Here is a 72,089-nt window from a genome sequence, read left to right on the forward strand (position 1 = left end):
TACCCCTGACGTAAAAATTGTGCAACAGGTGTTCTCAACAATGTGATGTCAAGCAAAGTGCGATTTTCATGATGGAGTTTGGCGTACTTCAGATGTAAACAGACAATTTAACATCAAAGACAATTTTGTCACGTGTTTGTATCTTTCGTCATTATAAATTTTATTTTTGATGTTGAATTTAATACGAAGGTTGGAATATAATTGGTGATTTGCATACAATCATTTAATGTCAATTGTAGTCAAAATACACTTCATATTATACAAGTCACCTTAGATGGACTTAATTCTTTCCTGTTCAGTCCGAATCGCACATTAGGGTAAAAATACTTTATGATCACACGGCGTGGCGTGGCCTTGGCGACTTGGAGTGGTGAATACTCCTGATGCTGACCAGGTACAATGCTTAAGGCACTACAATACTATTAAGTACAAGAAATAAATCTTTTTAAATGCTATGACTTATACATAACGTCGGGAATTCCATTAGTTCAATGAGGTGTCTTTAAATGTACGTGGTGATCACGTGCACATAAAGATGGTGTACTTTACAGATGGTAACAAGTGAATTCGTGCAAAGTTTAAATAAAAAATCATGAGATTCGAAATTTTTTGGAATTTGTATCAAAATGTGACATAGGTTATAGAAATGACGCGTTATGTTTACTGTATATTAATACTGAGACCACAATAGATAATGGTATGAGATTAATATTACAGTGTGAATCTTTGGAAAACTGAAGTTGAAGTTCGATATATTTTATTGTTCTGTGTTTCATAAAATGATAATTTAGCCCTCAAGTCATACTTACGTCATCAAACCGTGACGGTGTGTTATTCCAATTTTTCAATTACATATAAAGTACGTTAATCATAATATTTTGATCCATAGAATCGCATACTAGTAGTGTTATATTGACAATGATTACATGGGATCATTCTTTTTTTTACGGTATTGGCAAAAATCCCTTTTGACACCTAGATTTTAATCCTAATCAGAAGACAGCCTTTCCAGGGACCATAGACCCTACACATGTAGGCCTAGGGCCTATATAGGGACGCATTTTGTCTGATGATAATGCCGTCACACCTTAGAGGTTTTTTTACAACAACTGGTAGAAAGTATATCAGCAGTAAATAAGACCAAATCTTCTTGAATCTTCGACTAGCTTGTAAAGAAGGTTTAAAATTTTCAAGGCTTGTCGTTGAGCGTCTCACCAATATTGCCAGACGAGAGTCTTAATTTCCCTTTTGTATTTAATTAGTAATCAAACCAGGATATGTAAGACTGTGTTATTTGAATTGTCAAAGCACGTAAGCAAGGTAACAGAACCGTGTCTTGTGAAAACCAAGTACATTAATCATTTTTACCTTACGAAAACACAATGGCTCATACGTCATTATCGATCCAGAGGTAGGCGTGGTTTAAGAGACACGTACGTGAGCTGGGTGTCAATCACTCTCTATTTATATGATATGACGAAACATATCCCATGTATCACATGTATCTAGATATGCAGTGATTGGTTAAAAGATAGCAGGTAAGAGGGAGTCTAGATTCTAAACTGGAGGCAGAAAGCAGTGAAGGCATAAGCTTCACTCACAGACCATAGATAACTTCATTTTCCGTAAGTAGCAAGCCCAGTTTCGATATTTTAAGAAACTTTACTTCTAAGTTCGCCAAACATTTTTTTACCCTGATAAATTTAATTTTCTTACATTTTCAGACACTGTAATTGTTCTACTTTTTCTGAAATTATGCTGAGCAAATATTTTACTGCATTCCGACACGGCGGAGATGCACCAACACAGTACGGAGAGAATCGCACTGCAGTCACGGCTGATGTTCTGGAAGTCGGTATCGTCTTCTGCAGTTTAATTTTAGTACTAGCTTACTTGGTTGTACTGCCTGGAATACGAGGGAGAAAGGTAAGAAATATACTAACGTATACATAAATGGGAGTAGTACAGAAATTGGAAATCGTCGATATTTGAATTATGCATACGGACTAATGCTATACTTTTTTTTGTTAGATATTTTAACAATCACTCGGATTTATTCCCGCAGTGTTGATTTTGTTATTTTTTTTGGAACTTTGCTGTAATATACTTACAAATTTTGCATATGAGTTGTCTGTAAAAATGATATCATGTCAATTTATGATCTAGTCCATCAAAAAAAACAACCCAAACCCGAGAAGGCCTAATAAAAAAATATGTGTGGTTCCGATTACGCTCAATTTTAGAATACGTGGGGGTTTGTAGATTTTTAAAATATTTTATTATATTTTTTCTTTGTGAGTGTCTTGTTCAGGTTTTCCATTGTTTTCCGAATGGTCTCTGTGTTATTTATTTCTTCCTATCAGATGTACAGCCATTACAGATTTTAAGAATATTTTTATTTTGTCTTTTTAAGTTGATGTCAGTTTCCCACTATTTCTCGTGAGACTATTTTTTTCTCTCAAATACGTAAACAATGTTTAGGGTCGGCAGTGAAAAGCTAGGTGGGGTCGGGTAACCCGAACCAAACAATTATTTTTTAGGCCTAAGAAATGATGGAATGAACCCCCATTATTCAAATTAAGATAATGAATATACAATTGAAAGTAACAACCACGTATACTTAAAGTAACGACGTTAATTTTAAGACAACTAAGCTATAGAAATAGAAATAGGAAGATACCAAGAAAAGAAACGTTATCAAATTTCCATTTTTAGGTTGAATTTATAATACTAAGTTGTATTTATTGCATGTCACTAAGCTTTGACGCGACTCTAGTCGTGATGGAAATCCCAATATGACGTCATTGATATGTATATACCAATATAGACAGCACTAAACTTAGGTGATATATCACGTTTATAACAAATGCTTCAATGTTGGAAATTTACAATGTTCAGCAAATCGACAAGAGACACCTGTTTTGTTGCCATGGTCACCGTCACGGTGGTTGACCACATCCTGAAACTATGTACGCATGTTGTAATCGACTCTAGTTTAAATCGAACCCTGGTTTCTAGGAAATTGAAAGCTTAAGTTCGCAGGGGGAGGCCCGGGGAACGCGTCGAACTAGATGCTTGAAGCTATACAATGAGTGATACGCTGTTGACAAATTCGTGTGTTAGACTCTATAAATAGTAAAGATTTTCTTATTAACAAAATTATTTCACAATTCAAACACAATCAAATACGTGCTGCGCATTGGATGTGACTCATTCATGACTTTCTAGATATTTTAGAAAATGCAATAGGATGTGCCTGCAAAGACACCTACTCCAAAAGATCGTCCACCTTACAAATAATGTCACATAAATATTCCATTCTACATTTACATTTGACATGATAGACATGAATATATTATAATGGGTAAGATGAAACTAGAACAATCCAAAAAAAAACAAGCAAATCTATGGAAATCTGAAATAAAACGAGGTAATGAAATGGGGAGTGAACACCGTGATGTCAACATTGTTTTGTCAAAGAGTAAACGTATTGTAAAATTTGTAAGGAACGTCGTGCTTTGTAACATGTTGACTTGTCAACCTTTGGTACTCAATCTCCAAAGTCGTCTTATAATACACAACGAGGGGTTGTGACAGTTACCTACTTCTTGTCACTGCGTATGACTATTGACTCGTACTGGCCTTCACTACGATAGATAATCAACAAAATCAAGTTAATCTAAAATACAACGCCTGAATCACACACACACATTCTTCAGATCCTGTTATTTTCCTTAGGTAATGACAGTTTTGAATTCTAAACAGCAATTTTACAGCAAAAAATAGAACAAGTTAAGTCATCACGTTTTTGGCTGTCATGGACCGATTTAAAAAAATGTTCAGTGTAACAAGTTTACGTAGTTCTAATACGACTTAAGAATTATCTAGAAAAAAACAACATGTTTATTGTTCAGAGTACTCAAATAATGTGTTTGTATTACCTTCACACTTAACCTCAATAACTTGCAGGTGAGTAACTATGGTTTGGAGATACTCCAAGATTAAACTACTTATAGAATACTAAAGCAAATTTGTTCACGTGAAACGCTAAGCATAGAGTCCTTCCTCCAGTCGGGTGTTATTGTGTAATATTGCGTTAAACTTCCCTGTTCGCTGATCCTGCAACTATCGATCGTTCAGTATCTTCCATGGTGTATATATCCCGGGGTAAACGTATGTATATGGTTCCGAGCTTAGCCCTACATGTGTAACTACAGTGTACGTTGCACTCAACACGGGGGGTTGGGGTTGGAGGGTTCAAGTGACAATAGTCAGATCAAGTTACGGATCCATACTCGCCGCGCCATGCAAGCAGCTGCATGACTATTCCGAGCTATGCCCTTTCAGACTAATATATTTAAGCGCTTCATATACTTGCACAAATATTGCATGAACAACCTACTTGATTATATCAGAAACAAGTCATCTGCCATCACCGGTCAGTCTTAGTACTTCTCGGCTATAGCCACTAGTGACAATGTTGTATGAATGTTCTAAAATAGCTATTAAATTACATAAATATTTTGTATGAAGGCATCCGTGAGTTTACTCTTAGTTCACGAGTGACTGAACATTTGACAGGAATTGTTAGACACTAAGGGTGTATCTTGTTGAATGTAAAACGAAGTTTCCATCAACGTTGCTGGCGTCATCGGTGACTGTAGCACACCATGCCATATGTTCACTAATTAAATTCAGATCCGGGATTTGATGGCCATAAACATCAAAACGTCCTGGTCTTGTGGGCAACATTTCAACAAAATTAAGTCTGATTTATATACTAGTATACCCATTAATATACCAGGCAAACAATCAGACAATTAGACAAACGAACAAACAGGTATGACAGTACAACCTCTATACAAATCCCTCCAGTCAGTGGAGAGTAAATATTTTTTCAAAAAAACACTCTCACCTCCTTGCTTTTTCCAACTGTAATAAAAGAAAAAAGTAACTATCTCAAATAGTAACTATCTCAAATAAGTATTCACAGACTGATCATTTATACCTTTGAAACTACATGTATTAGCTACCATTGGTATGCTACCAGCAATCCACTTATGTATTTTCCGAATGAATCAGTGTCAAGTAAGAAATGAAACTGTAGAACTGATGAATTTCTTTCATTTCTCTTCCGTTAGTAGCAGGGTTTGGTTGGCATCTATACTCAAATGTTGACTCAGCACTTATTTGATATCGTCCTGTAGTAGGCATAAACGTATAAAATCATATTATCTAACTGCACACTCTGTAACTGCACTGGAAATTCCATCTTTGCGAAGCAGCATTACTTTTACGTGTTGTTGTAAATACCAAGCTACAATAAATCTCTCAATGAGACAGCGCAGTATATATGTTCAAACCAGACACCAGTTGTTGTCATGTCATAACAGCAATAAAACTCTCGAAGCAGGTGCAAATGTCTCACGACCACATCATTCAATGCGCACGTACAAAACGTATTTTTTTGGTCACATGATAAGGAAATGTTTTGTGTCATTGTACCCACAAACCTTACCAGGTAAATGATGTATAAGTATTTAGCTTCACAGGGGTGATGTTCATCTGTTGAACCATACATCAATATGATTGAATTCAGAAATAGTCTAAATCTAAGCTTATCACTTCATTTACCTAAATCTAATTAATTCTTTTCTATCTCCCTAACCTTTCCTCTTCCACTTTCCACAAATTTGGTTGGCAACTATTAAAGCCAAATCAATAACAATACATATATACAGTAATAACTGAACGCGTTCCCAATTCTTATTTTCTTTCATAGAGACTATATGGGGCAGTACGTGGACTACTTGCAATTTTCATTGGAGCCACAATAATTCGTAAGTTTTGTATAATAATTGTTTACGTACTTACCAGCAATACGTTTTAAAACGTTCGACTTCATGTCAGGCTTCAGTGTTACAGACACAATTCTTCAAGCCATAGTAAGTGCGCCCTCTGGTGGTTAAATGTAACAGTCTCAATCAATATGTGCATGGCTCTACAAACTCCTAATAGTCCTATACATTCCATTAGTTGGTTTATTTATTTATTTATGTAACAACAAATAACACGGTAATTGACTTGTAAATTGCCACATATTTCGATCATATTAGAAGGACTTGTGATGCAATTTACAAGTATTGATTAATATAATTACTATGTCACGGTTGTAATTGGGATATTTAACAAGGTCCCCTCTGCTAGTACTTGTTCTGAAAATTCAATTTTCGAAGTAAATTTTACTTCCCTGTCAAATGACGTTATTTTGATTGTAGCATTGATTTATTCTTGCCATTCTGTGGTCTGACAAACATATTTAGATGTTTCGCTTCACAAGATGAAATTGACAAATTATGCCTTGTTATATTATATAGTTGTAAACTTTGGACAAGAATGGGAAGTTTCCCGGATCCATACACAGACCGAATACAAAGCCGCAACGGATCAGGACATCGAAGCTGAAGTTGGAGTCAAAATTGGACTTCGGAGTGTCAACATTACGTTGAGAGGTGAAACAGTTTCTAAAGACTATAGAACTAAAATTAGATACAAAACTTTAGTTGACGATAAAACTCACGAGTACATATATTCGTATCAACGATTCTCTTCAGATTCCTAACTTCTTCTCAAGTTTTAATTTGACAGTGTTCTTGGCTATAAATGAGGTCTTCTCCCTGTAAGAGTTTTTACCTGTACACATACTATTTATATAATATATAATTCTTTCTTTGTTGTATATTTCTCGTTTTAGGAACCCCAGAAAACCAAATAAATGAACAAATTAATTACAACGAAAGGTTCTCATGGGATTCATGGGACCAAGGAAGAAACTTCTATTCGCCATATGGTAAGATATACTCAAATTTTCTCAAAGGCACTGTTGAATTTTACCTAATATGCCCTCTCCTTCTGAATTGTCATGGTGATAGAAACATTGGGTGTATGTGATGATGCCATTCACTTTTAAAACTCATGCTACATTTTGTAATTTTCACCAGTGATAAATACATTTTTTTCTTTTTTTCTTTTTTGTAATTCATAAATGTGTTATCTTTACAGCTGGTCAAGTCAACCGAGAGTTTCGTGACGCCCAGTACCGGGGTCTCCCCTACCCGATACTGTGGATAGCTGAATATTTTACGATAGATGCCGAAAACCTACGTTGGGGGCGCTCATACCGAATGTCTGGATACTACGCACATATAATGATATGGTGAGTGACAACTCATATGCAACTTTTATTCAGTTTGTCATTCAAAAAATTATGTTATTCGCCACAATATGATTCATACTTTATTTCAGACTTGGTTCAATAGCAAAACAAATGATTATATCTTAATCCTTATATTTGCATAAAATCCTTAGTGGTGTTGATATATCTTCAGCAATGAAAGCAAATAATGTCCTAATTTTAATTAGTATGTAAGGTACGCCGTGAAGGGGCGCCCTCACACATAGAGAGGAGGCCGGTGAGGGCGGAATGTCACGACGTATCTTACATACTAAATTTCAATATGCAAACTTTAGACAATCATAATACTTGTTCTATTTTACATGTTCTACACATTTGTCAGGTAATATATGACTTTGCGTGTGTTGTCATTGTTTGCCTCTTTTATTGGATTTTGGTAAATTGACACTTTGTGAGTTATTTTTAACACTTCATTCCCACTTTCTGTCTTTCACAGGACTGCATTTCCAACTTGGATCATAGCTAATATTCTGTTATTCATGGTAATCAACTATGCTGCCTACTGTATGATATTAACCGGTCTGTGGCTCCTATTGGCTAATTTCTTGTACTGGATATTACGATGGGGTCCAGAACTAAGTATTCCATTTGCTGATGGGGTACTAAATTTTCACTTTGGATGGTGTTTTTGGATAACGTTTGTGACAGGTAATAAATGATTTTTGTGTGTACATGTATATGTATATGTATGTGTGATATTTTTTTTTGTTCTCCCAGTTATGTTTTCAGTCATCTTAATGACTGAACCCTCTCAATGTTTTCATTCGCAATATACAATGTCGGGGATCAGGCTAGACTAGCTGTAAGCTATTTCTTGACTCCCCATTTACCCTTCTCTCTTTTGATTTTTTTGTTACCATTATTTTGTAATCAATTTAACGCTTGGGTAAATAAACCACTTATTATTATTATTATAAAGGAAAGGATATATTAGTCATTTTATACTTTACTACTGAAAGAGTTGTTCATGAAATTGAAATTGAAATTAGAATTCTGTACAATGAGCAATGTGAATGTCTGGCTCATTCTTATTTATATCAATGAACAGTAAGGGGTGAGATCAATAGTTCAATGTAGGATAAAAAATTAAATTCTTCAACTCAGACCCCCCCCCCCCCCCCCAACTACATTGACCAAAATTGACAATGTTTCGGACAGCACAATCAATTTCAAATCAGTATGTAATAGTATATATAGTGCTCTGAATACAAAGCCAGCATGTAGTAGTATGTATATGCTATGAATACAAAGCCAGTATGTAGTAGTATATATATGCTATGAATACAAAGTCAGTATGTAGTAGTATATAGTGATATGAATACAAAGTCAGTATGTAGTAGTATGTAGTGCTATGAATACAAAGTCAGTATGTAGTAGTATGTAGTGCTATGAATACAAAGTCAGTATGTAGTAGTATGTAGTGATATGAATACAAAGCCAGTATGTAGTAGTATGTAGTGATATGAATACAAAGCCAGTATGTAGTAGTATATATAGTGCTATGAATACAAAGCTATTATATAGCATTGTAAAAATAGTTCTTGTGTTGACATTACTTTATTTTAGCGCCATGCATTTACTATGGCAAAAATTCTTCCATTTCTCAATTTGACATTTTTTAAAAGATATTTGTATTTATGGGTACAAAACATCCATTAAAAGTAAGATTGGTTTTGTAGGGTGGGAACTAAAATTCAACCCCCCCCCCCCCAAACAAACAAGTAAAACAATTTAATTTTTTATCCTATATTGAACTATTGATCCAACCCCTAACAAATCTATGTTATGGCTTGAACTGTAATAATCAAAAGAATGGAAAACTAACTAACTGACAAGTGTGTGTGTGTGTGTGTGTGTGTGTGTGTGTGTGTGTGTGTGTGTGTGTGTGTGTGTATGTGGGTGTGTATGTGTATGTGTATGTATGTGTGTGTATGTGTGTGTGTGTGGGTGTGTGTGTATGTGTGTGTATGTGTGTGTGTGTGTTGTGTGTGTATGTGTGTGTGTATGCGTGTGTGTGTGTGTGTGTGTGTGTGTGTGTGTGTGTGTGTGTGTGTGTGTGTGTGTGTGTGTGTGTGCTACAGAAGTAATGATAGGCTTGATTTGTTCACCCAAATATGTGATTTACTTGGTACATCAGATGAGTTTTTGAGTTTTCATTTATATGTACATTCATACATAAGAAACTGTTCTCACTCAAACACAAATATTTACTTCTCCCTCTAGGCATTATTTGTGTTTTATGTGGTTTCCTTGTTCTGGTTTGCAACAAACTATGGCCTGATAAAACAGCTGACTTCTTCCAAGATTACGACAGACCTGTTCGGAGACGAGAAAGAGACAATGCAATGCAGGAGGAAAGAGTACAACATTTGCCAACCGGTGACACTGTGTTGGAGTTACAAGATTTTGATGACTCAGAGTCTGGGGTAGATAATGATAGTCATGGAAATCAGTCTAGACGAGTAAGTACAGTTTGTTGTATCATCAGTATCACACATTACAAAATTCTTTATACAAAAACTAGAATGCCTTATGAACACGTAGTACATAATATGAAATGTATGAATATATATACACACATGATAAACACAATTGTGTGTATGTTGTACATGATGCGAACACACACACACACAAACACACACAAACACACACACACACACACATATACATACATGCATTTATGCATGTGTGCATGAATGAATGAATGCATACATACATACATACATACATACATACATACATACATACATACATACATACATACAAACCGGTACATACATACACTATCAGTATGGTTTGTTTACGTAATTATTCAATTGTTAGTGTAAAACATTGACAATAGAGACTCAACACTAGCCACATTCTCCCTAGTATGAAGAAAGCTTTGACAATATGAGTGCTATAGACTATCATCATGATTTTTTTTGGCAGGGGGTGGGGGTGGGGGGTTTGAGCTACAAATCATCAGAACTAAATTACTAATGTAATGATTAATGATTGTGTTTAAACATAAATGTTTTGTTTTTGTTACAGTCTGTATCTGTAGCTTCCAGTTCTATTGACTCAATACTCAACTCACAAACAGACCTCAAGGATGACCAAAGAACTAGTTCCAATAACTCTGGCAGTACTGGACAAGGAAGAATAATAAGGGTTACACCAACTACAGGCCACCAAAATTTACACTCAATTTAAATGTTTTAAAAATGTTGACTTTCATTCATTCAGAATTCCATCCAATATATTTATACAGTATCTTACCATCAATCATGCAATACAAATACTTTGAAATGAATCAAATTATTTTATTTAAAAACTGAGAAGAAAAATAAGCAACTATATGAGTAATAATCTGAAATGTAATTTTAAACTATCCAGGCATTGAAGGAACAGCATTAATGTATTTAGGCCACATCATACATGGACAAAGAATCTAGACATGACCAATGGTATAATTAACAGAATTTAGGTCACATGACCAAACTATCTAAGCATATGAAGTTGCCTTTACAGAATTTAATTACATGAATAAATTATCATATGACCATTGATACCTGATTCAGATCACATATGAAACAATAGGCTAAAGAATGTGATAGCAAAAGTGTTCTTCAAAAGTGCATTCCAGGTACTGCATTTTTGGTTTACATACTTCAGAGTTGTTGAAGTTCAAAGTGAAGTTTAGGTTTCTTTGACTTATTTTTTGAACACAAATCGAGACTGAATTCTGAAGTTCCATGACTGTATTATCACAGCAGGTGACATTGATAAGCTTTATTTCTAGGACTATTTATATTTCCCACTAAAAAGTGTATAATATGTCTAATATATGTATATATATATATAGAAAATTCTTGTTTTACACTATCAAGTTTTTGTTTTGTTTTTCTCACAATTGTGTTGGCAATAAACAGGATATGGAACTATTTATATACAATATCTGTGTCTCTCATATGTAAATAATTTCACTGTATCTTCAATACTTGAGTTGGTTTCACTCCATGGTCTAAATATGTTCCATGTGTAAACAGAATAATTTGAAAGTCTGCAACAAAGGAACTTGAATAACGATAGAAATTTGTAATGTGATAATATATATCCATGGTGGATGGTCTGTGGTTCAGTTTAATATGATGGGTGCAGTCATAGACCATTCACCTGGTGGTCCACCAGGTGAATGGTCTATGACTGCACCCATCTATTAACTGAACCATAGACCCTCCACCAGCTGAATGGTCTATGACTGCACCCATCATATTAACTGAACCATAGACCTTCCACCAGCTGAATGGTCTATGACTGCACCCATCATATTAACTGAACCATAGACCTTCCACCAGGTGAATGGTCTATGACTGCACCCATCATATTAACTGAACCACAGACCCTCCACCAGGTGAATGGTCTATGACTGCACCCATCATATTAACTGAACCATAGACCCTCCACCAGGTGAATGGTCTATGACTGCACCCATCATATTAACTGAACCATAGACCCTCCACCAGGTGAATGGTCTATGACTGCACCCATCATATTAACTGAACCATAGACCCTCCACCAGGTGAAGGGTCTATGACTGCACCCATCATATTAACTGAACCACAGACCCTCCACCAGGTGAAGGTTCTATGACTGCACCCATCATATATACAACAACTGACACCTGATTATTCCAACAATTCCAATATTTTATTGAGAATAGAAAAGATAATTTCCCATTTACAGAAACTTTGAATGAATTGCAGAAATTTACAAGCCCTCTTATAAATCAATATGTAGAATAAAGTAACATGCACACAATATTTAAAACTAATCACAAATATAAATAAAGTAATATTATTCTAAAAATAAAGTTTTAAAGCTGATGATTTATTGTGGATAAAACTAAAAATGTATAACAACATACCAGGCACTTTGTAACCAATAGAATTTGATGCGAAAACTGGCAGTGGAGGTAAAAGTTCTTTGACATTGTTGATTGTTGCATAAGTAATTGCCTTTGTGTGATAATAAGTGGTTTACATAAATGGAATGATCATGAAACATAGCTATGCTTCTATTACAATATCATTAATTTGCATAACTAATATTTCAAGAATGTGCCTCAAGGACAAATTTCCCAGAAAATAAAAAGTTCTTCAAATCTCTCCAAACAGAGCTATTTGAAAGCTTGTTCCTGGTCCGTTTGAAATAAATAAAAGAAATTACGGTAGGATTTTTTAGCATCTTGAATTTTCCAAGCAAGTTAAGGAAGTATTCGGTGGTCATATTGGATTCTAAAACAACTAAATTTTGATATATCTTTGGCCTCTATTACAACAATTTGAACAGTGACCCAACATTTTTATTATTCTCAATTTGAATTGAAAATATGTTGGCATGTTCTTGAACAGCTTAACAACAAAGTTTATTTCCGAGGCGTATACTTAATTAAACAAATCTACCTTTGTATTATAATGTCAATGATTTGCATAAATGTAATGATTTGGTTAAAGACCTGTAAAAAGAATCAATAGATTCAACAGACTTGGAAAAGTCAATGTAACTTTATTACCATACAAGTAGACATATAAAAGGTAAAAGATTAGATTCTGAATATGCATCTGTACGAGTTCGGGCCAGAAAAGAGTCCTCCCCAAAACTGAAGTTTCTTTTGACAGCTTTCTCATCTCTATGAGTCTCATCAGACTCTATACCACTCACAGTATGCTACCATATATTTAAAACAACAAATCATTCATTCATCTTTGAATTTGTGGTATTTTTTGTCTGGTACTTTCTCCTTAGGTCTTTTTCCCAATGAAAAACCATTTGCCAATAGTTATAGCTAAATTCTGTAGAATCATTTGATCCCTGTAAGGCTAATAATTACTATAGCAATCATGTCAGATACTTGATGTAGAAGTGTTCTCACAACACATGTGAATGTAACACAATATCATAACAATTATACAACACTCTGATTGTATCTGGGATGGAGAGACTGAGAAAACATTTGAAATATTGCACAGAATTTACACAGCACTTTGTAGAAGCACAGTATTTTGTGTATTGTTAACTACTGTATAAATGGATAAATGGGTACCTGGTAGGTCATAATTGTTATGCAACATATTTCACTGAAAGTGCTAAATGGCAGTTAAGTATATTGCTCCCTAGGTAAATGAGAAAGTATTCCCTAGACAAACAAGAAAAAAACTCCCTAGGTAAACGAGAAAATCTGATGGTACAATTATACGAATTTAGGTCTGTGTGTTAGAATGATAATAGATAGTATTTATATTTTGAATTTTTGATGCTTTCATGCCAGAAACCTTTCTATGACCTGGGCTTTCTAATATTCCTGAAAAACATGTTATGGTCTATGCTGTGATGAGTAAATATAACAAATCACAGAATATATATACATATGTATATATATATATAATACTAAACAATATCTGTATTTGATAGGAAAGTAAAACGTCCATTTGATATTCCACCATTGTTGAAGAATTGGAATGAAATTTGATTTCTTACCATAATAAATTATTATTTAACATGTTACGACAATGTAAAGATCTCAATTTGAAGTGGGCAATTTGATTCCTGTAAATATTGTATTTCAGTGGTGTTCTTTCAGTAATTTACCAGTGTAGGTCATAAAGCCATTCTCATAATCAATGAGTCTTAATTGGGTGACTTTATCATTTTTTTTTTCACTTACGTCATATTACATCTAGGGAGAGATATGTTTTCAGAAAAAAATTATCTGAAAACTGTGTGAAAAGTGTCTCACTTATACAATGAATGGATTACACCTATTACAAGCATATCAATAGTTTTGTTTACATTGGCACCAAAAATATCACAAATTCTACCTCACACTGACACCCTATAAATGTAAACATACACATAAATAAATCAATAGAAGTTTTAATAAGAAAGGATTTGTAATATAATTCTCATGATTGCCACATAAATGAAGATTTATATAAATTTATCTACAATAATCCCTTTGAATTTCATAAAAATCTACATCAGTATGATAGTTTTGTATAAATCCTAATACAGGTATGAATATTGGAAAAGATACATAAATCACCCATTGTTGTCTCCGGAACAATAAATTTAAATATTATATTTTTGTCAAACATAATCTGTACATTTACAGTCAACCCAGGATTTCAAGTCTTCTTACATGCACTACAAAGTCAACAAAAATCATTTAGAATTCTCCCTGCCTGAAATAATAATATTTTGTCTAGAGCTAGGTTGTCAAACCAAAGGAAAACACATATATAAGGTAAGAAGTCAGCAATTCAAAATTTGAACCTGTTTTACATGTATTTCTCAAACAAGTTTTCAACATTAGTGAGATTTCATTGTTTGGCATCTTGACTATTTGTACAAGGAATTATGTCTTTCTTATTTGAGTATCTTTATATTTGATATATATTGCACTTTCCTGTTTAGGTATTTTCGCCTTCCATGTTTTTTTGTTGCAAGGCATCATCTTGCCATTAGAAAAGGATAACCGACAGTGGAGAGCACACTATAATAGGGAGTGGGGTGTAACTAGACGGTAAGATATGTTGTGTTGTTCAGCCCTACCATCAGGCTTCTTTGCTGGCTGATAGCATGACTCAATGTCGTATCTTACAAACTAGGGTGTAACTAGACTGTAAGATATGTCGTGTTGTTCAGCCTTACCAGGCTTCTTTACTGGCTGATAGCATGACACAATATTGTCTCTTACTGACTCGAGTGTAACTAGACGGTAAGATATGTTGTGTTGTTCAGCCCTACCATCAGGCTTCTTTGCTGGCTGATAGCGTGACTCAATGTCAACTCTTACAAACTAGGGTGTAACTAGACTGTAAGATACAATGTATGTCGCGTTGTTCAGCCCTATCAGGCTTTTTACTGGCTGATAGCGTGGCACGAATGTCATATCTTACAGACTACAGTGTAACTAGACTGTAAGATAGGTCGTGTTGTTCAGCCCTATCAGGCTTTTTACTGGCTGATAGCGTGGCACGAATGTCGTATCTTACAGACTAGGGTGTAACTATACTGTAAGATATGTCGTGTTGTTCAGCCTTATCAGGCTTCTTGAGTGCTAGCTGATAGCATGACTCAATGTCGTATCTTACACACTAGGGTGTAACAAACACTAAAATATTACTTTTTTTCATGCCACTTGTGATTTTGGGATAGATATTCACGACATTTGTGAATAAACATTATAATTACAAAAATTCAGGATTTTACCTCACAGTGAAAAAAATTGGATGATTTATTTACTGCCAATACTATGTTTATCAAATTTCACTTTCAATTTTTGATGATGTTGGACATTGAATACCTATAAAAACACATTTGAAATACTTCACTTATTTACAATTAACTATTTACATTCCTCACCATTTTAAGTCAACAAAATATTAATAAATCATACAACAGTGCCTGCCAGCCAGAACTAAAACACTGGAAACCACTCCCAAACATTGGTTATTCCTGTATGTTTAAGTAAATCTAACGCCAGTTAGTTTCAGTTATCTTACATGCTTGGTTCTCCATGAAACATACGATATGAAGTATTTTGTCAACGTCTGATATATGTTCATAGGAATACCTCGTCTACTGTATGTATACCATGCTACGTGTGATTGATTCAGTCATCAAAGTCTATCATATTCATATGAATACCTCAGTATCCTATGCATGTATAGCAGGTAATACTAGTATATAGAGTGTATGGTTGATTCAGGTGTCAAAGTCTATCATATTCATATGAATACCCCATGTACATGTATGTATACAAAAATGTAACAGGCAATACTAGTATATAGAGTGTGTGGTTGATTCAGTTGGCAAAGTCGATCACATCATATGAATATCCCCTGTACATGTATGTATAGCAGGTAATACTTGTATATGGAGTGTATGGCTGAGTCAGTCATCAAAGTCTGTCACATTCATATGAATACCTCAGTATCCTATGCATGTATGGCAGGTAATACTAGTATATGGAGTGTATGGCTGATTCAGTCATCAAAGTCTATCATATTCATATGAATATCCCCTGTACATGTATATGTATGTATACAAAAATGTAACAGGCAATACTAGTATCTGGAGTGTGTGGTTGATTCAGTCATCAAAGTCTGGGATATCTTCATAAGAATACCCTCTGTATCCTTTGTATGCATAGCAGGCTAATCTGATATGATAGAATCCTGGTATAAATAAGAGTGTACCAATTATCAGCAGCGGCCAAGTTCTGTCTGAATACTGTAAAGTAAAGATATTAAGTGGATATTAAAAAGTATGTACACATCAGAGTGAGATCATTACCCTCATATACAAAATGTAATGTATCTCAACTCAGGGATTTAGGTAAGGGCCAGAGCGAGATCATTATCCTCATACAATGTATATCAATGCAGGGATGTAGGTAAGGGCCAGAGTGAGATCATTATCCTCATACAATGTATATCAATGCAGGGATGTAGGTAAGGGTCAGAGTGAGATCATTATCCTCATACAATGTATATCAATGCAGGGATGTAGGTAAGGGCCAGGGTGAGATCATTATCCTCATACAATGTATATCAATGCAGGGATGTAGGTAAGGGCCAGAGTGAGATCATTATCCTCATACAATGTATATCAATGCAGGGATGTAGGTAAGGGCCAGAGTGAGATCATTATCCTGATATAATGTATATCAATGCAGGGATGTAGGTAAGGGCCAGAGTGAGATCATTATCCTCATACAATGTATATCAATGCAGGGATGTAGGTAACGGCCAGAGTGAGATCATTATCCTCATATAATGTATTTCAATGCAGGGATATAGTATAGGTAAAGGCCCGTAGCTGGGAAAAACTACCGACTACTTTTTCAAAATGTCTTTGTTTCAACCAGTATATTTCCATCGGTGGGCAGATTCATGGGTCTTGTTCATAGATATTAGAGAGATTTATATACACATTAGAACGCATATGCATAAGGGAGCATTATCCCTGCAGGTGTATGCATAATGATGCGTATAAAGTTGTGTTTAATTACGGATTGAGAACACAAACGTGAAAGACAGTTGAATGTGCATGCGTGCGTTGACATCTTCTGTCAAGCTCCCACCCAGATCGAAGGCAACAACTTAACTTCGTTTTCTAAAAATTGTCGGTAGTTTTTGCCATTTTTCCCAGAACTACCAAAACGAAATCCGAACAAGTAGTTTACGGTGATGCTTCCGAACTTTGCCATGAAATATATGACATTTAATAGCAGAACAATGTCAAAAACTTAACAAGTATTTACAGTTACGTGTAGACCGCTATTTTAACATAGGACCGTCTGATACAGAACATGTGGGTTGCTTCGAATCATGTGACTATGATGCTACACGTATTAGTACATGTGTAAATACGTGCATCTAAACCTCTCTACTACCACATACTTTTCACTGGTTACTTTTGAAATCAACTACATTCCTGTAAGGTACACATCAACATCATGGTATTCAAGATATGTGTCATTGGAAAGTGCTTCATTAACTGGACAAGACACAGCAGTTTTGAAGGAAAAGGAACAAAATGGTACCGATGATGAGGAACGTATATTTAATTTTTTCAAATTTTAATATTCAAAATTAACAAAATATGACACTATCTTGCAAAAATACAACTTACTTTGAGTACAAAAGATTACATGATGTGGATGTGGATGTAAATAAGGACACCTTTAGGACCAATGTTTTATGGCCATGATTGTACACTAGAGGACACAACACACAACACTTACCTTTGCATCAATATAACCAGATAACAACATTGATCCAATAACAATGAGAAGACTTCCCAACAAGAACAGGAATAGAGCCAGTGCTATTGCCTTCACTGGTACTTTAATAGGAGGTTTTCTGAACTGTAACAATAGAAAGAAACAAACTGTTATTTCTTCAAACTCATAAGATGTTACAATCTTTAGCTTGGTAGTGTGTGACAGTAAGTCCATGTGGATGTCACTGCTTTATACTATCGATTGCGTTGACCAGTCCCGTTTGAGGGAACTAGATACATTGTGATAACTGTGGTCTTCAGAACATTATTTTGCGTAAATTTCATCAGTGGGATCTGTAAGTGGGGTTTCAAAGATATCGGCACTGCGGGAAATCAAAACACTTCTCTGTACCATAACAAAGCGTCATTGATACTGTTTCAACTTCCATGTTTTGACTGTCGCACTATGACAGTGATGAACACATTAGCGGCTTTCACAGTCATTCATGTTTCAACTAGCACTTGAAAACATCTACAAATCTGTTTGAAATTACTAAACTATTGCTGAATAATTATTTCAGGCAATCAAACTTCTTGGTTTTCACGTTAAACAGAAATTCCAGAAATCAAAAGACTTTTTACGGTTTGTTTGGTCGTCCCGACTATAGTATAAATGATGATACTTGAACGCACACGTCAACCAATTTCTTCCGACTTGGATGATAAACCGACTGCCAAAGCAAGGTGTTACACTTTACATGTAATATTGCAGACATTATTTGTGGGAAGCCAGTTTCTTATCTAACTAAATTGTTCTTGAGGAACATAAAATGTGTATGATTTGCAGTTGTTCGGCGATCCCCCATTGTAGTGTACTGTTTGTGCATGTCACTGTATGTACCTGGAGTTCTGTATAACCATCCTGCATCTTCATGTTAGGGTCTCCCATCTTCTGGTACTTAACACTTCGGTCCTTTGCATTCTTGGTTGGCATCATGAGAACTCACTGAATTCTGTCTTTTAGAAATAAAGACAAAGTTGTCAAGTAGAAATGATTACATCTACATATACATTTGTAGCTTGAAGTGTATTGTGCAGACAAGTGTTAGGGCTGCAGCAGACTGGACTTAATAAGTAACATTGTACGACATCAATGTCAAAATATTCAGAATTCATTTTTTAAAAATAGATTTGAATTATCATAGGAAATGGTTGAGTCATAGACCCTCCACCCTGGGTGGAGGGTCTATGGTTGAGTATAGTCATGAAATTATTCTTTGAAAAAACAGTGAATTGCCTCAGTCAGAAAATGTAACCATCCACTAACAACATATTTACACGGTCTTGTTATTCATTTGCCTATTTATGTTGTTGCTTTTCAAAGCCACCAGGAAATTATTAGTACATCGTAATTCAATACTATTGAGTGTTCTTGTGTATGCATATGCTGTTGTTTATTGTTCATGGTTGGTGTTATCACAGTTTCCATATCTCGAGAACAGTGCTTTAAATTAAGTTAACAATTACATAATGATAAAGTCTAAACTGTGCCACAACGCTGTGCTAGGTTGCTTCTGCGAATGTTAATGTCCTCAGTAGCTACACACAATGAATAGTGCGGTAAGTCCAGTACAGTCACAACATGGCTGTATTAGCGAGATCTCCCTAATACATCCATGGTCACAGGATCGAAGGGAACGACGAATTTATCCCGTGCCATGAGTATGTAGGGTTAGGAATTTTCAAATGAAAAGTTGCTTTGCCGCGAACTTCTCATAATGATCCATCTAAATCGAAGTTGAGGTTTGTCGACACCGAAGATCTTCACATGACTGAAAACTAAATGTCTACTCCCAGTTTGAGCTATCCCTAGTGCTAGGCCTGCCTGCATAATAGTAAACATTGATTTCGCGTTGACCAATGGCTCTGGTGTTGTTTCACTCACTCAGCTACGCACTGACGACATACGTCACAGTGTTTCATCTGTGTTATGAACTGAAATGTAACTAATTTTTTCACCAAATGTATCTCTAGATTAGCGACGAAGCTTTCAGTCACTCACCTAACGATATTCCGTAAAATACAGGTATTGAGGCGAAGATGGATAACGTCGACAGCTCAGCTTCACTCCTTCGATACACAACTTTAAGCTTATGAACTTTGACCGCTTCGTTCTACACATGCGTGAAGGTTAACGCGTGTGAAGCTACCATCATATTCATATTCATCTTCACTTTCAAAAGTTGACCTCAACGCTCAATGTGAATATGATGATAGCTTACACGTTCACCATCAGATTCAAAGTACTTCCGAATGGGTACGAACATACGTTCGGCATATCATATATCCTTCATTGGCAGGTTGAAATCATGTGATTGTAATTACTTTTCACTTGATTTGCGTGGATTTGCATGCTCTCTTGTTATTTTTGCCAGAGTATCCAATTTGCACCATGAATTATTGTCGTCATGGACCATTGTATTTCATAATCGATTGCATTGACCCTCCCCGATCAAGGGAATTACATACATCGTGATAATTGTGGTCTTGACAACACTATTTTGTGTAAATTTCACCAGTGTAAGTGTTAAGTAGGGTTTCAAAGATAGCGGCACTGCGGGAAATCAAAACACACCTAGCCAAGCCATATTTTATTACATTACTCATACAGGTTTATTGTACACCCAAATATTGATATTTCATTTTCAAAGATATGGGAAAGGCATCATATTCACATTGAGCGTAGAGGTCAACTTTTGAAAGTGAATATGAATATGAATATGAATATGAATATGAATATGATGATAGCTTCAAACTCGTAAAATGTATACCCGCTGCATGCTGTGCACATATAATGCTCATGGGGGGTGGGGGTGGGGTGGGGGGGGTTGTGGGGGGGGGGGGGTGATGTACTCATGTTTCAATGAGGGTTATAATTATTTGAGCGAATAGTTTACACATGCGAATAATGTTGCTACGAATGAGCGTACTATAAATATGTACAAATTCCAGGGACAGGTACTCACCTCAGTCACGGTATACACTCTGATCCGGGACTCTGATCCCTCCTTATCGTACTTCCATCATCCCCCTTAAATTTGACCGATAAGCTACATTATTTGATGTTAATATTTGTATTCATATCTTATTACCCGAAAAAATATTAAAACATTGCAAATCATAAGCTTAAAAGTAAACGACAAATAAATATCAGATTTAGACCCACACAAGTCAGAAAATAGCTATGCTACTCGCGTCTGAGCCTTTAGGAACCAAAAAATAATACAGGACTGAAATATGATATGAATAATTGAAATGAATATTAAAAGCTGTCGCCATAATAATAGAACTAGGCTACTAAAAGATAGCAAAGAAAAGATAATTAACTTTACAACTATGTAATATTTCAGTAAAGATATTGCAAAATTTCAACCTCTATGCTATTTCCACAAGTAAGAACAGTAAATAACAAATCCTAAAGAGTTCTTCACTCAAACGCTAATCATAATGTGTGTGTGCTCACACAAGCTTCAAAGGACAGCAGTTTATCCGATGACAATGGAATGATAAGTAACTCTGGACATCCAAAGATATATCACACTCATTATGATTAGAACAGTAAATACTCTAGATTCAATAATTTTACAGATACGTTCAATTTATTCATCAAATTCTTTATCTAAAGAAAGCCAGCCAGCCAGCCAGCCAGCCAGACAAAGAAAATATATGATTAATTTCACTTATTACATCACGTGTCTGGTTACAGATAAAAAAATCAACATCCTAAAATTAACATTATTATTAACACTTATAATAAAAAGGGAAAAACCAATTGAATCATTTTGTGACAAACAATTCTTTTGGATAAACTCCCATGATTTTTATTTGTCCTGCTAACTATGGACAAGCATGTGAAATCTATAAAATATGTATTACATTGTAGAGGGTGAAACAGATTGAAGATTACCTTTCGGTAGACGCCAAACCTAGTTCCGCCTTTTCACTAAGTAATCTAGACTGTCGACAGTCGTTCGTGCCCTTTTTGCTACGTTTCATCTTAAACAAAGTCGTCGCGTACCGATAGGAATTGCGAGTGCCGAAGACACGAACTGTGAGTGCCGAAGTCACGAATCTATAAGTGATCTAAACTTACTAACTTGAAAAGCTATATTACTTTAAGGTGCAACTGTTCAACATCCGCCTCAGAAAACATTAGTAGCGTATATCGTCAACCTTGAGATTTGACGCGACTGTGCACATGTCCCGCCAACGAATTATTGGCGTGAACATCCTTCACATTGAAATAGGTGCGACTCTTGAAACGCTCGTCTAAAAAGTTTGGCAAATATGATGGTTGATTATGATTCGATGTTAGTATTCCATGCATGGTTTCAACGAATGTATATATGCTTATCGCATACTACAACGTATTGATTCTGGGAACACGTAACAAGACTTCGATATGCCCATGCAGCTAGCTAGCTGCCCACCTCACAATTTTAATTTTACGTACTTTGACATTTAATAATGTACAAAATATAATTGTCAGAAAAAAATTGATATATTTAGTAGTGTTGTCACAACCGGGAATAAGATTTCCTAATGTTGCTGGGATAGTACAATACACCATACGCCATGTAGAACAATCTAATTATGTATTAATCAAGAGGGTAAAGTATACGCTGATCATAGGCCAGTTAAGATATACTGAGATGTGAATCAAATTTATCAATATTTATCAATATTTTATATTTAAATTGTATGATATATTTACAAGATGAAAATATATTAATTCATATATTCTTTGTTTCCAAACTGGTGAAATGGAAATAGACACCCGCCTTTACTGAATTCATCGTACGAGACTAGATTTTACTTTACACATCAGTTCACTCTAGATCAAGAGGACCGCCTCTCAGGATTTAATAGCAGCATTTTTGAAAATCGATCTTCCATAAAGGAGGTTGACGAGTCGATAGTTCCGGGATGTGACATTTTACATTCGCGGACTTATCTCTGTTAATAGCCAAAAAAAGCTCTTCAAGGGATTGTGTCAACTTAAGTCGAATTATTTACAAGTTCCGATTCCTAACTGGATACACCTTACTTTTTCCCCCAGGAAAGAACATTCATTAATCGGTCGACTAAGGATATCCTTTACAGTCTGTATGTAAGGTCATGGTATTTGAAGGGTGATTAGATATTTGTATATACAGTAGATGTTTTCAGTGCAACGAAACCACTTACCAATTAATGTTATTTTTCGTAACTGTCGTCACGTGATACCTGGAAAAGCTCCACATCCCCATGTAGAATTGATGAGGAATATCAAACTCTTAAAAATGTTTAAAACCGTATAAATGAACATGTATGGTTCTTTGGATAGCTTTGCACGACACGAATACATCAAATGATTTTGGATAATTTACACGCTTCGTGCTATTTTTGACATAACATTTAGTGTTTGAAAGTTACCAAGGCAGACATTGTCAGTTACATTACGTGTGGATATATTACCAGTTTGTTGAAAATAAATGACCCATCTCACACAAATTGGCCCTCAAGGAGTAGTCTAGATCCTGACGACTGTGTTTCGATTTACACTCCGTTATCTTCACACCACTGAGATGCCAGGCCAGCGGTCACTTCCTTGCCATCGCCCACTCGTCACTAGGGATTATCAGAGCGTACCTTCTGATGTTACATGTCTGCAGTCATACCATCGAGCCGTTAATTATGGACTTGCTGGTTTATCCCATCCCTGCTTCGACAGTAGCATGGCCGGCGAATCCTTAAACTCATTATCGATTGTCGCATACCCATAGACTTGAAGATGGACGAGCGAAAATTCAAACTATCAGTTAGGATAGCTGAGAATAGAGTAGTAGTAGCCTTAGTCCTTCAAGTCTGTCTATTGCAATATATTATCTTAATAGATTATCGACCATAAATAAGAGTAAAGTTTTTGAATGTATTGCCGACTTTCTAGTAACTGTGTTTATCTTTTCTTTATAAAGCCGATGTCTGTTGTGGATTAGTTTCTAAATCTACATCTACGTCTGCAGTTGGATTAACAATACCGGCATCACTCATATCTGTGACGTCAGAAACACTACTCATAAACGAACTCTGCGATGCTGAGGTCATGGTCGCCTTGTTAGTGGATCGTGCACGGGTCTCGCTCGTCCTGCTAGAGGATACAGTAGGCTTCTTTGCGGGAAAGAAACAAGAAAGACAGGGACATTGCTCACGAATCGCCTTTTTAAACTTGACGTGGGTTAGAGCATATACAACGGGGTTGTACGCACAGTAGGATTTGGCAATAACGACTGGCAGTGTTTGTATAGTTGGGGTGATATATTTTGGACCAAGCAAAAGACTAATGGCCGCCATAATGGCATAGGGTAGCCAAGAGATCATGAAACATATGACCACGATCATGCCAATCTTCGCCAACTTAAACTCAGCCTTAGCTTCTTTAGATGCTTTTAACATTGCTTCATGCGTTTTGTTGGAGGTAGACTGTTTGCCGACATTGTCTTGGATCTTGTCCAACTCTTTGCGGTGTTTTCGGAGCCTATATACCATATGTCCATAACATGAGATGATCCAGCCTACGGGTAGCAAAAATCCACCAATATACATTGCCATGACGTAAATGACATTTTCTCTTGAGTTGTCAACGTAATCAAATGTACAACTCGTTGCATAACCTTCAAGCATATACTGACCAACGCCAACCCATGGAAGTCCCGACCACAGTAACGCATACAACCATATGCACACTATAAACTTGAGAGAACGCCTCTTGGTGACGACCTGGTTGGCTCTCATTGGCTTACAAATCACATAATAACGATCATATGATATCATTGTAATTGAATATATAGATATAAATCCACAAAAACCACCTGCAAAACCATACAGCTCACATCCTAGAGAGAGAGAGAGAGAGAGAGAGAGAGAGAGAGAGAGAGAGAGAGAGAGAGAGAGAGAGAGAGAGAGAGAGAGAGAGAGAGAGAGAGAGAGAGAGAGAGAGAGAGAGGGAGGGAGAGAGAGAGAGAGCGACAGACAGAGGGAGAGAGAGAGAAATATATGGAGAGAGATTAAACCCAATTTACATGTCTACTGAATAAATCTGAAATGATACCATTGATATCATGCGTCAGAAATTATGCAAAAAGAATGCATTATATGACATGCACATCAACTGAGAATGAGCTAATCCCACCCAACAGGTGATCATAACACATCCCATCCATAAAACATGGCAGAGCACCCCTGTATATATGTATACAAATGAAAATTATATGGTTTCAACTCAACCCATCGAAAGGTTTGGATATTACTCACTAGCTTTCGCCCCATCATACCTTAGACGTTGGAAAGAAACGTGTATGGTTATATGGAGCACCATTGGGTTGGGTCCCCCTTGTTGTTATCAAGGCTTTGAGAGAAAGTGAATTTTCAGTAAAACTTGTTAATTTAAAATTAGTTATTTATATTCGGTACGTGAGACAGATACATATATTTGTCGCTTGCCCCCCCCCCTGCCCACATGATTTGCTTAACAGACAACAGGAACGCTGTCTTCATTTAATGATACTGTTTAACATATGAGAAGAATGTGGGTTTTTGAGTGATTTTTATGTAAACTTAAAATTCACAGATACAAACTTTCACTGGGTATATTTTCATCAGTTAACATTTAAAATGGATGATAAAATTAGACAGATAATGGCTTCAATCTGTACTTGAAAATTTCTTAACGATTTTGCGAATTCAACTGAAGCACGTCCACAAGACGGACCTTAAACCGTTACGTCATCACATATTTGTCACTGTGACATTATTGCGAAAACTGTCCTTGAATAAAATTATTGGTGACACTATTACAAAGAGTATTATGTCGATAAAAAGAAGCTAGAAGCAAATGAATTCGGGTTTTAGAATAAATAATATGCAAAATACTAATTTGAAATCGATCATGCTTTATCTTGAAGTGATATCTAATGTGGTTATGAAATGTATTTGGTTACTTGCATTTATTGTACAAAACCCGTTTGAATACATTTACTAATCCATCGTCGTAAAACACCAGACCTCTTTTCGGCACCGTCTGAGATGCATCGATGCCGTAAAGTGGCCTTTGGGTTTACACGACTGTGGCCCGGTAGTCATCAGTGTTATGATATTAAAGCAGCTTGGATGTTTGTAAATTTCCTTAAACAACCATCAATGCTGTTTTCTAGATTTCATTATTCTAAGATACCTCATAATAACATATTGCACTGGGATCGTACGACTATACCCAACGAGTAAAACTCGAGGTAGGGTAGTATTAACATTTTTGATACCTACCTAGTTTTCCAAACATCCAATATTCGTTAAAACTGGATGCAATGAAGGGTGGAAAGTTTGTAATGGACATCAGCCAATCAGATAACGCCAAGTTGACAATTAACATATTACCAGGTGTTCGCAAATACTTCGCTCTAGGGTACATACAAGAAAAAATGACCAGGTGATAAACTCTTGAAGATGAACACGATAAAACAAACGTTCTCATTGTTAGTGCAGATATCAATTTCTGGAGTGTAAATATTTTTACCCGAATTTGAAATAAATATCCGGAATATCATACTTGAAACAATATTCTTTATTTTGTGTTTTATTCATGAAATGTAACTTGATATACATTGTAACCAATCAAATATACATCCTAGCTCTCAAGGCGCAAAAATGTACTATTTAATAATTTACAAAATCATTGCAACAGTCGTCATATCACAGATGTCATGGGTTTCCTTTTTCTATGTTTCTTCGTTCATATATATTTCAAACTAATCGTATCTGTGATGTTATGACCTTAAGTTACAGTGTGTATCTAATGGATTAATATTTGGTTTCAGTTTATAGTATCAAGATGGATAATTCCTAGTTTTATCTTCTCTCACAGTGAGATGGCTCTTGTAGGGTATAACGCGTGTCACTTTTATAGCCTTAACAAAACATTGGCAATGTACTTTTATGTCCTCGATCTCTACAATTTCCAATTAACTTATGTATTTCCAATGCTATGGAAGGACTATCCTTCCTCAACCCAGGTCCCTTAATATGAAGGTCTAAGTTCTTTATGTATTTCCAAGGCTATGGGGTCGACTGTCCATCCTTTCCGTAAGAACTAAGTTTCCTATGTATTTCCAAAGCTATGGAAGGACTCTCCTTCCTTTCCCCTTACATTTGTAATATGAAGGTCTAAGTTCCTTCTGTATTTCCAGGGCTATGAAAGGACTTTTCACTATTTATTGTATTTCTTTACTTCAGGCCATCAAGATGTTCCATACAAAATATAAAAAATATACACATACAAATACACAAATGAAAGACAAAGAAAGTATGCTTCCGAGTCAATGCAGATTCGAATTATTACTCTCTAGAATACGTCTGTTAAATGTATACAGCAGCTTTCGGCGCAGCGATGTAAAATTCAAAATATTTCTGGTTACACAGATATTATTAATGCTGACCTCTTAGGTCAAGAACTAACCGAATTGTGTTATTATATGCCATTTTATGCATCATCCTATTACTATAGTTACACCAAACAGTTTACACATTGTATAAAAAAAAACTCAAAAAGTGTACATTTCACCGGTTTGAAACGGTTTCCAAAATATAGGGTAAATATACATACATTTAGCTTTAGTAGCGTGGAAAAGAATGTCATGCTGCTCTCCACACTGTTCACAAACCTTGATCAATTTCCTTAAAGTTTTGACTGAAGGACAAATCTAAACTAAGTCATCCGCATAAAATAGGTGGTTGGTAATTTTGCCAGCCATATGAAACCTTACTCCTGCTCACTGGAGCTTTTTACTCAGTCCGTCAACATATACAGCAAATAACTTGGGCGAAATGATGCGAATCGAACCCCATTAATAACACTAAAAGGGACCGATTCCGCTAAAGCCCAAATAATTGACTCCGTACGATACCAAAATAGTAATATTCTAACTGTATTAAAATAAAGGAAATTTTCTATTGATCAGTTTTCTAAACATGGTGCAGTGGTTCACCCTATCAGATGCTTTCGTAGATCCATACAACAGGAACAAACTGGCGAATTATGTCTCTTATAAAAGTCAATTATCTCTTTTAGCAAAAAGATACAAATCACTTGTCTCAATACTCTGCCCAGTGCGAGATACAAATTTCGAGCAACTTTGATGCCGCCATAACTGTAGCAAAAGGCCTGTAATTATCAACTAACGTAAGATCTTTAGATTTCAACTTATTTGTCTTTCATAACAGGTACAATTGTTGCATGCATAAAGCTATCCGGAAGGTACCCATGGACGAAAAAGGAACATGACTTATGTATTTCAAAGACCTCTCCTTCCTTTCCCCTTCATAAGAAGGTCTAAGTTCCTTCTGTATTTCTAAGGCAATACACGGACTGTCCTTCCTTTCTCCTTAATAGGAAAGTCTAAGTTCCTTCTGAATTTCTAAGGCTATGAAAGGACTGTCCTTCCTCTCCCCTTCATAGGAAGGTCTAAGTTCCAAGGCTTTCCAAATAATAAACTGCTTATGTATTTCCAAAGCTATGAAAGGACTGTCCTTCCTTTGCCCTTAATAAAAGGTCTGTCTGTGCTTTGAAAATTTTCATTAATCATAGAGATATATTGTCGTCTGGCATCTGATCAAGACGCTTTGCAGTATGACCAGCTGACTGTAATGCACGAATGAATAGCGGCAGTGCTCAACAATCCAAACCATTTTATCGATACGATTATGTGTTCATAAACAATCCGTGACAAATTGCGCCCACCCCTTCTCAAACCCCGAACACTGCATGAGGCATGTGAAAACTGACATGTGATAGTTATTCACGACTCGTGGTTCTTCAGCGGATTCGAAGTATGAGTAAGAAGTAATTACTGGTATATCTTCTAGATAATTAGAAAATAAACACGTCCATTATATATCGATATTAACCATAAACGGTACAAAAAAATGTTAGGCAGTGATCTTTCAGTGTCATTCCAATGAGTCAACAGTTTTTTCCTTATTGAATGTGTACACAAATGATGTAAGGGGTGGGATCGATAGTTCAATGTAGGATAAAAAAAACTAAATTCCTTTATTTAGGGGTGGGGGTTGAGCCGTTTTAGTTCTCATCCTACAAAATCAATTTTACTTTCTATTGAATTTGTTTTGCACCCCAAAATAAAATATTTCGAAAAAAATTTCAAATCGAGAAATGGAATAAGGTTCGCCCATAGTAAATGCGTGACACTGATTACATGGAGTGAAAGAGGTCAAAATCCATGACATCTGTTTTCGACAGTTGTTGTTGTTGTTGTTGTTGTTGTTGTTGTTGTTGTTGTTGTTGTTGTTGTTGATGTCAGTCAGTTTCTTAACTACACAATGGCCTTGCATTTATAGCATTTCTTTTACTTACTGATTTGACATGATTGTGATGTATGAAACAATTATCAGTTTTGGCCAATTTTAGTTAGAAGGGGGTGGGACTGGGAGGTCAGAGGTCCGAGGTCCTACTAAAAGAATTGATTTTTTTAAATCCTACATTGAACTATTGATCTCGTCCCTAATTCAGTTCACAGTGTGTACAATATAGCAAGTGTGCCTAGAAAAATATTTTCCAACATATGTCCAAATGCAGTTAGTGCATCTTGTAGTTTGTTTTTCGCTTGATTATGTTTCCAAGTTTTCACCGGGGAGAAATGTTGAGTTTAGAAAAATCATGGTGTCAAAGTGAATGTTTTGTTTCTTTTAGTTTAGTTTTGTAGTAATCAGTGCCATAGACCTTGGGAAAGTATTAACAACTTGAGCCAGTGGAGGAAATTTATTTATTTTTTGCCAGATATTAACCATGGCACATAGCTTCTGTTGAAATTAAATTGTAATAACATGAGATGTGTTGTAGTTATTGCTTGTGAAGTGATTAAACACAACAAATACGTACACTATTTAATATAAGGTAGATGTAACTGGTCACTCTGAAAGAAGGTTTAGGCTTGTGGCACTTGCATTTGCATTTTAACAAAGTGACAATTCAAGTATAGCTATATTGCATTTTGCTGTGCTTGTTTTTCATACTTCACCAGAAAGGGCGCCCCTCTTATTAAATATTTAATTTTGAAAAGCAACAAAGCAAAAAGGGTGTTGTTAGTGCACATGTCTCATGCAGTGTTCGGGGTTTCAGAAAGGGTGGACGCAATTTGTCATGGATTATAAACGGTTGAATTCTTTTTAAGAAATGTAATTTGTCTGGGCCTCCTGTCAGTGTATGTCATTGATTTTTTTACTTTAGGAACAGAGACAGGCCTCATAACTAGCATAGGAAGTTTTGAATTCTCACAAATAAGGAATAAATATACATTTATGACGTAAATGTCTACTCACTTGGTAAAAACGAAAAGGACAATAGCGTTTCCAAAGAAACCGATAGATCCAGAGATGATGAGTACCACAGCGATGATGTAATGAACCTGTCGAGGTGCGAACTGTGGTCTGTCTGTGGGTGGAATGATTGATGTATTAGTGTTGTTGCAACAATCCGTCATATTTGTTGTATTCAACAATGATGTGGCAATCTCTGTCATTTCTTGAGTGGTTAATTCAAACATCTCTGACGTTGCTGGTATCATCTCTGTGGTCATTGTAATCAGAGCCTCTTCCGTCGTACCATTCAAGATTTCCATTGTCGACATGGTCACCAACTAAAATTCGATGGACAGAAAAAAAACACGATTTTGACGAATACAGTATGGATATAAGGGTGGTGTTTGTATTGTTTTGGAATGTAGCTATATTGAATATTTGATTTTGAAATAACATTATGCAACACACATTTATAGCTAACTATTTGGATAATATCCACATTGACACGCATCCAAGGAATGTGCCTTTCCCAATTTTTATCCCCATTTGATCCCAATCTGAGAGATGTTAAAAGATTTGACCGTGGAGTGATCTAGATGTGATAAGACATACACATTTCACAAGGTTCACTGAATACAGTACATGATGAATTTCTCCACTGACAACTATGTAGGTCTAGATATCTTCAGTTCCCACGTATGCCACTAGCATTTCATTGAAATTCAAAATGAACCGATCTCAGTCACGTTTCAAATATAACTGTGTGGGCAATGGTTCTCCATGGTAGCTTAAAGCATTGAAACAACATAAAATCGCCACCAGTTGCTGTAATATTACCTCCTTTGGGAGTGTCCAATAGCTAAGGGGGGGGGGGTAAAATGAAATTCTCGAAGTTTAAACATCTGCTTTTGATGCGAAAATCTAGTTTGAAATGGTTGAAAAACGTGGACGATAAATTAATATGTGGCGTTGTATTCTAAAAGTAAGGCTATGTCTGATGGTGTCAGCCTTTACTTTGTCTAGAGATAGATATACATTATAATACTGGATGTTTGTATCCAGAAGTCAATTTGTAAACGATATACAAGAACTGTCAGGGTTAAAAAGCGTCCATTTTGCAGTTTATCAAAAAATGAGAGATTTTGAACACTAATAGATGTTATAAATCTTAATCGTAGAGTGAAGTAGATGTGATCTACATTTTCACAAGGTTCATTGAATACAGTACAGGATGAATTTCTCCACTGACAACTATGTAGGCCTAGGTGTCTTTAGTTCTCACGTATACAACCAGTCTTTCATTGAAGTTTGAATTGAACCGATCTGAAATTCTCGAAGTATTAAACATCTGCTTTTGATGCGAAAATTTACTTTGAAAAGGTTGGAAAACGTAGACTATAAATTAATCAGTGGCGTCGTATTCTAAAGTAAGTCTATGTCAAATGGTGTCAGTCTTTACTTTGTCTAGAGATAGATATAAACACAATGCTGGATAAGCGCCCATTTGCCGTTTATCAAAAATGCGATTTTGAACTCTAATTTTCCTTAAAGAGCACATTAGTACTACTTGATTAGACGAGCGGAAGTAATATATTAAGTATTTCCTTTGCACGTGACGTGAATTAATATTGTTCCAAAATTAGATAAAAACGAGACATTTTCAACTACATAGAGTACATTACGTGTAACACAGAAGTGCACATCGTATTTCCGTAATGATAGTCACTCTTCTGGACAGTACATATCCATCCAAACAGAGTCCATGCCTTCAACAAATACTGGTCCAGTATTCGTTTGCAAAGCTGAGAAATATTTCATAATTTAGTAGCTTGGCTGTTTTTCATAACATACATTTATTTAGTAAACCAAATATACGAATGCTAGCATTTATTAAGTTACAACTCAAGTATTATTTAGCACAAACATAAATTATGTGGTAGTACCGTAATTACTTTAGACACTTACATGCACAGCTTCAGTTAGATTTTGAACTGTTTATTTCTGCTATGTAGTGACAGACGAAAAAATTGCAAACTGAAGCACTTAACCCGTCGCCTTATCTCATTCACCTTTGGTGATTATCTCAGCAATAACTCTACATCACAGACTAATACACGAATCCTTTAATTGGTCGTTAAAGGATTTTGGAGACGGAATTTAATTTTGAAGGAGATTTTATATAATTTTGGCGTCCTCTTTTGTGTGCGTATGTACCTTGTACACTCGCTAGGTACTGATTATCGGTCGTTTTGACTGGTGATTCACTATTAGTATTACGATTTATATTCGTCTTACGCTTCTGCAAATGATTTACTATTTAGCAAATGAATGCGAAACTCCATCACTCTTTGAAGTGTAGCTGCCCTTCGATATAGGAACTTAAAAAAACATTCCAACCTAATTCCTGTGCTGCTGTTTTCGGGTATGGTTATTGTAAAATATTTCATCAAAGTTCTACAGGTTGTGACAAAAACAAATTACATCAAACTTAAGCAAATAAAAATAAAATCCAAACATAACTACGCAACACTGTGCTACATATATATATATTTGATGGAGGTAAAACAGAATTGCACTACGGCACTTACCCGTTAGGTCTTCCTAAATCAACTATTGTAAACGATCAACAAGCCAATCTGAATTGGTTACTGTCGTAGCACTGCAATGACTGAATCTAGATTGCTCATTCCGTTTTTATTCCTGGTTTGGTGGCCTAGAAAGTCTTAACCCTATAATTCTAATACTAATACACTCGCGTTAAGGTGGGTCAGAAATCCTAATACATTTGTATGACACTTTTATAAAAAAAAAAAGTCATAAAAAAATACAGAGACGAGGAAATGAGTCCGCTGACTAGGTCTATCTGATTTGTGCTTGCGTCACTTCCGTTAAAATGCTGATGCGACTGTCACGCATGCAATTCATGATAGTAGGATAATGATCGATAATGTACATAGAGGGCGTTTTTGACAGTAGGATAATGATCGATAACGATAACCGTGTTTCTAGCTTGTTTTTGAGCTTATACATGATACAAAGTACAGGTACGGCAGATTTTTGTGATTTTGGCATCCTATCGCCGTCACCGGTTCTACATCCCACTGCTGCAAAATAGGGTCCATCGGGCCAATAGTTGCACACTTAGCGGCTCCTCAAAAATGTATATTATTTTGACTGTTGACACTGTGCTTTGCATTGTTAATAGCTATATGTGGATATATGATGTGCTCAAAACATGTTCATATCATGGGCAAGGGCCGTAGCCTGACCAAATTGCCAGGGGGACAGAACTTTGTCTTGGTGCAATCACGCATTTAAAATTTATAAAGTCTAATTTACATAAATGTGCATGAAATTTACATAATATATGTTTTAGCATACGCAATTAAATATCATATGTAAGGCCAGAAAAAATAAAAAAGCTGGTCAACGGGCAACCCAACCCATCACATAGGGTAGGTAGGTCGATTTCATTTTTTCACAATGCCTGACAAGGATAAAAAAACAAAACATATATAATGATAGCAAAATATTTCAGGTCGAGTTTAGATAGAACTTATTCATCAATCTTGATACTATCTCTTGCAATTTGTCTGCATAGCTACAATTAGGAATGTACACAATTTACGGTTAAACAAATGTTGTAGCTCCTCTCACCCTCTCTTCTTAAAAATATTAAGCCCCACCAAATGAAACTCAGGCATTATTTTAGCCACCCCTTCTGTCACCTACACTACAGTGAAGATATGGTACAGTGATGCATTACAATAATAGTGATGTGATAGCCAACTACAATAATACGCCGAACGAGATTACTTTACACAGGATGTGGATTTCACATGCATAAGGAGATGTCTCTAATTAGCGCTAACCTATACATGGAGGTACTTAGCCAGCCACCTTCCATCTTGTTTTGGGAGAAAGACAATTATCGGAAGTACCTCGACAACACCAGTACCGAGAGACTAATCCATGCATTTGTTACCTCTAGGCTGGATTATTGCAAAATTCCATCCTCTATGGATTACCAGACAAAGAGATCCACAAACTTCAACGGGTACAGAACACAGCTGCTAGATTTGTTGTCAAACTACGCAAATATGATCATGTCTCACGAGTATTACGTAACCTTCATTGGTTACCTGTACGTCAGTGCATTGTGTACAAAATCTTGCTCATCACCTACAAGGCTGTCAACAAACTATCACCATCCTACATCACTGAACTGTTACCCGTTCACAAGCCAACGCTTGCTTTACGTTCCGGCACTCAGTTTACACTTACAATCCCGCGTGTTGTAACTACTACGTACGGAGATCGCGCCTTCTCTGTTGCCGGTCCTAAGTTCTGGAACATTCCAAGACTTTAAGACTTTTGATGGCCCAATGACTGCTCAGCCCACTCCCATGGTCGTAAACTTTTGCTCAATTCTTTTTAGTGCCCATTGGATATGCGACAACTTAATTTAATCTCAATTCATGCTGGTGTGCATCATCAGAGCCAAGTAAACCACTGTATAAGATATGATATAATTTGGAATAGACTCAAATGCATATTGTTACATGTACATGTACTATTAAGAAAATATAAAGAAGTATCCTTAATTTTGAAAAAAAAGGATGCATTTTACTGACATGCGAAGCCCGCATGACGATATATTGCCCATCACCAAAAACAATATTGAACACATATTGCCTGGCCATGAGGGCTATAGCACCCGTTTATTACACCCGAGGGACTGTGAGTTACCAGAATCACATGCTATTTCCCGAGGCCAAAGGCCGAGGGAAATAGCATGTGATTCTGGTAACTCACAGTCACATTTATTGTGCCAATAAAAGAGCTATTTTTTCTTCACTACATACTGGCTTTGTATTCACAGCACTACATAATACTACATACTGATTTGAAATTGATTGTGCTGTGTGCAACAATGTTACCAATTTAGTTAGAAGGGGATGGGGAAGGGGTTCTGAGGCCTTACTAAAAGAAGTAGTTTTTTTCACCTACTGATCTCACCCCTAAAGTGTTAATTTATCATACATGTACAAACTATTGAACTGCTCCTTTGCATATGTATAGTACGAACTACATGTCTTATCAAAAATGACTTTTCAGTGTTTGTGTTTCACTTCTTCTCTGATACCTGTGACCATCACCAAGTTTAATACATGTTACCAGGCTACATGTGAAACCCCCTTTTCTCTTGCTATTTTTTTACACCATAACCTACCAAGAAAGAAAGAAATATATTCCAAGGTGAACACAATATATATCTAGTATCCACATGGAGGGACTGTATACTGCAAGTACATTTTTGTCAGCAGATCATAATATTACATTTCCTTGGTATTAGAAAGTATTTATTTTCAGCAATATACTGGACAACATAGCCAATAGTAAGCGAATTGAATTAGTAATCTAGTTTAGAAACTGCTGTAGTACAGAAAACATTTTTATGACATTTTTTTAATTTCTATTTTGAAACCAATGACATTTATCACATTTCATTATTCAAAACCTTTCAAAAATATTTTGGTTAAAATTAGCAGTGTGGTCAATGAATGGGGGTGGGGGGTGGGGGGTGGTGGAGTTTTGAGTCAGTGCCAATTATGAACAGGACAAACAAGTGCCTTGGGGAGTGCAAACGTGTACATGTATGGAAAGCCGCAGTTGTGTTAAGTCTAAAGAAAACAATACATTGGCTATATGATGTGAACACATCTTTATAAGATGTAAACAATTCATTATATGATGCAAGTACATCATTATGTGTGACAGTTATTGACATGAGTTTACAAATATGGTATCTCCATTTATGATATTGTACTTGATAATTAGCTGAATTAATCAATATTAATAGTTCACTCAATCTAAGAGATATCCTAGAACTTTTGGTTACTAAACCATGAATGTGTTGTATGTCCGTGAACAGACAATCATACTTCTCATAGGGTTCCTATCTAAAGAGCTTTATACATGTGAAACAATGGATTTGGGTTAGCAATTTACCAGATACACTTAAAATTACTGAAAATGTAACATGTAAAATTAACTATGCAGTGTGAGGTATTATGCTTTGAGAATGAGTGTCTTTTGCAAGAACAAAAAGTGTTTCTTGTCAACAGATGGGGGGGGGTCATTGTGGTTTTTTTATTTGTCAGAGGGGGGTGGTGGATTGTTTTGTGGATGAATTGCAGGGGGGGGGGTCACTATTTTTAAGTACAACATGAACAAAAAGTCACCGGCCTACCCCCGGCCGTAAAAACTGATCGCTCCCTAACTTACGAAATGGTACATAAACCAGAAATACCAATTACTGACTGAGAGTACCATAATATAGTACAAATAGAATAAGGATTTCAATTTGCAACAGGCATCATTATAACACTTTCCATTTCGATTAGCCAATTTTTGGTCTTTCTTCTTTTCACGTAGATACTAAGACATTCCGTAGCATAATACTGATCACAGACGTTATCAATTGTAGCTGTCATTCTTGCTTGAAAATAACAACACTTTCATATCGTCTCCAATTCCTTCCTGTTAATCATTTTCAATGGCCTTGAAAGTCTGGTTTTATCGTCTGTCTGCGGTAGTTGGCGTATTTAACATCAAATAATTCACCTAGTATAAAATCGTATCAATCTGATTAAAATCCGATGTAGATGTCGGCTAATAGTTCATTGCTATGTTACCTTCGTTATTTTGCCTGAATTGACCTTCTTGGTACATGTTTACATTTTTTAGCCTGATCGTAGAGGAGGCGATCAGGATAAAAACGTAAACATGTACCACGAAGGTCAATTCAGGCAATATAACGAAGGTAAAATAGCAATTAACGATTAGCCGACATCTTCATCGGATTTTGCGATCAGGATAAAAACGTAAACATGTACCACGATGAACGATTAGCCGACATCTACATCGGATTTTAATAAGATTGAAAATCGTTTTAGAAACTGAATAGTCTAAATTGACACTTGAAATAATGACTTGATCACATAGTAAGTATATTCTTTCTAAAAGTTGAGTTATCTATTTCCAAGTTATGAAATGAAATTTACATAACGAAGGTAATCCAAAAATACGTAATGGAACGTCCAATTGTACTGGTCAAGCTTAGGTATTTACTGTGATACGAGCGTGTTGTCCTGCTATAATTCTCTCAGTGCTTGTAACCTCAAAATAAATGAACTGTCAGCGCTGATTACACGAGATCCCTTCAATGATCGTCGAGCGTTGATCACTTTGTAGGAATAATTGCGTACCTGCATAAAATGTGAACACTAGATTTCACCCTAACATAGCGTAAGGAAAAAACATCAACATCTACGAAGTACTAGTGTTGCAAGATGTATAAATCTCATTGCTACTGTGCCAATCAAAAGTATATTTCAAACTGAGATAGCGTAAGATATCAAAATCAAATAACCACTGTAGAAGCATTTCAAAATGACATTAACTTAATCGAAATGTCATTGGCTACTGCGCCAATCAAAAGTTTATTTCAAACTGAGATAGCGTAAGATATAAAAACGAAATAACCACAATGGAAGTATTACAAAATGGTTACGTTAACCTAATCTAAATCTCATAGCCAGCTGCGCCAATCATGAATATATATCTATCTTTTCCATGTAAATAAATTTCACGAAAACGACTCTGGAATTCAAATAGTAACATTATTATTGGTGGAATGAATTCCTTTTGTACTCTGCTAGACAGCCTTCCCAGTGAAGGCGAAATCTCACAAACTGTATGCCCCAGGGTCCTAATGTCGATGATAGAGCATTCTAGGGAAATTAGATTTTGGCCTTTTCATAGGAAGATATTAAAAGATTAAGAATGAATTACTAGCATCTTAATAGGATCTATTAATTCAATACCGGTCTTTTTCTACATACTTATTGCTAAGCAGTGCTATAGGCAGATAAATGTCAGGAGAATTAGTAGATACGTATGAATTATTAATTAATATTATTCCGACTCACAGAGTGGATTACAGTAACCGAGTACAGGGCCTTTCCTTTAGTGTTTAAATTCGATATAAATTACATAAGAAATGGAAGTACTAAGTTAATAAAATCTGAAGACTTGTGTAAGGGATTGTGTATTTTCCGTCTCCCTATTGAGTTCATCGCAATGTGGTTACCAATGCTGTTTAATGCATCTAAGTCATCCAGTCGATAGAAATATTAATTATCAGTTGAAATGTTATATTTCAGAGCTAACATTTCTTTTGTTAGTCTCTTATTAGTTACGATAATTTGTTGCCGACTGGTCAAAATTGCAAGAATCCGGCTATACATTTCCTGTGAATCTAGTTGAGTGCATTTCGACAATTTCATCAAATAATTGAAATGAAATTACGACAGCAAAAGCTTTCAAACTTAAATATTTAAATAATCTTTCAGTGTGTTAGTGTTATCCATAGCAAACAAAATTAGGACAATCATGCTCTGGACTATCTAGTAATAGTAACATGCCGACTGGTCAAAATTGCGAGAATCCAGCTATACATTTCCTGTGAATCTACTTGAGTGCATTTCGACAATTTCATCAATAATTGAAAGGAAATTACGAAAGTACAAGCTTTCAAACTTAAGTGTTATCCATAGCAACCAAAATTATGACAATCGTGCTCTGGACTATCTAGTAATGGTAACATGTGATGAATTGCATGTGTCTGATATGTGTATTGTAAGCATACTTCTAACACGGTGACGTATACTCTACCTAAATGAAGCAAAACTCGAAACGAGCTTGCATAACAAGACTATTTAGTAAATATGAAAGTTTTCATTGAAATTATATGTACATTTAAGCGATGAAATATCATATCGTAATGAAGTGGCCTCTATTATAATATGGTGCTCTGAAAACAACCCTGAACTGAATGTCAAAAAGACAGATTATTGTGGATTTCGAAGAAAGCTTCCGTGTCAGCAAGGGATTGTTGGTAAAGTTCTACCGAGTGGTGATTGAAAGTGTCCTGCCACTGTCAATCATCGTTTGGTGGGGCAATGCCACAGTCGATGACCGGAAACGCCTCAATCGAATCGTTAGCGTTAGCATCATTCCTTCTCCTAATGAGTTGTACATTGCCCAGTAGAGGAAAGAGTTCAGTCAATAGTAAAAGATGATTTCCATCCAGCACGTAATTTACTCCAACTTATGCGCTCAGGTGAGCGATAAAATCAGCTTCTAATCGCACATTGTTTATAGCTATTACCCAACTGCAGTCCGCACTGCATATATATATATATATATATATATATATATATATATATATATATATATATATATATATATATATATATATATATATATATATATATATATATATATATATATATATGTGTGTGTGTGTGTGTGTGTGTGTGTGTGTCTGTGTGTGTCTGTGTGTGTGTGTGTCTGTGTCTGTGTGTGTATATATATATGTACGTACGTACGTATGTATGTATGTATGTATGCATGCATGCATGCATGCATGTATGTATGTATGTATGTATGTATGTATGTATTTATGTATGTATGTATGTATGTATGTATGTATGTATGTATGTATGTATGTATGTATGTATGTATGTGTGTGTGTGTGTATGTATGTATGTATGTATGTATAACACAAGGTGGTTAAGAGGGTCAATCGGTAAAGTATTGAATGTTGTTTTGTTTTACAATTCTTTCTAATTAGTAGACATATCTTTATCTTTTATAAAACAAGAATTTCAAAAGTTGTTCCGTATTTCAGTACGTTTCATTACAAAGGGGCATAATCTGCTTCATGTCCAAGGGATACAACAAAATGCAAAGCTTGCAAATATGTTCATTCTCTATTTGATTGAAAAGAATATCTATCTTATTAGATTGACAATGGTTTTGTTCTACTGATTTGAACGCAAAGGCATATTTCGGACATTTGGAAAGACTATAATTACACTACATGTGTGAGAAAAGGTAGAATTAGATACAAACAAGTCAACAATATTATGTAATGCCCTGGACGGTATTAAAACGAATGGTGTGAATAGGTCAATTTTCTTGCGATGACAGCTTGTGGCGATTGTTGCGTGCCAACTAATTATCAACCATCAAAGAAAAGAGTTAATAATAGTCCGAGTTGGTTGAATTTAGAACTGATGACATCACACAGAATACCATTTGGCTGAGTTTTCCCTAGAAAATCGAGTAAATATCAAGCCTGACGACCCCATGACCATACTATACAATATGTAGGCGGATTGTCACAAACATGTATTTGCAATTCGTTTGCAAGACTAGATGGGTTGCTTTTATTAACAAGTATCCCTGTATATAGGATTCTTAAACTTAAAGCAAATAAATGATGTTATAAAGAACCTGTCATTTTAACATAAGCATGATGACAGACCATGGTAGCTATAGCCAGCACAGACTGAAGTATGACGTTTTGTCTGCCCTAGTTTGCAGACTTTTCACTACCACGCTGATGTGTATAAATGACTTTGATTATTTTAAGCCTGGTACAAAATCCTCAAGTCTTTATTATGTTTTCGATAAATGAAAATTAAAATTTGATATTTAGATTTCTAATAAGAAGCCAGTATGCGACTATTATGGCTTGTGGAAGGAGAAACTGATGTTTGACAAACAAAGAATTCTGAGCTGCAGCTGCAGCTGCAGAAGTGCCTTACGTTAATTGAAAAATAGAGATGAAAGAATCTTTGACAATTAACCAAACTTTGGAAAATCAACGCTCAAAGTACTGTAAATTCTATACATCGCCTACGTACATGTGTGTAGTGTGATACTGTACGACATGTGTGTAATGTGATATTACGTCTTGTGTGTAATGTGATACAATATCATACGACATGTGTGTAATGTGATGTTGTACGTGTTTAGTTGGAATTTTATATACTTTTTACCTTCCGTAAGGAAGGTTTTAATATAGCGATGAAGTCTGTGTGTCTGACTGTGCGTGCGTGCGTGTGTGTGTGTGTGTGTGTGTGTGTGTGTGTGTCTGTATCACCATTTCCGAAAAACGGCTGCATCAATTCAAACGAAATTTCATAGACATGTTCGGTAGGGAAATGGCAAGAACTGATTAGGTTTTGATAATAATCCGATGAATATTAATGACCAATTTGAGTAATTAATCGATCGAACGAGTATAAAGTTGGTGTCAGATTCAGATTCAGATAGCAATATCTTATGAACGTTATATTGAGCGTCAGATGGCCTCAGATCTGAAGACACCCGACGGACTCAAACCTGAAATAATACCATTGAGACTACAGGGAAGGATTCTGCTGCACTGCCGTTGGGTGTATTCAGATCTGAGGCTATCTGACGCTCAATATGACGCTATCTGAATCTGAATCTGACGCCAGCTTTATACTTGTGCTCTACTGAGAAAGACTCTGTTTTCAGGGGTTTCGTACCAACCTTATTTTGTGTTTCCCTTGGGTCTGCACTCTGCATTGGCTAGACAAACACTAGAAAAAAGAAGACCGAGGCAGGGTATTTAAAAATAAGTGATTCAAAATCACCAGAAAACAATTTTTTTCTTTCTTGGCCTTAAAATAGGTTTACAATGAGCGCGGAGTTCACAAACAGGTGAAATATTTATCATCATTTCAATTTCGTCAAATATGGACTTTTCATTTTCAAATTTCACACACTGATGTGCAGATGAATAAAGAGAAATCGTGTCTTTTTAGATTTTCAATTAGAAGTTTAGGAAGTATTATATTGACCTTGAACCGCCTCCTTTTTACCATGTTCTTATCCGATTTCTCTCATAACAAACTACCGCTGTTTGTTGCAAGGCTTGTACATAATCATTTATCTAGCTCTGTATCTCAGGATATAAATACACTCTCACATATTTATCAAGTGTAATAATCTATAATTTATACCAAATGTGTGTGGTCAAAATATGGAAAATAGACCAAGCCTCGCCTAGCCTACGAAGAAAATTGCACGACAATGTATCAATAATGGTGACCTATACATTGACCTCTATATAATTAGTGTACAGTGAACAAAATCTTGACAATTTTCCCGTACTGATTAAAGGAATGTGTAAACTCGTGGTGGGACAGAAGGACGTTCAACATGCACATGCCATATCCCGGGTATGTAGGGGATCACGAAAGCCGAGTGAAGTCGAGGATGGCAAGCTTTCCTGTGGTGAGAATAGGAGGCGTGGCGGGCATTTCAACAACACTTTTGACAAGTAACTTTCATTGGGACTTGACAAATCACAGATATAGAGCTCAATTTCTTGCATAAATCATGAAATTGCAAGACTATACCTTTATGGAAGGCATTCGGTTTAAATCTGGTTATATTTTGCATTGCTAAATCGGTATTTTAATCAGACGGTGCTGTGGATTTCCCACTTGTCCTAGTGTTGTATTTATTTTGTTGTAATATTTGGGGAGGCTGTGTAAACCAAGTCACATTTCCGATTTGTTATTGGACAAATAAAGTTTATTTATTTATTATTATTCATTATTATCATTAAGTAGAAACAGATACAAACAGACAGCCTCCTACAAGGTCATCATAAATAAGTCAAAACTAATCAGTGCCATTGCATAAAGTTAGCCATAGAGGTGATAATAGGAAACAGGACATTGACACATTCCTTCAGAAGCCACATTGAAATGGTCACTCATGCATAGTTTATAACAGAGCCTCAAGACATTTAAAAGTAGGGCCTTGATTGATCATACATTTGTATATCACAGTTGTAATTGAATCTTCCTGGTGCAAATAAATTTAAAATTACAACAACTCATCGCTGAAGATTTAATTACCTAAGACAAAGTAACCGATCTAAACCAGATATTCAAATTGAGGGAGGCTAGGACATATTAATGTGAACTCAAATTGTTATTTACGTTGGACATTCCAATAAAATCATTAAATATACAACACCTTGCCAGACAAAACATACTACACCTGGCCAGACTAGACATTCCAATCAGATTATTACAATCTTTGTGAATTTGCAAAATGCTCGGCGTACTGTCGTGTTATATATCAAGGGACTATAAGTAAACTAGATACAAACTGGAACTTGTTGAACACTACCAATAACGTCATCATACATGGACCAACCATAAAAAACATGTCATTGTGGAAAGAACAGTTGGCCACACAGTTGATAATATGAAATAGGACATGAAGACATTCTTTTTATGACCCACATTGGATCAGTTGTGAGGAGGATTTAAGACGGTACTTACTTACATTCCATCAGATGTCACTGGTGTAAATGAATTCTTTCAAACCAATTAAAGTTAAAAGTATGATGACCCATCAATGAAGCTTTCATTAAATGAGAGAAGCTAACACATGTATGATGTAAATATCACCCCATGATTAACATTTGGGAGGTGATATTGATTTGTGATTAATGTCGAGTTGCTAATGACTTGTACATTCCAATCATACCATGAGAAGTTATAATGTCTGGACAGACTAGACATTGTTTCAATACTCTAAAAAATATATATTTACATATTCCAAAATAATTATATAACCTTGAGACAAATTGATTTTGTAATCCATTACATGAATATTCATCCATTGCGACTCAAACCTTATAATTAACATGAAGAAATTCCATCATGGAAGCAGTTGAATTGTTTGAACACTATCTTATGAGCAGGATAAATTACCTTTTTAAAAATAACATTTTTCAAAAAAACGAAAAAAATACTTGGGACAAGAAAAATCAGAAATAATCATGAACACAGCAAATATAAGCATGATTTTATTACTACTAGGTGAACAAATTGACAACTAAATACTATTTTGATTAAGTCTTTTATTCTTTATTTGGAAATGTAATAACATCACTGATATTTTGATATAAGAAACTTTCACCCAAGAATTTGCAGTGAGTTAAACTTAGCAGGAAGTTCAGGAACAGACAAAAGATATCATGAAATTTCTGTCACCCCGAAATTAAATACAACACAAAATATATATTTCTAGATTTTCTACAAACTTACAATTTCTAGTACATGTAATATTTTACAATAGTTCTAAACATAAACATAGATACATGTAATTATAGTGATATGATGTCTTATTATGAATTCCAAACACAATATATTTAAAGAATTAGAACATGATAGTTTTTGTGCCTTCCAGAACAACTTTTGTAATACTTACACTAACAATCAGCAAACTGTTACAAACATGTAATTCTAAAGCATAGTTCACCTCAATTTTGATGCAACAAATTCAAAGTTGGAACAGACGTGTATGTCTGTCAAATCACGTGTGCAACAAATTTTATATTTTGAAGCACAGTATTGCCCAAATTGTTGTGTCTATACCATGAAATAAGACAATAGTGTCAAGTGATGTAACTGTGTCTTCAGTTTTGTTATTTTTGTACATAAAGTGCAAAAATGAACAATGGCTACTGTACACCCATGCACTGGTGAGCTAACCAAATGGTTCATTAGTACTCTGAGGAGGAAACCGGTAATGCTGCAGTAACATGGAAGAAATCACAATTGTTGAGCTGGAAGGCTAAATAAACTTGCCTGTATAATGAAAGGGGAATACCTCTCAAGGAAATAAGGCACGTTTGTAAACTATGGCTTCAGGACAGTCATTTAATGATTTTACATCACTTACATTTTGCACATTTGCCAATAAAAAAGCATATAGGACTCATGAATAGTTATGACTCCCACTAGACAATGTGTGTCCAACATAAGGACTTTCACAGAATAATAAATGGGGAACAGGTTTCAACTTCGTTTTCCTGGCAATTGGGTATAATCATTAAACATTACTCCAGAACCCAAAGTTTAAAACTGTGCCTTTTATTTCCTTGAGTGGCATTGTTAGTAGTCTACTTTTTTGTAATACCATTCTAACCAAATACAGTCATAGTAATGCTGTCAACAAAACAAAGTCTCTTAATAAAACTGATCATTCTAGAGTACTTTATTTCTTTCCGAATTAATTCATACTTTTTACAACTAAGTCATTCCACTCTCTTTCAAAACTTTTTTTTGTCATCTAAATGTGAAAATAAATACTAGTAGAAAGGGTTGATGTCCTTCTCACTGAAATCTCAACAATAGACTATTTCAGTCATATTCAAATAGTACATAAACATATGAAGACAAAATCTAGAGTACTATGTAGGGGCATGTACAATGTATGGAATCTACTATGGCAGTTCTATGAAAAAAAGATTGCTACTAACTTACATCTACAATAAAATCATGGCAGCTCAAAATAAATGGAATAAAGATTCCCCAGCAGTTCTTTCCTTTCTTTCCCAAAAGAAAGTAACAAACATTAAAATTATATTAAAAAATTAAAAACTTCATAATTGCAAAAGTCCTGGGATAGTAATCAAGTCAATATTTTGTGTCAGTAAAAGCTAAAATGAAGACATAAAGATGAAATAAACCCAAACTAATGTAAAATAAACAAATCTGAAACACAAAACCTGACAATGACAATGGTTATGTTTGTGTACCAATGAAAGCATTTTAGTCATTAAGAGATTTAGAATTTAGATCATTTGCACAATCTATTGCATCCAATTTTCCCACTAAAAAGTAAAAAGAAAATGACTCTAAATGGGTGGCTTCCCATATATATTTCTCAAAACATTATTCCGATGGGTGATTGGCTAAGAAGTCATGTGACAGCTTCAAGAACTCACATGATTGGTTCAAGGAATCACAGTATAATATTACCACAGTCACTATGGTTAATGCTTAACGTAAAATACGCCTTGGGGATGAATTTCACTGAAATGCAAAATTCTTCAAATCACTCCAAACTTTGATATATGAAAGGTTGCTTCTGGTTTTGTGAAACAATAAAAGAAATTCGGGTCCACCATCTTGTTTTCAAGGTAATTGTCAATCTTGTATTTGCCCATAGAGTGAACACAGTAATTGGTGGCCATATTGGATTTGGTGGCCATATTGGATTTCAAAATGTTTTAATTTTGACCTCTACTTCAAAACTTTGTATGGTGACCCTGAGAATGGGTTGGAGTTTTCTTAAACCAAGAAGCAGCAAAATTTTAAACAGTTTATTTCGAGGCGCATTTCATGTTCGTGAGATATAAATACACTCAACTTTTCTAAATGTTAAACTATCTCCACCAAAAAATCCCATTAAAAAATTGGAGAAAGCCCCCAAAATGAGGTTTCTTCTCTATGCATAGGAAAGATATGGAAATTTCATATTTGCATAGAATAGTGTTAAAGGTTTCTTGACTTGCAAATAAATTAGTTAAATTGAAAACCTGGATGTGATTAAAGTGGCTAAATATAAAATAGAAACTTTAGTCAAAAGTGTGAAACAAAAGATGAAACAAAATGAAAAATTTTCACTCAATAAAAAAATACATAACTTTGAAACTCTCTCAAGTATCAAAGAAGGTACAGATAAATATTCCAATATTTATATATAGATATGGGTGGGGGGTAATATGTGAGTTAATGGTGAAATATCATTATTCTGTTTAGATACTTGAATATATGATTTTTTTTCATAATATAAAAATAAAGTTATTGAGGTGTTATCAAAATATACAAATTATCAATCAATTAGGATAATTCTTTCAGATTGAGAAATATATACTACCAGTTCATTAATGTGGTGTTAGAAATTTAGAAATATATCCTGGGAGTTTATTAATAAGGTGTTGGAAATATATACCAGAAGTTAAAGTGCTAGATATAACATCAGTGCAAATTTGTTGTCGGAGACAACCTTAAGTCTTTTATGTCATAGAATACTTGTTAGCACTGCTCTTTGCTTGTCACCAATAAGTCATGGAGAATGATTTGTTTCTTCCCTGGACACCTGCGTCTCTGTTAGCTTCACAACTCTGAATAGACACTGCTGGTAAACAAAGAAATGTTTTCCAGTTTGTGGTCTGATGGCTGTCGAATTTACATCATTTCTTTAATTCTCTCCTGAATAAAATACAGGATAAAAATGTGTTGCTAAGCGATTTCCATTACTATAAAATGCATTATGTACAGAAACTCAATGGCATATCCCTAAATATAGTCAATATTTTCAACTTGCTGTACAACAAATATTCAAAAATGATGACTATATCTACTGCCTTATATGAATCACTTAATTCATAATGACGACTGCACACTGAACCAGTTTCTGAAGAAAGTAGTTGCATATAAAATATTACCCATCTTACAATTGCCTAAATGAACACAGCAGCAATGTTTTTATTATCAACATCATTACATTTTTGATTATGATAACAATATATCAGATCATATGATAATTATGATTTCATAATTTGTTTCTTTAATTCATTTAGACTATTGAAGGTTCTGATATACAGAACTAATAGGTTAGGCAAGTTAAGCAAATTTAAAGAGCTTAAGGTGAAATGTGCTAATTATTCATAACGGTGAATGTTTTTTACAAAATATTCAGCATGGCATATATCACACTCTCACATCCCGCAGAGTTTACTGAATTTGTCAGTATTTTATATTAATTCTATCAAAACCTGCCAGCCCAGCTGTTTCAGCAACAATTTCGTTTTGTATATCCAATGAGAGCATGTCATGCTAGGCGAGTACTGGGAGATGTTCTGAACTCGCATATAGCTAGGTTAATATGTACAATGATACTGACAATGCAGTCAAGTCAGCAGACACAGAGAGATTTGAAAGTCTAGTATTGATAGCAATATCAATTTTTTCCGAATTAGAAACATTACAGCTTCAGTCATACAAGGTGTCATTGTTCACTTCGAATTTATTTCTGCCTGCAGATTATAATAAAAGGTTTATCAACAATGTGATAAGAAAGCTAATCTGCTCACTTTGTAAAGAATTACCCCAAGTTTAAACATGTACATATATCATGCAAGACTTTACTTAATTTCAATCAAACACACAGGCATTAGCAGACTAGCAAAATCACCATCTTGACTGGTGCATTGTGGGAAATGTCAGATCATTCTGTTGATAATATGAAGCAGTCATGCATTCTTTGTAAACAATCTTGTCACATTATGAGTCACCACAAATAATGCTGTTTTGATTACCTATACTTTTGTAGGAGTGTCCTTCTGACCAACTCAGATTAGGTATTATACCATAACTACAAATAATCCCACATTCCTTTTACATGCTATACAGCAGTAAGCTTATTTTGCAGTGCACATTGGTTATTGTACTAGCAAAGTGATTGCCCAAAATCTGTGTTTAATTCATTTGCATATTTATGATATTTGTATAAGCATTTAACATCATTGGTTATTTTCTTTATTGGTGATCTAATGCATGTATCATGTGATCTAATTCATGTATCATGTGATCTAATTCATGTATCATGTGATCTAATGCATGTATCATGTGATCTAATGCACGTATCATGTCATCTAATTCATGTATCATGTGATCTAATGCATGTATCATGTCAACTTATTCATGTATCATGTGATCTAATGCACATATCATGTGATCTAATGCATGTATCATGTGATCTAATTCATGCATCATGACTATTTTGTGTTTCTCAGGAATTTCATATTTGCTGAATGAAATTTCTGTGTGCAGACTCAAGATTTTTCAATTAATGTGCAAGATTTCACCACATTCTTACAACTTTGTATCGCCATAGTCTTCATCATCACTAGGTCTTTCAGTGATCACTACACCTTTGTGGACACATTTCATGGTAGAGGCATCTAGGAGGGCCGGCCACAGGTAACATTTGATTTTCTTGCTGGAGTCGTTTCGGTGAAACCTCTGGTGCAACTGATGATTGTAATCTTTACTGTCATAATCTATTATGTACGATGGTGTATGGGTACTCAGTTGCCAGGAAACCTGTACACATATTACGATGTACGACTTGAGAGAAGATGACATTCGAAGGCTTGGATAGTCATGCAGGGTGCTGAAGAGGTGACCACAGACTTTCTGCAAGAAATGAAGTGGTTAACACAAAAATGATCAAACAATGCAGACCATGTGAAGAGTTGAATGACTGACATTGTGACAGTTGTAAAAAACTTAATGCTTTCTTGTCTGGCCTCAACACATCAATTTTCATATTACATGTATATATATTCAAAGACTGGGAAATAGTAGTAGTTTATTGACTTCCTGTCTGACCAAATCAATTTCAGTTTTTATGGTAGACAGCGAAATAGTATATATTGATTTCCTGTCTAACTTACCTCTACAATTCTGTTAATATCATAATTCTTGCTTGTTTTGTGTAGGTACTGCATTGTGATAAGTTCCAATTCTTTAACATAGCTAGTCTGTGAGGATGATTGTACTGCATGTCCAGTATCAGGAATACGGGCGGCTTTGATCATATCAGCCATAATCTCTTCTATCTCAACTTGACAGCATCGAAATGAAAGCTGTGTGATATCAATGACATGTAAAATGACTTAAGAACTCATCACTATGATGGCGTCTGAAATCTGAGAGTTTAATCTTAAGTTGGTGTTGGAAAAGAGTGTAGTAATTATTAATATTCTGTATTAGTTACACTGCGATGTACATGTGATATGGCACATCAGCATTTGGAACTAAGATTGACAACGACTGAAAATACTATATTGTTTTGATGTCAAATCTGCAACTTAGAAATTATTATAAAACTCGCAAATGACCTCTACACGTTCAGAGTTGAAAAGTCAATACTGGCCACGATGACTGAAAAATAATAACTTCATTTGAAGTCAATTGTTAAAACTCATACATGACCTCTAAAAGTTCAAAGTTGAAAGGTCAATACTCACCACAATGACAGAAAACAGTAACTTTGTTTTGATGTCGTCTGCATCATCAAATTGTTGTAAATCAGACATGACATCTAAAGCATCTAAAGCATCCTGCCTTGCATCTGTATATAACTTGGTGAATGCATGGATAAGTCCAATGGCTTGTTTGTCAGGTGTACCTGAAGACTTTGTATAATGTCTTTGACTTTGTTCCGATAGCCTGTAAAAATCAACAGCAAAATGATTATGAACAAAATGGACTTGTTTCATGTTATGGTCAGAGTGTTGTATTTGTTCCAGTTATGGTTATGGAAATACATTGTTCCATATATGGTCATTACTAAGCATTAAATTGGTTCCATATATGGTCATAGCACTGTATTGGTTCCATATATGGTCATAGTGCTGAATTGGTTGTATATGGTCATAACACTGACTTGGTTCCATATATGGTCATAGCACTAAATTGGTCCCATATATGATCATAGCCCTAAATTGGTTTCATCTATGGTCATAGCACTGACTTGGTTCCATACATGGTTATAGCACTAAATTGGTCCCATATATGATCATAGCCCTAAATTGGTTTCATATATGGTCATAGCACTGACTTGGTTCCATATATGGTCATAGCACTGACTTAGTTCCATATATGGTCATATCACTGACTTAGTTCCATATAAGGTCATGGAGCTGGATTGTTCCCTACATAGTCACAGTGCTATTGTTTACATTTCAATCATTTAGATTTGGTTTGGCAGCTATATATTTGGCAGCTATATATTCTGCTTACATTTGCTTATAATTCACTGTCTATACATATACTTACTTTCCCATGAGTTGTACTTCTCGTTCTTGTAGTGCCTGTATATTATCCAATGACTTAGATAATTCTATCTTCAACTTCTCAACTTCCTCAGCCAATTGCCTCTCTACATCAGAGGCATATGTTCTCCTCTCTGTTATGATTGGTCCATCATTCATGATGCCTGCACCATTGATTTCCATAGATGTATTTGATTGGCTATCGCAGCTACTGTCTTTGTTTGATGCTACTTCACCTGGTGATAGGCACATAAAATTGTTGAGAATTTAACACCACTACATTGAAAGCCCTTTTGGAAATAAAGCTGGTTACCTTAACACCATATAAATACATGCAGATCAATAAATGAAATCAGAGTAAATGAAAATGCAGAATGATAAAATATCAAAATCTATATTAACAAATATAGCATCTATGGTATAGTAATTTTTAAATAAATTCTTGAAAATAAGCAAAAAAATTTTAATATTTTATACAGACTGTATTATATGTACATGAAATCAAGTTGATGAAAAAGATAATTTTGAGTCAATTTTGATTTTTTAGAAGATTATTTGATTACAACAAAACAGGTTTTAACAACACATGGACAAACAGATAACAAGCAATCAAACAAATAGTGACATTGACGGAGGAACATCAACACAGAAAGTGGGAAAGAAATGTTATTAGTAGCTGCAATGGGAAACAATATGGTTAATCTAAACTACGGACAAAGTTGAACTGCAGTGGCAGGCAAAATTGTGAAAACTAGGAGAAAGCTTGGTTGGTTGAATGGGTAGCAAATTGGAAAAGAGCATGGTTGGTAATACGGTATCAGATCAGAGAAAATAAGGTTGGCTGAATGGTGCTGTTACATAACCCATGCAATTTATCAAGTTGCTGATACAGCCACAGAATGAAAATTTATAACAGAATATAATACCATTACAACCATAATCACCAGAAATCACCTTTACTGTGAGTTAAGCTTGACAATAGGAGGTAGAGTAATCATTGCTAAATGGGTTTCTGCTTGTAAATCAAAGTATGGATTAAGGACGGCATATCCATTATCTCTTCCGATACAATAATCATGGAACACGGATATATTTAGAGTGATCTTGGGACAGTGAAATTTGATATTCATTTTCAAGAAATTTTGAAAATTCTCTACAAAAATCCTGCTTCCTTTTTTTTTCATGGTTTACAAGAAAAGTGTTTCAATTATATTACATCTATTTGCATTGAAAGTGTACTAATCCATAGTTCTGGTCACAGAACTGCTAATTTGCATTACAATTAACCAACTTGCAACTGCACTCGTAGGAAACGTTGTATTGAGGACAAGATAATTTAGGTTCAGATTATCTTCTGAACTCTACATCATCAGAAACATTATCCATTTTCCATCATTATCTTATAGCCCAGGGTACACTTTATATCAACTATACTGATTGATACTCATTCCCTGTGCTGACATTTTCTTGGCAGCAGATAAAAAGCAATCATTTACGAATTACAGTTTATGTTGGTTTGATATGTTTAGAGATGAGTCATGTCTGTTGTCATTTTTTCAAGTCACAGTGTCCCTCTGTGGTAAGAAGTACTTTTCACAAGTTGTCTAACTTTCATTATTTTCACACCATTGACAGAGAGGGCGCTATTCCCATCTACACAATACAGTTCACCATCCCATTGTCAAACTGTACTATACTTTAGCATGCAAGAAGTGACACCATTTCAATATACTTTATATGTCATGCAACTAGAAAGTGAACGTCCATGCTGGCATTGAAACTAGAGAGAGAGAGTGATTTAAGCAAAAATGAAGAGAATTGTGGTTATTTCAGTATATGAATTTCCTAGCATTGATCTACTGGTGTTTTATACCTGCTGGAGGGTAAAGGTCGGCCCACAGCCACTCTCTAGCACCTAGAATAGAATAGACAAAGCACAAAATATGGCATCATGCATTACAGCAAATCATACTGGTGCTATGTATATAGCAGTTACAATTCTCTCAAAGCATACTAAAGTTGCTCATCAAGAGGTTATTTCACTATCTACCTTGGTTCAAACTAACAATGGAACCCATATATTTATACATGCCAGGCTTTGAGTCATTTCTGGTCAATTCAGCATTGGCAGTAATATGAATATTTATGTTTTAAATGCGTTTTGGCCCCATACAAAGTACCCTTATCACTTTGATTTTCTAATTCAAAATTTTCCCTGGCTTTATCATCCTGTTTTATTTTACAATTTATATAAATAAATGTAACTGTTAGCTTTGTTAATAATCATTAGACAATGAACTTCATGAATACATCATTGTCTTTTGAAAATGAAGAAAGTTTTTTTTTTTTGTTTTGACTTGTTTTGTTTCACCAAAGCATGATTATGCAAATTTTGTTTGCATACAAATAGAAACAAAGAGATGGAATGACCATTCAATGCTGTGCTATACATTCACTCGACCTTGATGTGCAAGGAATTATGGGTATTTTAGGGGACAATGACATGCATCAAAAGGTTTGAGCTGGGAAAGTACACGTAACGCATGACTCTGCAATTTTTCTTATTTGTAGAAAAAGTCAGTACAAATATACTCTAAATTGTAGGACTTCTGGCTAGCTTTTCCCAGGAACATTACCTTATTTGCCTTTTGAAACTCATAGTTTAGTTTTGTAGCCTAGTACTTTTTGACATTACATGAACTTGACAGCATCATCTGGAGTGAGACAAACGCTGTCTTGGATGAGACAATTCTGTCAAGATCAATCAATGTGAAAGATACTAATTAAATCTACAGTTGGTTGCTATACATTGAAATGACAAATGGAACTAAAACTACTAGATAACAGATATTTATTTTAACAACTCTATATGTACAGCAACCTATGAATCTGTGTAGGATCTATAAACAAGTCATATGATTCAAAGTGAACTTTGAGTGATGTTGAGAATTTCTTTTTGTTTTGCACCAAGGCAATCAAAGAGCCCATTCTTGCAGTCTTTATATGAATTTGATGTGTCCTATAGTCAAACACTGTTAAAGTATATGCTACCCAAACACAACTGTTCTAGAACTAAAACCTGTATTTCATTTATGAGTTCAACTGTTGTGAATTTTTCAAACCAGTTACCATTTAATACTGGCTGTGGGCAATAAAAAATGGATTGATTGACATTGTAGATTTTGGAGGTCTATTTGCATATGGTACACGTATAGATAATTTATATATAACATCCTGGAATTGAATAATTTTCTGGCATTATCGCCTGCATGATAAAGACTCAGTGCGGCGGTAGTAAGATTTTGTGTATGTGGTTATTTTCTACTTCAAGTTAAAACCATATTTTATGCATAGAAATAACATTACAATGCATTTAGCTATGCAGGATCAGAAAGGGCAACATATACAGCTTTAAGCACAATGCTGGGTGGGGGATGGGGGGTTGCCATGGTAACAAGACATAACAAATTATTAAGTGGTGTGATGTTTGAAGAATTAAACTCATACTCTTATGATGTTTCCGAGGCGGCGGACACGGCTCAGAACGGTCTCGACTACGTGAACGACTTCGGCTTCTGTGACCTAGAGAACACATGCACAAACAAACAAACACACAACAAGCAAAGTAATCGTTAGAGAAGACATTGAAAAGTACATTAAAAAGTACGACTGTAAATAGTTTACAGAGGACATTTACAAAAGCAAATCTCCGTCACTTGTTTACGGAGTGAACAGTACATTAAAGGCACAACAAAACTAAGAAATAGTTTACAAAGTGAAGATTACAGCAATTAGAAAACTTTCACACGACTTTTGTAATGTTTACACAGTCTTGCTGAAGACAGAAGAATTTCAAAATAAAACATATAATGAGACATAACATTATGCCCATTATTATTAAAATTGTATAAAAATAAAAATCTATATGAATACCTCATTGTTATATGTCAGACAACAGAAATAATATAAAAATATGATCATCAACATCTGAAGATTCATATCTGAGGTATTATAAAAAATATGAAAACTTGAAGTCACTTGTGATACTAATAGGCACCATTCATATATAGATATATATACATACAAAGTACCCCTCAACTTCATGAATTATTTTAGATTTGCTGGTGACATCCCTACCATAGATACATACAAAGTGCCCCTTAACTTCATGAATTATTTTAGATTTGCAAGTGACATCCCTACCATAGATTGCACAATATTATACAATGCACTTTGGATCTAAATACTAATATTTTGAGGAAGACGTTTTACATCAGACAACAAGTTTGATATTAATTAAAATTTAATCATATGAACTTTCCAATTTCATCACATCTTTGACAGCTCCTACATATAGAGAACTTTAGAAGGAAGATTGGGAAGGGGGGGGGGGAAGACATTCATACAGTGTAAGTACACAGGATGCAATGGGGCATACACTTGGTAACAAACTTGCCTTATACACATATATATGTACAAATTTACATACATGCGGCTGAATGAAGAAAAGCGCCCTCACAGTCAATTGTACAAAGGACAATTATCAACTTAAAATATAGCGCACATCCTAATTAGTGACCATATACATTACATGTACATGAACAATTACAATTGAAAAATGTCATTTTATGAACAAAATGACTGAAATAAACTTTTTCTATAAGTTTTAGCGCGAGCATTCAGAAAGATATAGTAACGGTGTGTATCTCATACACATTTCAGATGCTACACATTTATCATGTAGTAGAATTTAGGTTTAAAACTTAAAAGGGTTCAATTTCAAAAACAAATATAGGTTTAAGTAAACAATGTTCTCAGAAGCAAAATTTGCACTTCAAAAGCAGAGAACTACTGAACACCATACATTGCAACAAAAACCGAGATGACAGCAAACAAAAGAAAATTTGAAAACTTTCAACTAGTCTAAGTCTAGTTTAGTACACTTATGCCTGTAGGTGAAACTGACTAGAAGAATGGCTTCAGTTCACACAACCATGACAAGATAAATAGCAAAGGTCACAAGGTCATACATCCTGGTACTTTTTATTGGCATGAAAGCAGTTTTTCTTAACAACCACTTGTTAAATGAATGATATGACATTGCCCTGTTTGATGGGCTGACCACACCCCTAGTCATGTGTGCACATAAAAAGACACTGTACTATCCTACTATTCATGGCCACGGTCTAATTCTGGATTTACTGCTTGGGACTGTATTGATTTCAAATTTGAATATCTTTAGATTAGTTTTGTTTCCCACACTTCATCCTCTGCTTATTTGCATAGTTTTAATGCATAGCTGACGTTTGGCAGCAACAACAGAGAAATGAACAGTGTGAATAACACTAAACATACCTTAAATGAAGAGTCACTCTTCAACTAAGGAGAGGGGGGGATATAATTTTTCAAAATAAATTCCAGACAAATTTGAACCCAGTGCCCCCTAATTACTTATCGTACACCTGAGTATGCTACACACGCTCTGGTTATTGTATTCTTCAAGTGAGCTACTACTACTTTTTATGTCTCCTGACCTCAATCTTTTCATGAAGTAATGTCACGTCCATATCTATCAATTGTCAGTTTCACAACATATGGTATTTGAAGTGACCATGGAATTCTAAATGTGGCAATGGAGTTGTGTCTACATCTCTCAAACTATAACATGTAAAATTGTATGACGTGACCATTGATGTCCATTATACCTTTCTAACTTCAACATTTTGTGAAGTGACCCTTACGTTGAAAAGTTTGCACAGTTCAAAGGAGGTGTCAATGACTTCATTCTGACAGACATGTACACTTTGCATGTAATCATTGGTAAATTTCTTACTCAGATGTGCATTCTCTCACGTCTGTGTTGCACAACCTACATGTATACAAATTTACTCTGTACTGCTAATACCTGTATAATCTTCTCTACATGTGTGTCTATATACACTCTTGTAAATTATACTCAAACTGCTAACCATATTGGTAACACTCCAGAAAGGTATATTGTTCTGAGGTGAGGGGACTGAGGTGCGAAGTTGACTAATGTATGCTGGAATGGGAGGGGGATGGGGGGTATTCTCATATTTGACTGGACAACAGATCTCGATATCATGCCCTTAGGGTATGCTGATTTGTGACTGAAACTGGAAAGTTCATTGTTTTCATCATGATTTTCTATTTTAATACTCCAAGCAAAAAAAATGATGAAATAATTCTAATGATACTATTTTCAAATATGATTGGCCAACACCTCCAGTATTAACAAATTATGAAAATGTGTAACTTGTGGCCTTTTATCACCTACCTGATGCAGCAGCCATTCTGTTGATCCTTGCAATCATCATGCGTAGTTCAGCACTTTCTTCTACACTATTTCTGCGTGGTCTTGTTATTGTAGGTTTGAGTTCATCTCTGTCTAGAGATACACCTCTTCTTTCTTTAGACCTTCCCTGTCTTTCCTTCGACCTGCCTCGCGCTTTGTCACTACTTCTTGCTCTTGTTCGTTCCCTTTCTTGTTTCTTTCTGTTTTCTTTACGATGTCTGGATGCAGCAACATCCACATCAGTGCTGTTTTTACTGCCTGTTGAGTCCCCAGCATCACTGGCAGTTTTTGCTGTAAGTAAGTCAAATTTTATGTTCTTAATTATTTTGATGTCAGTAATTTGCATTGTTCCACATTTTTATATGAATAACTTATATTTTGCACTGGGTCATAATTTTATGTAAGGCGTAAAAAAAAAATTGTGTGGCTCCGATTACATTCAATTTTAAAATAGATGGGGTAGGTAGATTTTTAATTTTTAATTTATCATATTTTTTTTTTCATGTGTGTCAAGTTCAGGTTTTCCATTGTTTTCCAAATGGTCTCTGTGTTGTTTATTTCTTCCTATCAGATATACAGCCAATACAGACTGGAAGAATAGTTTTATATTGTCTTTTTAAGTTGATGTCAGTTTCCGCACCCACTATTTCTTGCGAGACTTCACGATTTTCAAATAATACATGTATAATTTCACACTCATATACATTATATCATATGCATATAATATCATATTTTAATATCATTGTTTATATAATCATAGTTTCACATTATAATTTGCATTAACTACCATATGGTATACTACCAGCACAAACATTCATGTCTATAACTGTCTTGGAATTCAAGGGTACATGTAAATACCAATCCCTTGTGAAATAACCTGGACAATCTTGTTTACATGTATACATAATGATCATATAACTGATCTCTCTCTCTACTTGTGACTTATACTAGCTGTAACTGGGCTAATTGTAATATTTTTCTATCAGACAACCAACAGAAGAAGTATTGCAAGTTATATTTAAGCTACATCTGTGCATAGTACCGTAGTTACATATTATGGTGGCAAAAAGACTTATGTAAAGTGTTTGTCATTGTGCATACAATAAACAAACTTTTTGTACATTTTTTAGCTTTTCTCAATGTATAGAGTTACAAACACAGACTTGGTCAATGTTGGTTCACATTGATTTTTCAAGTAGAAAGCTATGATAAATATACATTAAAAATCCAAAACAAATACCCAAATCCTCATCCATATGACTACTTATAATGCTAATGTCAAGACATACAAACGTACATTTTTTAGAGAATGTCATTTGTCTAAGCTCCTGATACTGCATGTCAATTTAACAGCTACTCTAGTGAAATCTTCATAAGTATGACATACAGTGTACCATACACCTTTATTTATCCTGTCAGTCCAGATCTGGAGATACATCAATGCCGAATAACTAAATTATTGCATGATCAAGGTCCGTGGTAGATGGATCGAAATGTCACATTCATTTCCAATTTATCGTTCCAAAGTAACTATATTGTACTGCTCTATACACCTTTTGTTACAGTTAATTAATGACAAAACTTTTATCAGTTTAAGTTACAGATCAATGTATTCACTATTTACATGTTTACATGTGAGCTGATTTACACTTGTAATATACATGGCAAGACTTATGTACTAGTAACTTGTATAATACTATCATGAATAAAATGCCTTTTACCAGTCTATGACATAGTATGGCAATGTCCAAGACAATTATGCAGTTTGTTTTATTAAATGCCTCAAAGTGTTTGAAACCTATGTTTTTTGTAGGTGTAAGCCCCAGGGAAGTTGCTGTGATTTTATCAATTACAGTCCTTCACAACACTGTGACTGATACATCTCAGTATGACCATTTCAAACCTATAAAATTTATGGCAATAACTATAAATCCTAACACTTATCATTGAATTACCATGGGAATCATCACATGTCGTAAACCTATCATCCATGTAAATGAAATCTCCAAAGTTTATGTCATGACACAGTTAAACGGCAAATTCCAAACTAAATGCTGAAGTGAGCATAATAGCTAAATGTACTATGATGGCATTGATGTGAAAGAATGGACACAATACATCTACATTCCATACTGCACACAACTTTTCTTTACCTTTAATCCAACCTTATTTCATTCTTTAGTACTCAAACAATTGCCACTGTGACTTCTCTCCCTCTGAGAAAAGACATTTACGACTTTTCTTCTATGTGCACTTTGTAAAGTTAAGGCCATATATATATGTGTGTCTGTATATGTCTACATAAATCAATGAAATACAGTACTTTGAAAGGACAATTTACTGAATAGGTGACAGCAATATATTTAATAGGGCAAGAAGCACAGTACACCTTAAGAATCCCTTTCTGGTTGCAAGGACCAGTGTCAACAGCAGCTTACTGTTAACACCGGGCATGCATTGATCATTCTAGTTGATAACACACAATGTGTAAATGCGTTAGTGCTAGCCTGATGTTAACACAGAGCACCATGCAGACTTATCATTCTTTTTGTCCTGTTACACACATGCAGTGATTCTTTATAATTAAAGGGAAAGTTCAGTCAAACTTATTACTACTTTTAGTACACTTCTACATATGATTTTTGGGGTGATAAAATAGCATCTCTGTAACTTAGTCAACTTTGAAATCTTGCAAAGAAGTCCTACTGCACTTGACATGTATTGGGGGAGATTTCCTGCAAGGGATTATGGGAATACTCCGGTGATGACATCACTATCTCTTGTCTTGACAAATACAAGACTATCAAGACAGAGGTCAAGGTCCTGAAAGTGGTCATATTGATGAGGATTGGATATTTATTTTGGATTTTAATTTATAAAACAATCTTACCATGGCTTTCTACTTGAAAAATCAATGCAAAACCAAATAGACCAAGTCTGTGTTTGTGACTCGATACATTGCAAAAATGCTAAAAAGAAAATATGTCAAAAAAGTTTTGTTATTGTACGTACAAAAACAATCTTTTTTTTTACATATTTATTAATCTTTTGCAATTCATTGAGTTACAAACAAAGACTTGGCATGTTGTTTCACATGGATTTTTCAAGTAGGAATTAAGCCATGATAAAATTGTTGTATAACTTAAAAATACGAAATAAATACTAGTAACCGATCCTCATCCATATGACCACTTTAAATCCATGAATCTAAGCTAGATGTTGCAATAATAGTATAAATAGTCTGAATATTACAAAAATTTGACTAAGTATTTGAAATAAGCACAAGTTGATTCCCCTCCCCCCCCCCCCCCCCCCTTTCCCGGTATAATTCAAGTCTTAGACACTTAATTATGCACAAAAGCAACTGTCACATGTCTACATGTATGTGTGAAGAAAGAAAGATAGACAAACATTGGTGAAATCCCCAGGGTTTGAACTCAGACTTCTAAACAAACCAGCTGCTATTCATTTTCTTGCCTCTTACAAAACCATTGGACTTGAAAAACACACCTGTTGTACCTGCTTTGTAAAGTGTCTCACACTATCTTTTCAGATGGCATTCTGAGTAGATAATCAAACTGAAAAGATTTTATGTGGTTGAGTTGGTGCTTTTATATCATCTACACCATAATGCATACACACACAGAGAAGCAAACAATTTTACACTCAGTAGACCTATATATGTGCAAACTATTGCAAGTTTAAATGAACATTCAACGCTGCATCAAAAAGCATTCTTACAACAATTCATACAAACTCTACCATAGACTCACTTTTTCTCTCGTTTTAATTTATAACTCAAAACCGTACTCTTCCAATCTCTGTGGGGGACTGTACCATATATAACTGTCTTTTTGCTACTATCTGAGAAGTTAGTGAGAACCCTAATTTAAAAAAGGCTACAATATATATATTCAAATATAGTATATAAAATATCAACTTGTGTACCATCATTTGATTTAACCCCTGTTAGTAACCAAACCATAATTCTTCTCTTTTCACAGCAATTATCAATGAGATATACATACCCATACTATTACTGTACAGTTATTTATTGTGTAAAAACAAAGTGTCATGTATATACAATGTCTGACCTATATAGGACACACACAATAAAGTAAGGTTAAAATTGAATTTGATGTTGAATGCAATTTAGTCAGCAGCCACCTGACATTGACAGTTAATTAACTTCATTTATAATTTATATATCATTTATTGATGACTTAATTAGTTCAATTGATAGCATATTAATTAGCACTAATTTGTACCTGACATACAATATATTTGTTATCTACACTACATAGTACATTTACATGGATTCCTTTGACCATGAACTTTTTCTTTACAACTGGGGAAATTCTGGCACCATGGAAAACCATTTCCACAAAGAAATAGGCACAGACTTACTTTAATTGTCTGACCTGATTATTTGCAACTCGTTCTTCTTGATAGAATTATATTAAATGGTGGACTGAAAAGTTATACATTGCTGGAATCGGCATGTTGTAAAATATGGATATAATTGATGAAGTGGTCATCTTGAACAGTCAAAGTAACAAGGGCACTTGTCTAGTACTTATGTAATTTCAGAACAACCACTTGTTGGTAAAAATCACATGCCTTTATGTATTCATAACACCTGACTTTCATTTCATGTCAAAAAAATAAAAAATAAAAACCTGAATCAAAACAGTAACAAAACCCAATTTGTCCAGGGTTACATTTGTACATGTTAATTGTCAACTACAGAAGCATATCTCCAAGTTTGTAAGCTGAGAACATTGCATTGCTGTGATGACTACAATTAGTATGAGAACACGAAACCATTCTCACACTGCAGTCAATTCATGTCAATGTACGTACATGTAGTGAATGCATGGTTGCTGTCAACATCATGAATATTTTATGTATGGTACTCTATGCAGATACATGCATGAATGCGTGTGAACGATAACAACACAGAGTACATCTTTCATATACTGGTACGTTGTGTAATGTGGACCTGGTATAGTTATGAATACAAACAATTGTATTTATGTATATTTTGACTCCCATGTACCACATTCAATGACTTAAATACGTGAATTCATCTTATTAAATGTTACTGTATCTAAAAGTAAAGAATGAACATGCTTACACATGTACAGTGGATATACCATGTAAACCTGTTAGAGTCAACACTCTCCTTTACAAGCAAATTTGCATGTATATTACATTTTGTACCTACACATATTTACATGTTTATCATTTTTGCAATTGGTACATTAACATTAACAAGATTATAAAAGTGAAACCCTTTACTGTGCGTATTGATTTTATATAATTATTATCACATTTCTGACTGTCTAGTACACACATTACAATGTTAACATATTTATCAACGTTGCTGGTTCTATAAACTAGGCTGTATAAAAAGTGTGAAAAAAACAGTCCTGTCCAATGTCTACAACTCATGCTTTTTGTTGTTGATAAATTTGCCATATAATTTGGATCAGTGGACTTGGCCTAGCAGTGCTTTCTGGTGTAAATACAACGTGTATCACTGAAGTAAAGCACTTTCTCTATGTGCTACACTCATTTATAGCAGCCATATCAAGTGTAAAGAAATTTGTTTCAATTGGTTTTAACCATTTATTTACAAGCCCAGCATGTGGCCTTTCTAATGTGGTCAATTAGGAAATGAAACAGTACACTTTTACACTTGATATGGATGCTATAAAGGATTGTGGTACATACAGAAAATGCTTTACTTTGGTGTTATGGGTTGTATAAACAATCCCTTTAACAATATCACATACACTCTAGCACCACATTTCACACTATTTTTTGTTTTGTTGGATTTTCATTCATATAATTAAACTACATGTTACAATGCATGCAGGTCCATGTACATATATAACACTTGGGTTTACATCAACATACTGGTGCACCTTTCTCAAAGATTCATGCTTCAATACCAAGTTCTTGTATTCACGTTATCCTATCAGTGGAACCATAAGAATTAAATATGATTTAATACATTAACTGTTGCCCAAGATCAACTTGTTCTCTAGCTCTGCCAGATAGCTATTCTTTTTACCCAAATTTTATTCCTAATGTAATCTTGCATGGACATCACAGGATTTGGGGAAACTCCTTAGAGGGTAGAAATCCATGTTTACTCTCATTTTTTCCAACTTGTAGTTTTTTAACACTATGTACATGTATGTTCATCATGGAAGCACTATGATTCATATACAAGTTCTCTTCTTCCACTTTTGATTGAGAAACAGACATGTTTTGACAAATCACTTGTCATTCTTCAGTGTCGACAGGGAACAAAATATGGATAAAAAAAGACTATTGTAGGCCATGTGAAATTCAGACAAGAAAAATTTGGTTTAATGTCACCACACTGAGTCATAGTCCAAAGTACACTTGCATTCTCTCAAGAAACAATTAAAATATTTTGAAACATCCAAGATTTTGGTTCTCAGATATATAACAATCCTTTCTGAAAGTTTCTCCTTTAAAAAGAAAATGAGTTTGTCCAATGCAAATATTTCCAACTGTTTGAAACTTGCAAGACTTTGGTTTTCAGACATAACAAAAAGTTGCATTTTTTTGAAAAGAAAATGAGCTTTTGAGTGACTGCTGTCAAATTACAATGTGAAAGGAAAGATAGATGATTGTTGTAAGTAAAAGAACAGACCTGCCATTCTACAGGATGATTTATGACATCGTCTCATGCTCTACTTCACTAGTAATCATCAAAGGCCAGGGAATCTTTTATGTCATTTCTTCATAGTCATGTAGAAAGGGTTCTTGACAGACAAACTTGTTGACTTTTGAAACAATGTTATGAAATCACAGGAAAACTATAAGTTGGTTTAATATATAAACAATCTTGTTACAACCAGTCTAGCCTGACAACTTGGCTATCTCAGCAGATTGACCTGTACATGTACTCATATTCTTAATGCCACACATTACATTGTATTACTGAAAGCATAATCTACATTTTGAACGGTAAAACATGTAGCAGATGTAGACAATAGTGTAATGTGTAACTCACATAATTTTCCTTGCCCCATATAATATATGTAACACGTCATCTACATGTACACATAAATTTTCCTTGTACTGTACTTGACAAGAATGGTAATAAATTGTCATTGATGGAATAACACAATTATTGAAGTTACAATAATGAAATGATCAGTTTTGGACAGCAGACACCACTAGAGGGCATTATATCTTAGAAAAGGTCTATTAACATACATATGTATGCATACCACCTATTAATTCTTAGTACTTATTTGTTTTTACATTGTATGTGTATTGCACTATTCTCTAGATTGCATACTAATTACTTCATTGTTTTTTAATCACATGAATCAATATTCTCAGACTAATAACCTAACAAATTTCATTATGTACAAATATGTGTATCACAGCACATCACACACTGTCATTTATTTTGCACAATGTACTGATCACATGACAGGGTCATCTGTGATGTGTGGGGGTCAAAGTTTTGTTTGCAGGTATCAGTACTCCTAAGTAACAGTATATGTGTGTGTGTGTGTGTGTGTGTGTATATATGTATGTATGTATGTATGTATGTATGTATGTATGTATGTATGTATGTATGTATGTATGTATGTATGTATGTATGTATGTATGTATGTATGTATGTATGTATGGACAGCATGAATGTATATGTGTATGTATGTTACATATGCATGCATATGTATATGTATGTATGTATGTATGTATGTATGTATGTATGTATGTATGTATGTATGTATGTATGTATGTATGTATGTATGTATACGTGTGTATGTATGTATGTATGTATGTATGTATGTATGTATGTATGTATGTCTGTGTGTGTATATGTATGTATGTATGTATGTATGTATGTATGTATGTATGTATGTATGTATGTATGTATGTATGTGTGTGTGTATGTATGTATGTATGTATGTATGTGTGTGTGTATGTATGTATGTATGTATGTATGTATGTATGTATGTATATGTATGTATGTATGTATGTATGTATGTGTGTGTATGTACATGTATGTAATGTATTTAAGTATTTATTAAATAAATCTAACTGTCTATTTTAACATTCAAAATAAATTGTCTTTGCTGTTTTCAAAACAATAATGATATTTTTATTACAAATATGTACACATACGTATAATGTACATACATATCCATGAAGGTAGGTAGAGTACCTTGTATCCCTTGGGACAGATACATGTATGTCCATTAATTCATATTAATAGTTCCTTTGTTCAGATTGACTTGGTGTTCTCATAAAACTGACTCCTAAAGTATATGTATGCATGTTCCAATGATCAATTTATACAACAATGACAGCCTGTTCAAATCACACCAGTTTACAGCACTAGTAGTATTGGTATGTTCACCTGGCCTTGTCACTGCACGGAGTTAAATGATGAATGGCCTGAATGTGCAAATGAACACAATAGTTGCACACAAAATGGCTAGTACATGTAATTTACCCTGAAGTACCCAGTAGCTTGCTTTGAAAAATTTCCGTGTTTTGTGATAAATGTGTGACAGTGTCATACTAGTACTGTTATAAACCTTACTATCTTACTGGACAACTGAGTCTGGTGAACACAATTCAACAAGGTCACTGACTCAAATAAACAATACACAATATATGTACATATATATTGATATGGTTCTGTGTATCTTTTCAATAAAGATAAAAAATACATGTATTAACTTTTTTTTAATTTAACAACATTTACATATCAATGAAATGCTTTAATTAGTACTACAGCCCCATTGCATTCTAGTAACTTGATTTCACCACCATGTTCAACAGTATTACCAAATACTAGTAGTATGTACAAAATGTACCATTAACCAAACTATCATACCATGCATGAGCAAAGTTGAACAGAAAATATGGAATATATATTCCGGTCCTTCTACACCATGACAATGCACGTCTATGTCATGATATTGCATATCTATGTCACTGGTTCTGTTGTATTCAAAATATGAGCAAAAACATTCAAAATTGTCATTACTTTCCCCAATTTTTCTTAAACATTATTTGCACTGGTATAATTATGTTATTCTCCAATATTTTTCTTCACTCAGCCGGAAAATTCATTTTATCTTCTTGGGTTTTTTTTGTTATCCTTAAAATGGTTGGCTATATTATCCTTATTATCAGTAGTTGCCAGGACAACAAATGAATGAATGTACACCTATTTCACTGTTGACTATTCAGTCTTATCTAAATCCCTGTAGCCAGTAGCATCCATACAGTAGCTGTCACTACATGCAATTTCACTTGCAATTCAATATTTTTGTTTGTAATAAGTTTATCATCTTTGATATTTTCTATTTAATGCTCACAATCATACATTTTGTGTAAATATGGGATAAACATATTCCATGTTCATGCTTTGTGTAAGATATGTACTTTCAGGCATGAGAACCCTTACATTTTACCTATACAGCTCATGAGACTTGTCGGTAGACAGTGATTCAATTTTGTTGTAAACAAATAATGTAAATGATAGACTACTGAAATTGTAAACAAACTTACCAGGTGACTGCGCACCAGAAGATATCCCAGAATCTCTAGCCTGGCTGATTGCATCTTCAAGCCGAGGTCGTGTCGTTTCTATGGCAATAACTGATTCCTCATCACTATGGTATCCATTGGATTGCATGGTGATCGTTGGACTTTCTTCTGACACAATTTTGAAAATTTCCAACACTTTATTCAGCCCTCGTGAATATTGCGCAAGAATAGGTGCAACTCTTACATCTTGTGGAATTGTTTTGATCTCTTTGCGAAGTTGACCGAAGGACAGGAGGGCACCTTTATCATTTTCAATACGATCTTGTAGACTTTCTAGAAGTTTAGGAAGTTCTGATCTCATACTTGGCTCTACTACGTTTAATAATGCTTTGTTTTTATAAAGTCTCACCTGTATCTGGTCTTGGTTTACTTTCATCAGTTTGTGATGACTTGGAGCTGCGGTTCGTGCATTGGAATTGTTCATATTTCTCAATGTTACCGGTTTTACATTGGATAAACTTAATTCTTCTAACTTCAAAAGGGCTGCTTTATATGCAATGATATTCTTCTCAAATTCTAACTTGAGAGCATCGTGTAGTGTCATGAGTGAACTGTCGATACTAATACTAACCAACCCATGATCACCCATTCCCTCTAATACTGTATCCATTACTTTTTTTCTACTTTTCAGAATCTTCATCAACTCTGGATCCACGAATGCAATGATTCTAAGAATACTGGAAACGGCTTTCATAGCTACTTCCGTTTTTGAATACATCTGAGAATTAGGATCTTCTTGCCTGGCCAAAAACCGAACTATTCGAAGAAGCAGGTGTTCAACACGTAATGTGATTATCGGAAAACTGTCCGGGTCAGCGATAAACAACTTTGAGAAGAGACTTTCCAAAATCACTAAGCTGTGTGGAATTTCGTCCATAAAGATATCAATAGGCATCTCTGGTGTGATAGTTTTCAGTGTGAGGAGATTCATTTGATTTATCAGTTGTGAACAATCCTGAAATTTCCGTTTCTCTAACAGGAGGACTATTTGACGTAGGGCAAACCCTGGATTCAGGTCGGCCACTTTGAGCGGACTCGGAGCGTCTCCGGCAAAACTTTGAACCCATGTCGACTCCTTCCATGGCAGTTGGGCAACTCCTCGAGGTCGCCTCCGGTCTCGTCTGACCCTGTGGACGTTCATGTTCACGAAATATGACGTAAACGACCAGCGAATTAAATACTGAGATACGACAGTCACGTACTACTATGCTTTCACTGGGTCGTTATAATGTCAAAACATTGGTTGTTTCGACTCCGGACATCGACAACGATCGATCATGTATCTTGATACCCATTAGTAGACATTACACTTAAGACAACAACTGAAACATTGTCACTTACATGTAATTGCAGTCATTGACAATCAGGTGTGGGCTCACAGAATGTGAAAGGGTGAGAAAACAACGCCCGTGAGGCGATCATCATGGAGGAAAAAAGCTTAGCCGTGAACAAAACCCTTACCTCACCTAGAGTATTGTCATGCAAATGAGTAAGCAGCGACCAGAACATGGAAAACGACAACACTATTGACCAATCAGATTGCAGTTTTCAACGGGGTCCCATTTGCTCCAGCTCGTACACACACACGTCTCCCCCCCCCACACACACACGGTGCAGTGTGTCGTACATAACGCCACCCCGTTCAACCTAGCTGCAATAATTGTATGTAGCTTTGTTTTATCTACAATAGCTTTTTATTTGTATATTTTATTTTGTGTGACTCAGCATTGTTCGTTTTACTGTTTATTTTCTTATGGGGATTTGCAAGGTTCCAGCGGAGGACCGAGAGCGACGTAGCGAAACCGCTACAGTACGCCATCTACGATCGGCCTACATATTGATACAAACCCTACCATCTGGCTATTAACTAAACTTCAATAAGAAGAGAACATTTTTTATTTAGTTTTATTTAGAGACCCACTCTACAGATCGCTCTATGTGTGAAGGTAAGACATAGTGCTTGGTTCTGTTCTGTTCTGTTTTGTTTTCTTTCGGAGGGGGGGGGGGTCTATTTTACTCAAAATTATAGTCTTTTGATTTCAATTTTGGTGTTGAAGCAGGGAATCAGATGAAGTTAAGTTAAAAGAAAAACCTCACCACTTACCATATGTATTCAACGTCAGTGTTCTGTTACAGATCAGTTCATGTTTTGACAACGTTCATCTGATCAAAAAGTAGAAATCAAACTTAGGCATGAAGAATATTATTTTTCTTCATTTAGAATTAGAATATTTCGAGTTAATGCAATAGGGGATAAGCGAGGAAATAAACTTCTGATTAATAGCTATGTCAGTCCAATATTTACCCCTTGCACAATTCTAAGTAGTAAATTTCCTAAGTAGGAAATGATGATCCCGCGGTGTAGTCGATACGTTGATTTCAGCATAGAAAGTCGATGAAATTAGCTCGTGTGTGTCTTCCGAGTCTAGAGGGAAACAATGCACTATGTAAACATTATGAATAAGACAGGGCGAAATCTAAGCTTAATGACACAACAACCCTTCGAACTGTCTGTGTTTTATAACCGGTGAAATTCATGATGAATAATTAATACTGAGCAGGGTATTTCATCAGTATTGCCACTTCGCTTTCCTCTTTTTTTTTAATTGAACTCGAAAACACTTAAACAACGAAACATATTTTTTTACCAGCCACCGATTTTTAATCAAAACTTAACTTTTAAATTAACACAACGAATTCATTTTGAGCGCAAGATCTTCCATGAGATACGACAAAATTTAAATACGTCATATTTTGCCAATGCCGTCTATCACCTTTTAGATAAATTTACAAGGCATTCGCAGTCCCAAATTCGGAGAATACATTGCATTGATTTCATATCTAAGGACTTAAGGGGCCTACTACTCGACTTGCTTTGAGTTATGAACATTATATAGTTTATTAAAAATCACAAAACTGCTATTGTATGAGTTATGCTAGACATAATAGATTATGTTAGTAGGGGGTTTAAGATATTACAAATATTGTTTTATAAAATGAGCGCAAAACAATATGATGTGAAATTTTCCGCGTGTTCGACCATTGCCCCACACCAGTTGCAAAACAAAAGGTTTTTACGATGAAGTTTCCCACAAGAAAGATTGACTAATGGGGGTTCCTTGAAAAATAAAAATATCAGTACATACATACATAATGGGGAAAATGTCGCAAAAAAAAACAATGAAATTTGAAGCTTGTACACTTCAGATATTGCCCAAATACCGAAAAATCAGTATGCAAATGAACTTTGAAGATTATAAGCTTAACAAGCTTTATAGGACATATGTACTCCTTTACCATCAATGCATGTACCAAACTATCTGAAATTTAAAGCTTGCATTCTAAAGGTATTTCAAAACTATAAAAAATGATTATTTATGCAAATTAAACGTCGCAATTAAAAACTACTTAAAAAACTAGGTGTGTGCCTTGTTATCATCAAAGCATGTACCAAATGATGTGATTATTTATGGAAATCATCACCCATTAAAACCATGCCAACAGGTTAAATACAAATGCGAAGTACAAGTGTGTCGTGTAGAAGAGGACAGTGGTTGCATAAGTTTTTTATTGGCGTTGGTGGCGCTGTAGCGCAAATACCGACTGACCTCTCCTCTCCTAGACTACTTTACGCAAAGATCCAGCCGTTTAATGGCCTCGGAAGTGAAATACAATAATCTGGTGTCATAATTAAAACTGTCGTAAAAATAAACTTTTATATTCACGTGTATATAATGTGAGGTAGAGCTTAGTATACTAGCTGGCTCTGTGGATCTATTCCGTCACTTGATGAGTCACCCCGAGTCACAGATCTAGTTGTAGACAGGCTTTGTCTTTGTTTTCAAATTACTATAATTTTGTGACTTTTGTTGTACACATATTTGAGATGACAAAATCAAATGCATAGTAAACATAATGTACAACAAATGAAAGACCCGTTCTATATGCAAACTCATCAAAATTGAACAAATAATACTAAAATTTATAATTTGGAGAAATTTATCACTACTGTGTACTAACAATTTTTGAAATCTCTATGTTTAGTGGTCATACTGTTGGCCCTCTTCAGGCCTCACAATGTGATGGCGACATTTGCTGTCAGCCAAAATGTACACTGAGTAAAATTGGAATCTTTACACACACTCTGCTCCTCCCATATGCCATAATCAAAATATGCCATGACCCATTTGTCCCGGCCTTCTCAGAGGCCGGATAATACCAGAAGACCAGAGGTTTTGCAGGAGACTGTAACTGTGTACAGAGATCAGTTCACCATCGGTAAAACTGTGACGTGTATTCAACCAATTAATTAAATCAACAGCAAGTTGATATTAAACCTTATAACTTTTGAAGATTATTTCAGTGACAGACATCTGGTGAAGTGTTCTAATCGATGTAGTTGTCATAGTGACAAGGTCGTATAGGAATCAGTAACTCGATACTGTAGTGTGTGTTTCATTGCTGCTCATTGAGCATTGCGATCTAACGACCGCCACGTATTATCGGTGTATTTGAAGGATTGAGACGGGGCGAACTTGAGTCGATGTTCATCGTTTGAATGTAAATCGATTTTCCTTTGCTACTAGGTAAGCAAAATGTAACTTTTGTTCCAGGATTATATAAGTAGATGGCCAGAAGTGATACACATTTGCATTGAATGTATATATTGATCAATATATAACTTATAAGTCGGTGGCTAGAACACACAAAGTTTGCTTTGTATGTATGAGTACTCCTTGATATGTACATGGATATGTGTGTCGCTGGCTATATAAGTCGTTGACGAGAATAACGATACGATTTGTATTATATGTATTGTATGTGAATATATAGAAGGTCGATAGCTAGAGCAGCGAAATACTTTACTTTCTACACGCTCATCGAGAGAGAGAGAGAGAGAGAGAGAGAGAGAGAGAGAGAGAGAGAGAGAGAGAGAGAGAGAGAGAGATGTACGTATTTTTTTTGTAAATCTCGATCACCAAAAATTAAAGGGGACCCCCTGCCCCCTTCACATCAGTTCACATCAGGATTAATACATTTCCCTAGCAATACAGAATGTGCTCTCCGAGAACGGTGATTCTTTGGTTGAGGATGAACACGTGTTGGGGTTTTCG

At 35.0% G+C, this 72,089-nt stretch overlaps 4 protein-coding genes across 7 annotated transcripts; 1 reads left to right on the plus strand and 3 right to left on the minus strand.

Annotated features, from left to right (window-relative positions):
* The first annotated feature begins 1,591 nt into the window (after nucleotides 1–1,591).
* LOC144446325 (dual oxidase maturation factor 1-like) lies at nucleotides 1,592–10,450 on the plus strand. Its single transcript, XM_078136072.1, has 9 exons — nucleotides 1,592–1,625; nucleotides 1,725–1,926; nucleotides 5,783–5,840; nucleotides 6,378–6,512; nucleotides 6,755–6,850; nucleotides 7,063–7,216; nucleotides 7,692–7,903; nucleotides 9,479–9,717; nucleotides 10,289–10,450. The coding sequence occupies exons 2-9, from the start codon at nucleotides 1,756–1,758 to the stop codon at nucleotides 10,448–10,450; spliced, it is 1,227 nt and encodes a 408-aa protein (XP_077992198.1). The 5' UTR covers nucleotides 1,592–1,625; nucleotides 1,725–1,755.
* Nucleotides 10,451–14,212: 3,762 nt separating this feature from the next.
* LOC144446645 (transmembrane protein 230-like) lies at nucleotides 14,213–20,166 on the minus strand. 2 transcript variants are annotated; one of them, XM_078136457.1, is made up of 4 exons: nucleotides 20,091–20,166; nucleotides 18,930–19,041; nucleotides 18,051–18,173; nucleotides 14,213–16,534 (listed from the first exon to the last, which is right to left on the minus strand). In XM_078136457.1, exons 2-4 carry the CDS (start codon nucleotides 19,023–19,025, stop codon nucleotides 16,394–16,396), a joined length of 360 nt encoding a protein of 119 aa, XP_077992583.1. In that variant the 5' UTR covers nucleotides 19,026–19,041; nucleotides 20,091–20,166; the 3' UTR covers nucleotides 14,213–16,393. The 2 variants fall into 2 exon arrangements, with proteins under 2 accessions (XP_077992583.1, XP_077992582.1); XM_078136456.1 differs by having other exon boundaries at nucleotides 18,930–19,045.
* A 3,871-nt stretch (nucleotides 20,167–24,037) lies between these two features.
* Nucleotides 24,038–30,765, minus strand: LOC144446326 (rhodopsin, GQ-coupled-like). The gene is made up of 3 exons (XM_078136073.1): nucleotides 30,458–30,765; nucleotides 26,390–26,523; nucleotides 24,038–24,963 (listed from the first exon to the last, which is right to left on the minus strand). Exons 1-3 carry the CDS (start codon nucleotides 30,763–30,765, stop codon nucleotides 24,038–24,040), a joined length of 1,368 nt encoding a protein of 455 aa, XP_077992199.1.
* A 16,262-nt stretch (nucleotides 30,766–47,027) lies between these two features.
* LOC144446567 (uncharacterized) lies at nucleotides 47,028–68,411 on the minus strand. 3 transcript variants are annotated; one of them, XM_078136360.1, is made up of 9 exons: nucleotides 66,937–68,411; nucleotides 57,337–57,645; nucleotides 54,546–54,620; nucleotides 52,912–52,953; nucleotides 51,043–51,274; nucleotides 50,232–50,433; nucleotides 49,656–49,847; nucleotides 49,076–49,395; nucleotides 47,028–47,332 (listed from the first exon to the last, which is right to left on the minus strand). In XM_078136360.1, the coding sequence occupies exons 1-9, from the start codon at nucleotides 68,114–68,116 to the stop codon at nucleotides 47,311–47,313; spliced, it is 2,574 nt and encodes an 857-aa protein (XP_077992486.1). In that variant the 5' UTR covers nucleotides 68,117–68,411; the 3' UTR covers nucleotides 47,028–47,310. The 3 variants fall into 3 exon arrangements, with proteins under 3 accessions (XP_077992486.1, XP_077992487.1, XP_077992488.1); XM_078136361.1 differs by having other exon boundaries at nucleotides 47,028–47,406; XM_078136362.1 differs by lacking the exon at nucleotides 52,912–52,953.
* Nucleotides 68,412–72,089: the final 3,678 nt, after the last annotated feature.

This window comes from Glandiceps talaboti, chromosome 15 (genome assembly GCF_964340395.1).
Source record: "Glandiceps talaboti chromosome 15, keGlaTala1.1, whole genome shotgun sequence".
Classification (NCBI taxonomy): Eukaryota; Metazoa; Hemichordata; class Enteropneusta; family Spengelidae; genus Glandiceps; species Glandiceps talaboti.

Bases quoted from the DNA above. Each gene is read 5' to 3' on its own strand.
- LOC144446325 (XM_078136072.1), top strand. From the start codon at position 1,756: ATGCTGAGCAAATATTTTACTGCATTCCGACACGGCGGAGATGCACCA. The intron at 1,927-5,782 runs GTAAGAAATATA...TTTCTTTCATAG, and splicing joins CTGGAATACGAGGGAGAAAG to AGACTATATGGGGCAGTACG. The intron at 6,513-6,754 runs GTGAAACAGTTT...TTCTCGTTTTAG, and splicing joins TGTCAACATTACGTTGAGAG to GAACCCCAGAAAACCAAATA.
- LOC144446567 (XM_078136360.1), bottom strand. From the start codon at position 68,116: ATGAACGTCCACAGGGTCAGACGAGACCGGAGGCGACCTCGAGGAGTT. The intron at 52,954-54,545 runs GTATGAGTTTAA...ATTCTATTCTAG, and splicing joins GCCTCGGAAACATCATAAGA to GTGCTAGAGAGTGGCTGTGG. The intron at 49,848-50,231 runs GTGAGTATTGAC...GATATCACACAG, and splicing joins TACTGTTTTCTGTCATTGTG to CTTTCATTTCGATGCTGTCA.
- LOC144446645 (XM_078136457.1), bottom strand. From the start codon at position 19,025: ATGATGCCAACCAAGAATGCAAAGGACCGAAGTGTTAAGTACCAGAAG. The intron at 18,174-18,929 runs GTACATACAGTG...CTATTGTTACAG, and splicing joins ATGGTTATACAGAACTCCAG to TTCAGAAAACCTCCTATTAA. The intron at 16,535-18,050 runs GTAAGTGTTGTG...TTTACTTTACAG, and splicing joins CTGGTTATATTGATGCAAAG to TATTCAGACAGAACTTGGCC.
- LOC144446326 (XM_078136073.1), bottom strand. From the start codon at position 30,765: ATGTCGACAATGGAAATCTTGAATGGTACGACGGAAGAGGCTCTGATT. The intron at 26,524-30,457 runs GTGAGTAGACAT...TATGTACCCTAG, and splicing joins GTCCTTTTCGTTTTTACCAA to AGCGAAGTATTTGCGAACAC. The intron at 24,964-26,389 runs GTAGGTATCAAA...CTCTCTCTCTAG, and splicing joins TTGGATGTTTGGAAAACTAG to GATGTGAGCTGTATGGTTTT.